Below are 72,089 nucleotides of genomic sequence, written 5' to 3'. Positions count from 1 at the left end.
ACCACGGACTGCTCATGCTAATGACTGCTACACAAAACGTATGTAGTTAAGGTTGTTAGTCATCTTGTTATTGTTTTGATCTATTTTTATTCTAGTCTGTATAATCAACGGTTGATTTGCAGTATCTATTCTAAATATGGTTTTTATTATATGTATGGAATTACTGGAGCATGGCTACACAGCTGAAACGTCGTAGTATGCAAAACAATAGTAAAATGGAAACAAATAATATCCGTTGCAGAAAACTTATTGTTTCGAGAAAAAAATCTCACGAGAGATTTCCTAAGGCTACTGTCTCTTCCGATAAATGCAAACACAATTGAGAGAACTGAGTTGGAGGGCTTTTTTCTAGGCACATATAAAACGGAGGATAAGCAGAAGAAGACAGAAGGCACGGTGTGCCTCTTCGAGCGCGACGGCCTGGTGGGGCGAGCGAAGACCCGGACCAGTGGCTCGGGTCTGCCGCCGGGACTCCACCACAAGGACCAGCCGCTGGCCAAGCCCTCCGTCACCAAGCGCGGACCATACGACGTCTTCACAGGTCAGGCACCAAAGTCTCAAGGATTCGGTGGCGTGACTAGGCTAACTGGCGCCCAGGGCAATCTCAGACTTCGAGCCGCCTCCTCCTGCCGGCCTCACATCACTTTTTGTGTAACCCTCACCACTTCTTAGTCCGCTTGAAATCACATGGAAGGACTGTATGTTGAACAGAGCTCTAGTAGCTGCTGCGGCAAGAGTGAAGTTTTTTATTTACTTTCTTTTTTTTTACTAGATTAGCGACTTGCCTTGGCTTTGCACGGGTAGCACAGTAGCGAGCACCACTCTCCCAGTGGTGCCAGCTTAGTGCCTCAGTCAGGTCGCCTTACATGATCGCAAGGAATTCTGCCATTCAGCGCTAGACAGCAATGGCATCGTTCACAGGGGAGGGGGGAAGCGAGGGAGGAGAAGGGGGGAGCGAGAAAGGTCACTTTAATTCATCGTAGCTCGCAACTGTCACCTGACAGGCGAAGCTCACACCGACATGTCCCTGGGGCCAGGCAGCTTTCCACCTGTATGGATGATTCGAAGGAGTTCTGCCATAACTGCTACGAGGGTCGTTCAATAAGTAATGCCCTACATTTTTTTCTCAGAACATATTTATCGCTAAGAGTCGGAATTTGGTGACAATATACATCAACACGCCTTTTCCATGTCCTATTTGTGGGGCGGCGGTTAACTCGTGAAAATTAAAATAATTGCTGTATAAATGTTTGAATGTTGAATCAGTTTCAGGCTTTTAGAATGTTGTTAATGCTGTCTTTCGCCGTTCTCAACACTGGCTCTCTATTTACTTTTTTAGCTCCCAGAAAGTGATTTAACCAAACATGAAGCCGGTAATCAGAGATCCTAGTGCCCACTTCATCTGAGAATACCATTATAGCTGCAGCTTATAGCTCTGAGGAATTGGGAGATTGTCCGGGATTTCTAATCAAAAACGATTTTCCAAAATAGTTGAGTATATTCTGAAATTCACTGATAAAAACACAAGTATCCCTACAACCTAACTAACAGAGCAGTTCAGAGTCTAATGCGCTGATGCAACTATAAATGTCCGAATTAAATGTTAAAAAGAATGCTCGCCAAGATTTGATGAGAATATTTCATCAAACGCCACGCTAAATAATTGGTAGAATGTCTGTCCCGCGACGGCACGTGAAAATACGACAATACGCAAACTGAAGCTAGATAATGAAAATCATCCCAGAATTAAACCTTCACTTGAAATGATTTCATGGTTCCGCGTATCTCTAGTAACTTAATACGGCACCCGAGGCTGTTTGTAGCAGTGATACCGATGCGACGCGACTCCCAACACAGCTGACGTGCTATTCAGCGTCTGGAGAGAACTGGGGCCTTCCTTCCTCGCGCAGCGCTCTTATATGTATAGCCGCGGTGCGGACGGCTAAGAGAACGCCTGATCAAATCGGCTCTCCCGACTAGCCGCTGGGCTAGTAACGCACCACTTCAAGTTACATAATAATTTATAGCTTCTTTTGCTGATGGCCGATGAAGCTCTTAATTTAAACGTGCATTCAGCACGCAGGTAAGTATTTATAATAAAATTTTGACGTGGCTAAGTTAAATATTTTGTGCGAGAGAATTAATTAAGTTACACTGCACGTAGCAGATGAGCTTTGAACTGGCCCTTTTGAGATCCGCTATCGCTATAATTTTATAGGTATTCAAAAGAAACTTTTCACATCTTCCCAGTCATAGCGGACCTCCAACCTATTTAAATCTAAACATCCTAGCCTTATTTATTAGCCTACTTAATCTATCTTGCTTCCTTCAGTTTTGGGACGAAAACCAGAAAATCATGAATTTCCACTAAAGTCTTAATCTGTGAAATCCAAAGTACTGTTTTTATTAAATCATTATGAAAGATGAATCTAAATATAAATTTTGAAGTCTCTAGCTCTTTTCTGTTGCGCCTATGATTTTTTCAGAAAAACGTCCAAATTTTGAAAATGGCTGAAGTTATCGAACTGATATTTAACACACATTAATTTAGTATTATTCCTGACATGCTAGAAAAGTTTTAGGTCATTTGCTTGATTTTTAAGGTATTGCGCAACATTTATGACGTCAGAGCTAGTTACAGCAGACTGGCTGGCACACAATGGAAACTGATGCGAATTTACTACAGCGTGAGTAGGCTGATTCCCTACATATTGTTCTACGTAGTCTCTATAATTTCTACGGCCATACGCCAACGTTGTGAAAGTGCATGTATCCGTGCTGGTAAAAGCTCTTGCTCTGCAGGCGTGGCTAAGTTTTCAAGGCTTGACTGACACTCTCGTCATCTTCCATGTGTAGAGAATCCTAAGCGACCCAAAGAGAGGGTGCCAGGTCTGGACTGCAGGGTGGGTTTGACAATGATGTACAATCCAATTTGGCGATGTGTTATCGGGTTCTCATATTTGTGTGTGGGCGTGCGTTACCGTGTTGAAGCAAGATTCTGCTGGATTCTTGTCCGATACTACACGTCGGAAACGGTTCTTGAATATATTCAGAGTCTTCACGTATACCTCTCAGCTGATCGTTGACCCTCTTCGCATCACATCCACGAGAATGACGCCATCACTATCCCAGAAGATTGTCACCATGGCTTCCCCGGCAGATGGGGTTGTCTCGAATTTCTTCTTTTGTGGTGAATGAGAATGATGCCACTCCATGCACTGCCTTTCTGTTTCCGGCGCAAAGTGCCTAACGTTTTTGACGGCGAGTTAAAGCATGAAGTAGACGTACAAACTTCCCACTTCTTGTATACGACATGATTTACTTGAGATTCGCAGCCGATCTTCTTTGCTGGCTAGTTGGCTGCTGGAAAACTCTCTTGACATCGTCTCCGTAGAGTGATGCTAGGTACGGGAATGTTTAAGCCTCTCTCTCTACTTGTGAAATAAGTAGATACGTGATTTTTACTTTTCGTTAACCAACGGTATATTTGATCTCCATACAGAATAAAATGTGAAAATTACCGAACAATCAGTTTAATAAGCCACAGCTGCAAAATACTAACACGAATTCTTTACAGACGAATGGAAAAACTAGTAGAAGCCGACCTCAGGGAAGATCAGTTTGGATTCCGTAGAAATACTGGAACACGTGAGGCAATACTGACCTTACGACTTATCTTAGATGAAAGATTAAGGAAAGGCAAACCTACGGTTCTAGCATTTGTAGACTTAGAGAAAGCTTTTGACAATGTTGACTGGAATACTCTCTTTCAAATTCTAAAGGTGGCAGGGGTAAAATACAGGGAGCGAAAGGCTATTTACAATTTGTACAGAAACCAGATGGCAGCTATAAGAGTCGAGGGACATGAAAGGGAAGCAGTGGTTGGGAAGGGAGTAAGACAGGGTTGTAGCCTTTCCCCGATGTTATTCAATCTGTATATTGAGCAAGCAGTAAAGGAAACAAAAGAAAAATTCGGTGTAGGTATTAAAATCCATGGAGAAGAAATAAAAACTTTGAGGTTCGCCGATGACATTGTAATTCTGTCAGAGACAGCAAAGGACTTGAAAGAGCAGTTGAACGGAATGGATGGTGTCTTGAAGGGAGGATATAAGATGAACATCAACAAAAGCAAAACGAGAATAATGGAATGTAGTCGAATAAAGTCGGGTAATGTTCAGGGTACTAGATTAGGAAATGAGACACTTAAAGTAGTAAAGGAGTTTTGCTATTTGGGGAGCAAAATAACTGATGATGGTCGAAGTAGAGAGGATATAAAATGTAGACTGGCAATGGCAAGGAAAGCGTTTCTGAAGAAGAGAAATTTGTTAACATCGAGTATAGATTTAAGTGTCAGGAAGTCATTTCTGAAAGTATTTGTATGGAGTGTAGCCATGTATGGAAGTGAATGTAGATGATAAATAGTTTGGACAAGAAGAGAATAGAAGCTTTCGAAATGTGGTCCTACAGAAGAATGCTGAAGATTAGATGGGTAGATCACATAACTAATGAGGAGGTATTGAATAGGATTGGGGAGAAGAGAAGTTTGTGGCACAACTTGACCAGAAGAAGGGATCGGTTGGTAGGACATGTTCTGAGGCATCAAGGGATCACCAATTTAGTATTGGAGGGCAGGGTGGAGGGTAAAAATCGTAGGGGGAGACCAAGAAATGAATACACTAAGCAGATTCAGAAGGATGTAGGTTGCAGTAGGTACTGGGAGGTGAAGAAGCTTGCACAGGATAGAGTAGCATGGAGAGCTGCATCAAACCAGTCTCGGGACTGAAGACCACAACAACAACAGAATAAAATTCTCATTTTCCACCCACATAAGACTTCCAGTAAGTCACTCGCTCCGTCCATCGTCAGAAACAAATTTAATCACATTTAAGGAAGGGCTGCCTTCATAACCATGACTCTACTTCACATGAATCATAAAATAGGTCCTGCCTCTATCCAGGTTGGATTAGGAGTCTTTAAGATTACTTTTTCAGCTATTCTTCTTTCACATAACAATAGTTAATGACACAATAGACTCAGAGCTGCATAAAAACTCTATGCTACTTCCTCTAAAACGTCTATGGATTGCCCGACAAGTACCTGTCGGCGCCGTTCAACTGCCGCGTCTACTTTTCTTCCCGCGACTGATTTTAAACCTGCACACACAAACATGTGACGTGCAGTAGGTAGGATTTTACCATCCCACACTCGTATCTAGAATATCGTGTATTTGAGGCAATAGAAGGTTGAGTGGTTCTAGGATTTACACAGAAATTCTCGATCACTACATATCCGCCCCCCCCCCCCCCCCCTCAGATCGAACACGCAATATTTTATACATAATCATTATGCAACTAATATCACACATAATAAAATTTTATATTTCAACAGTATACATTTCTTTTATTTCAATAACCGTGAGCAGTCTTTCGCTTTCTGTTTCGCTATTCATTCTTGTCTCACTTTGACATTAAGATTTGAGCATTTACTCGTGGTTTTAGTCAGCTTTTCTAATATTTAGAAATCGTGAGAACTTCTTCTCTCCTTTATTTTATTTTTCAATCGAAAACTTCAGGTGTTTGTGACACATGTGAAATATATTTTCTATTCCTATCTTTTTGTGCTACCTTTTTCCTAGTACGTACTATTTTCCTTTTTTTTTTTTTTTTAGTTTGGAGGAACTCTGGGCGAACTGAAAGTGCTCTTCTAGACACTTATTTATTTCTACAAAACATAATAATGCTAGTCGTTCACAGAATTTATACTTTCCAGAGTAATTCCCATAAAATTTGTAATTTTCGTCACGATACTGTCCCCTTCTCTTAGGATCAGCACCTATTCATTGCTTGTGGGTTGACCTTATGAGCCATTCTGGCATTCTGGTAGGTATGCCCCATATAAAACATTCTTATTTTTTAGGCCACAGGTTGTCCTCTCTCCACGTAGGCACGCTTGCTCTATATACTTAGTGAATGCTGGGTACGGCCCCCTTATCCTTTCTGAGTAGGCCTCACGGTTCATTACCCTAGTATAAATTTCTGTGTATAACATAATTAATTATTTTCTGGTAAAGATAGATTTATATCTTAAGCTTCACATTTATTCTTTAAGACATCATTTACTCCCCAGAGTCCTCCTCTACTTATCAACTACTATACATTCAATTGGTACTATGTCAACATATACTATTCTTGTCCCACTATCCTTCAATTCATGAAAGTATTTATTATACTGACATTTTTTGTTGATCATCATGATTAACGTTCTATAGCTTCCTATATATGTGTGCATATTTCTAGGTGTACCCACATTTTCCCCTACAACACTTGGCGGTTCTCACATAGTGACAGGCTTTCTCGTCTGTAATTGTATGTTTGTGTCTAAGTGTATACTTGTATATATGCGGATCTGTGTTCGTGTAGTCTGATTCTTCGTCCTTCTTATCTAAAGATAAGATGTAGGTTATTAGAAACCACGGAAATAAGGAAGGGCTTCAGCGATAGAAGTTTATGAATTTGGAAAGAGGGAAAAAATACACAGGTCTTCAAATGAGAAGTAAGAAAGGAAAAAATAGATATGGTTGCTAGGTTCGAAGAAGAGAAAGAAGATAGCCCGAAAGACAGGAAACTCTTCCCACCCCCCTACCCCTGAATCTCTGCCCCTCAGGTACTTGAGTGAGACGCCGGAGGAGATTTGGTGTTAAATCGTCTCTTGCAGAACGGACTTGTCCCACCTTCACCATCGAAGTCTCCGAAAGAAATCCTAGAAATCCTATGGAAACGACAGATGATGAACAATCAGGCAGACTTGTTTGTAAGGGTTGTTAGAAAAGGTGTGTTGTGTGTTTTGTGTTAGTCATGATTTTATCTGTTTGTGTAAATCATGCTCTTATCTATAATACCCACCCCTTCCAAAATGTCATACAAACCATCCCACCTACCGGGTGATCAAAAAGTCAGTATAAATTTGAAAACTTTATAAACCACGGAATAATGTAGATAGAGAGGTAAAAATTGACACACATGCTTGGAATGACATGGGGTTTTATTAGAACCAAAAAAAACAAAGTTTACAAAATGTCCGACACATGGCGCTGGACAGCAAAACGTCAGTGACTGCGCATGACAAACGTGTATAAAAGGAGCTGTAATGAGAGAGAGAATCAGATGCGCCAGCAGTCGCAGCATGTTGACGTTACCTGAAATGGCGCTTTTAGTGAAGCTTTATGATCAGAATGGGGAATGTGCTGGTTCAGCGTTACGATCCTATCGCCATAGGAAGGGGATTCGAACGGGTAAAGGTCCGTTGACAAATGCAGCTGTGGCGAGAATGATTTCGAAGTTCGAAGCCACGGGTTGTTTAGACGATAGACCCCGTAGTGGCCGACCGAGCCCAAGGCGTAATGCTGCTGAGACAGTTCAGGAAGAAATGGAGACTGTAGCGGGTTCGTCTATGCGCGGGGAAGTCAGCGCTCGTGCAGTCGCACGTCGCACCAGCATTCCATACACTACTGTTTCGTTGGCACTTAGGCGTACCCTCCGATGCTATCCGTACAAAATCCATCAGCATCATGAACTGTTACCTGGCGATTTAGTGAAGCGGAGGGCATTTGCGGTGTGGGCGTTTCAAAAGATGGCGGAAGATCACGATTGGTTGAGTAACGTGTTGAGGACCGACGAAGCTCATTTCACGCTCCGAGAGTCTGTCAACGCCCACAACTGCAGAATTTGGGCTACCGAAAATCCTAGAACTGTCGTGGAAACTCTATTGCACGACGAGAAAGTCACGGTATGGGTTGGATTTACCACATCTACCGTTATCGGGCCTTTTTTCTTCGAGGAAATGCGTGATTCTCGTTTTGTAACTGCTATCGTGACGGGTGAGAGGTACGCCGATATGTTACTGAATCGCATCATCCCCAGCCTGTCTGATAAACACCTGCTGGAACGTACGATGTTTATGCAGGATGGTGCTCCATCCCATATTGCTAGACGCTTAAAAGATCTCTTGCGCGCTTCGTTTGGTGATGATCGTGTGCTCAGACGCCACTTTCGTCATGCTTTGCCTCCCAGGTCCCCAGACCTTAGTCCATGCGATTATTGGCTTTGGGGTTACCTGAAGTCGCAAGTGTATCGTGATCGACCGACATCTCTAGGGATGCTGAAAGACAACATCCGACGCCAACGCCTCACCATAACTCCGGACATGCTTTACAGTGCGGTTCACAACATTATTCCTCGACTACAGCTATTGTTGAGGAATGATGGTGGACATATTGAGCATTTCCTGTAAAGAACTTCATCTTTGCTTTGTCTTACTTTGTTATGCTAATTATTGCTATTCTGATCAGATGAAGCGCCATCTGTCGGACATTTTTGAACTTTTGTATTTTTTTTGGTTCTAATAAAACCCCATGTCATTCCAAGCATGTGTGTTAATTTGTACCTCTCTATCTACATTATTCCGTGATTTATTCAGTTTTCAAATTTATACTGACTTTTTGATCACCCAGTATATCACATCTCATAAAAGGTATAAAATTCTTATACAAAATAGAAAATCTATACCCTACGGTATAACAATTGTTCGGCTAGTCACATCTTACTATACACTCCTGGAAATGGAAAAAAGAACACATTGACACCGGTGTGTCAGACCCACCATACTTGCTCCGGACACTGCGGGAGGGCTGTACAAGCAATGATCACACGCACGGCACAGCGGACACACCAGGAACCGCGGTGTTGGCCGTCGAATGGCGCTAGCTGCGCAGCATTTGTGCACCGCCGCCGTCAGTGTCAGCCAGTTTGCCGTGGCATACGGAGCTCCATCGCAGTCTTTAACACTGGTAGCATGCCGCGACAGCGTGGACGTGAACCGTATGTGCAGTTGACGGACTTTGAGCAAGGGCGTATAGTGGGCATGCGGGAGGCCGGGTGGACGTACCGCCGAATTGCTCAACACGTGGGGCGTGAGGTCTCCACAGTACATCGATGTTGTCGCCAGTGGTCGGCGGAAGGTGCACGTGCCCGTCGACCTGGGACCGGACCGCAGCGACGCACGGATGCACGCCAAGACCGTAGGATCCTACGCAGTGCCGTAGGGGACCGCACCGCCACTTCCTAGCAAATTAGGGACACTGTTGCTCCTGGGGTATCGGCGAGCACCATTTGCAACCGTCTCCATGAAGCTGGGCTACGGTCCCGCACACCGTTAGGCCGTCTTCCGCTCACGCCCCAACATCGTGCAGCCCGCCTCCAGTGGTGTCGCGACAGGCGTGAATGGAGGGACGAATGGAGACGTGTCGTCTTCAGCGATGAGAGTCGCTTCTGCCTTGGTGCCAATGATGGTCGTATGCGTGTTTGGCGCCGTGCAGGTGAGCGCCACAATCAGGACTGCATACGACCGAGGCACACAGGGCCAACACCCGGCATCATGGTGTGGGGAGCGATCTCCTACACTGGCCGTACACCACTGGTGATCGTCGAGGGGACACTGAATAGTGCACGGTACATCCAAACCGTCATCGAACCCATCGTTCTACCATTCCTAGACCGGCAAGGGAACTTGCTGTTCCAACAGGACAATGCACGTCCGCATGTATCCCGTGCCACCCAACGTGCTCTAGAAGGTGTAAGTCAACTACCCTGGCCAGCAAGATCTCCGGATCTGTCCCCCATTGAGCATGTTTGGGACTGGATGAAGCGTCGTCTCACGCGGTCTGCACGTCCAGCACGAACGCTGGTCCACCTGAGGCGCCAGGTGGAAATGGCATGGCAAGCCGTTCCACAGGACTACATCCAGCATCTCTACGATCGTCTCCATGGGAGAATAGCAGCCTGCATTGCTGCGAAAGGTGGATATACACTGTACTAGTGCCGACATTGTGCATGCTCTGTTGCCTGTGTCTATGTGCCTGTGGTTCTGTCAGTGTGATCATGTGATGTATCTGACCCCAGGAATGTGTCAATAAAGTTTCCCCTTCCTGGGACAATGAATTCACGGTGTTCTTATTTCAATTTCCAGGAGTGTATTTTCCACAAATATAATACTCTAGTCATTTTATTTCGCCTAGATATCATTTCTTTTCGGTGATTTTCGTAAATTGTTCTCTATTTTATATTCATATTCGGCTTTCTAAGCAGTAAGTCTCCAGGACAGTTCTAGGTTTTAAAGGATAAATGACAGAATAGTTTAAGATTTTAAAGGAATTCGGTGCAGGAAGACTAATTTGGAAGAAACACCGAAAACAACTCAGAATCCGACGGTCGTCACTCTGCCCCTTAATTCAGAATGTTAACGTCCCTGGGTGATAGATGACTCCGCCTGGCTCCCATGGATCTGATATTAACTTTTCGTGTGCACTGGCAGACCGGTAACTTTCTTTAAATTTCTTATGAAAGTCTTCCCTAGGGAAAAAAATTCTCAATATTTACTGCACCCCATTCTGAGGCTTCCCCTAGAAGGTACCCCACAGCAAATTCGATCTTCTTAGTCTTCCCAATTTTTTGGTAATGCTTGGTTAAACCTTTTAAGTAATGGGTCGGATGTACATCCCCGTCCGGCTTAAATTTAGGTAATTGCGTAGATAACCCTGAATTAGCTCCCCATTGTAGATCAGTCACAGCTTCACTAGTTAATACCACATTAGGTGAAGTTGCTTTGAGAGTCGACTTCCGCATTTAGCAAACCTAGATTTGTCGCTTGACTATTTAGAGTTTCACTCTGGGCATTTAATTGCGGATTTAATGAGTTTAACTTAAGACTCTGAGCATTTAAAGCTTCACTCTGGATACTTAATTGAGAATTTACCAAGCCTAATTCTTTCCTTAGAGTCTTATTTTGAGTATTTGATTGCAGGCTCTGAGCTTGAATTCTCTCCAAAAGTCGTCTGTAGCCTTCCTGGTATCACTAAGTTCGGAAGACAGAATAGGCGATAAGTTTCCGTAGGTTATTCTCTCGGTAACTTTTCGATTTATAATTTCTTCAAATTGTTCCTCCAAGCTACTTACATTTATGATATCAGAGTTCGTTATTTGCTCTTTGAAATTTCTTTCCACAGTATCTACTCGTGTGCCGACACCTGTAATTTGCTACTGAATAATCGTTATTACTTCATTAGTCTTATCTACACTCTCTTTCAAAGTATTCAATCCGTGATTTACAGCATTAAACTTAACATTGCACACATTTTCAAATGATCCTAACTTTTCATTAATTTCGGATTCACAATATTACATCTGTCTCCAATGCTAAATTCTAACCTTTTTGGTAAATCTTGGAAATTGTCATTCTGTTTATGACTAAGGTCAGTAAACATTTGATTTACGTGAATGGTCAAGGAATTAGTCAATTCAGTCTTTAAATCTGTTTTCAAATTCTCTACTCTATTATTCAAGGCGTCAAATACAGTCTTAAGAGCACCCATGCCTTCGCATAGATTACTAAGTTCTTTGCTTTGGGAGTCGACTTTCGCATTTAGCAAACCTAGATTTGTCGCTTGACTATTTAGAGTTTCACTCTGGGCATTTAATTGCGTATTTAATGAGTTTAACTTAAGACTCTGAGCATTTAAAGCTTCACTCTGGGTACTTAATTGAGAATTTACCAAGCCTAATTCTTTCCTTAGAGTCTTATTTTGAGTATTTGATTGCAGACTCTGAGCTTTAAATAAATTTATCAACTGAGCCCAGTCTGGCATTTCTTTACTCACTTTCATAGCCATAGCTGGTTCTTGAGTGTCCTCAATTTGTTGTATATTGTCCATGCTTTTATATGCTTTAGCCCTAGTAAGCATTTAAAACTAACTTTAAATACTGTAATTACACAATAAAAGTTCACTCAACAGTATGTACCAATACACACAAATGTAATGAAGTTCTGTGTCACGCTCACCCAGCGTAGAAGTCTCGTTGGGTAGGTGAGCGGATGTAGAGGCAGGTCAGCAGCGGTGAACAGCAGTTGGTGCCGGCGTCGTCGGATGTAGGTTGGTTTCCGCGTCTGCGTCCCCGCTATGTGTGTGAGAGCAGTATACTCTCCACACTGGATCTTCTTGGTTGAAGTATTCTACGCGTATTTCTTCTTAGACAAATGCGTCGAAATCTTCTTTGCTGTTTTATAGTTGTGGATTTTCCATGTCTTTCACCATTTTGCATTCAACGTTTGCTTCATTGCATACTTGAACATATTCCAATGTCTCAGAGTGATTCCCTTGTTGGGTTATGTTTGGTTGCTACGGCAACACGTAACAACTTCTTCTCTAGTTTTTGACTTAAAATTCCCGTTTTCTCGGGTCCTTTCACACAGATCGCCACGTTCTAACGTTTTTGACGGTGATTTAAAGCGTGACGTAGACGTACAAACTTCCCACTTCTTGTATACGAAATGACTTCCTTGAGATTCGCAGCCGATCTACTAGCTGGCTGCTGGAAAACTCTCTTGACTTCGTCTCCGTAGAGTGATGCTAGGTACGGGAATGTTGAAGCCTCTCTCTCTACTTGTGAAGTAAGTAGATACGCGAACTTTAATTTTCTTTAACCAACGGTATATTTGAACTCCATACAGAATAAAATTCTCACTTTCCACATACATATATAACTTCCAGTAAGTCACTCGCTCCGTCCAAAGTCAGAAACAAATTTAATTACATTTATAAAAGAGCTGGCTTAATAACCATGACTCTACACATGAATCATAAAACAGGTCTTGCCTCTACCGAGGCTGGATTAGGAATCTTTAACATTACTTTTTCAACTGCTCTTCTTTCACGTAACAATAGTCAGTGACACAATAGGCACAGAGCTGCATAAAAACTCCATGGTCCTTCCTCTAAAACATCTATGGATTGCCCGAGAAGTACTTGTCGGTGCCGTTCGACCGCGACTGATTTTAAACCTGCACACACAAACATGTGACGTGCAGTAGGTAGGATTTTACCATCCCACACTCGTACGTAGAATATCGTGTGTTCGAGACGGTAGAAGGCTAAGTGGTTCTCGGATTTACACGGAAATATTTGAATCACTACATTTGATTACACCCAGCTTTCGTCACCCGTAACGATCCGTGACAGAAAGGCCTCTCCGTCGGTCTCAAAACACTCCAACAATTCAGATGAAATGACCTCTCTTTAAATCTTGTGATCCGCTGTGAGCGTTCGTGACATCTATCGTGAGCACCTCTTTGAGTATCCGAGAGTCTCGATCACTGCAGGCGCGCTTCCAATGCTGACCGACAACTCGAGTTGTGATTAGTCGGTCGGCACCAGTAATGGCATCCGTACGATGGCTGTGACAGGACGTCCCGAGCGTGGAGCTCTGTTTCTGCATTTCCTGAGGCTGTAACTTTCTTTACTCGCCGTCCAACTGTACTTCTATCAACTGCAGCATCGCCATACACTGCACACAACCGTTTATGGATGTTTACCATGTTTCTTTCTTTGCACACAAGAATTCAATAACAGCGCGCTGCTTGTAATGTGAGTCGTATGTAGACGTCATTTTGATGCTGTACTACGGCTCTGCCATCTGCCGGAACGGTTGGAAACTTCACTGGTGCACAGAACAAACATCAAATGTAAAGCACCAATAAGGACAGTTGTCTATATATATTTATGGCTTTTTTAGGAAAAGTGGGCCATTACTTACTGAACGACTCTCGTAAATGATTATGGCATTTTTTTCTCAGTAACAGTGGATTTTAATACATCATAGTCCACAAAATTGCTCTCCTTTCTGGGAGAGCATAAGGGAACAATTGACAGGAATGGGGGAAAAAAATACAGTAGAAGAAGAATGGGTAGCTTTGAGGGATGAAGTAGTGAAGGCAGCAGAGGATCAAGTAGGTAAAAAGACGAGGGCTAGTAGAAATCCTTGGGTAACAGAAGAAATATTGAATTTAATTGATGAAAGGAGAAAATATAAAAATGCAGTAAGTGAAGCAGGCAAAAAGGAATACAAACGTCTAAAAAATGAGATCGACAGAAAGTGCAAAATGGCTAAGCAGGGATGGCTAGAGGACAAATGTAAGGATGTAGAGGCTTATCTCACTAGGGGTAAGATAGATACTGCCTACAGGAAAATTAAAGAGACCTTTGGAGAGAAGAGAACCACTTGTATGAATATCAAGAGCTCAGATGGAAACCCAGTTCTAAGCAAAGAAGGGAAAGCAGAAAGGTGTATATAGAGGGTCTATACAAGGGCGATGAACTTGAGGACAATATTATGGAAATGGAAGAGGATGTAGTTGAAGATGAAATGGGAGATACGATACTGCGTGAAGAGTTTGACAGAGCACTGAAAGACCTGAGTCGAAACAAGGCCCCCGGAGTAGACAACATTCCATTGGAACTACTGACGGCCTTGGGAGAGCCAGTCCTGACAAAACTCTACCATCTGGTGAGCAAGATGTATGAAACAGGCGAAATACCCTCAGACTTTAAGAAGAATATAATAATTCCAATCCCAAAGAAAGCAGGTGTTGACAGATGTGAAAATTACCGAACAATCAGTTTAATAAGCCACAGCTGCAAAATACTAACACGAATTCTTTACAGACGAATGGAAAAACTGGTAGAAGCCGACCTCGGGGAAGATCAGTTTGGATTCCGTAGAAATACTGGAACACGTGAGGCAATACTGACCTTACGACTTATCTTAGAAGAAAGATTAAGGAAAGGCAAACCTACGTTTCTAGCATTTGTAGACTTAGAGAAAGCTTTTGACAATGTTGACTGGAATACTCTCTTTCAAATCCTGAAGGTGACAGGGTTAAAATACAGGGAGCGAAAGGCTATTTACAATTTGTACAGAAACCATATGGCAGTTATAAGAATCGAGGGACATGAAAGGGAAGCAGTGGTTAAGAAGGGAGTAAGACAGGGTTGTAGCCTCTCCCCAATGTTATTCAATCTGTATATTGAGCAAGCAGTAAAGAAAACAAAAGAAAAATTCGGAGTAGGTATTAAAATCCATGGAGAAGAAATAAAAACGTTGAGGTTCGCCGATGACATTGTAATTCTGTCAGAGACAGAAAGGCCTTGGAAGAGCAGTTGAACGGAATGGATGGTGTCTTGAAGGGAGGATATAAGATGAACATCAACAAAAGCAAAACGAGGATAATGGAATGTAGTCGAATTAAGTCGGGTGATGCTGAGGGAATTAGATTAGGAAATGAGACACTTAAAGTAGTAAAGGAGTTTTGCTATTTGGGGAGCAAAATAACTGATGATGGTCGAAGTAGAGAGGATATAAAATGTAGACTGGCAATGGCAAGGAAAGCGTTTCTGATGAAGAGAAATTTGTTAACATCGAGTATAGATTTAAGTGTCAGGAAGTCATTTCTGAAAGTATTTGTATGGAGTGTAGCCATGTATGGAAGTGAAACATGGACGGTAAATAGTTTGGACAAGAAGAGAATAGAAGCTTTCGAAATGTGGTGCTACAGAAGAAATCTGAAGATTAGATGGGTAGATCACATAACTAATGAGGAAGTATTGAATAGGATTGGGGAGAAGAGAAGTTTGTGGCACAACTTGACCAGAAGAAGGGATCGGTTGGTAGGACATGTTCTGAGGCATCAAGGGATCACCAATTTAGTATTGAAGGGCAGCGTGGAGGGTAAAAATCGTAGGGGGAGACCAAGAAATGAATACACTAAGCAGATTCAGAACGATGTAGGTTGCAGTAGGTACTGGGAGATGAAGAAGCTTGCACAGGATAGAGTAGCATGGAGAGCTGCATCAAACCAGTCTCAGGACTGAAGACCATAACAACAACAAACAACCTTAAAATGCACAAGCATCATTGTTTCGGTTGTTTTTTCTCCTTCTCGAACGGTCTTCTCATAAACGTGTCACAAACCTTATGCTCTAATGTTTTGTACACATTCATAAGTTCACCATTAAGTAGACTACATCTGTCAGTATAGACTAACAGTTTGGCGTCCATACTTCAACACCCGACCTCCAGGCCCGCCACAAATTCCTCTCCTGTGCCAGTCTCTTCATCTCAGAGTAGCACTTGCAACATACGTCCTCAACAATTTTCTGGATGTATTCCAATCTCTGCCTTCCTCAACAGCTTTTACCCTCTATTCTTCCCTCCAGTACCAAGGAAGTTAGTCCGTGATGTCTTAACATGTTCTATCATCCTATCCCTTCTTCTTGTCAGGGTTTTAGATACACTCCTTTCGTCTCAGATTCTGTGCAGAACCTCCTCATTCTTTACCCTATCAGTCCACCTAATTTACGACATTCGCCTGTAGCACCACATCTCAAATTCTTCAATTCTCTTTTTTCCTCGTTTTCCCACAGTCCATGTTTCATGCTGTGCTCCAAACATACATTCTCAGAAATTTTGTCCTCAAATTAAGATCTATATTTGATACTAGTAGAATTGTCTAGGCCAGGAGTGCCCTTTTTGTCAGTGATATTCTGCTTTCCATGTTCCCCTTGCTCCGTCCATCATGCGTTATTTTGCTGCCTAGATAGCAGGATTCCTTAACTTCATCTAATTCGTGACCATCAATTTCCATCAATGCTGATGTTAAGTTTCACGCTGTTCTCATTTCTGCTACTTCTCATTACTTCGTCTTTATTCGATTTACTCTCATTCCATTATCTCTACTCTTTAGATTGCCCATTCCATTCAGCAAAGCAGTGTCCCGCACATTGAGCGAACACCATACATGTGTTCTTCGTTAAAACAAGTCTGAAGTGGTTTCTCATCCTCTTTTACTCACCTCCCTGGCTCCTACCGATCTTTGGCTTCTTCCAAATTGAAAGATACGCTCCGTAGTCGCACATTATTAGGTAGTGCCGCTATTTCATCATAGAATTTTCAGTGGTTACGAAGATGGAATCGTGGCGACAATGTCGTGAAAAACACATTCAACCGCAGGGGGATTACAACGGAAAATGACAGAAGTTTCAAATCTCTTGTGTGACTATTCTGTGACAAAGGAAATCGGAGACCTTAGAATTTGGAAGTACCTCGTTAAAGGTAAGCATTTCAACAACGCTTTTTTCCAAGATGCAATTCAAACCATTAAACAACACACAATGCAAAGTCAAATTAACAATAACGGGATTTCAGTTTCATTATTTCATTGCCAACCAATTGCAAAGGCACAAAAATAAAACAACAATCGACAAATATAGTCTTTACACTTTCCTTAGCACAACAATAGCAGATTCACTTAATAGCCAAAAACAAAAAACAAGCACCTCTATACCAGGAAGAGATAGGCCTTTTGCAGCTGTCCCCCAAAACAGTCCTACGAGAGTATTCTTATGATTTAATGTTATAAACACGTCAAAAAAAGTTTTGCATCACCTTGGGTCCGAGAGTTCCGGAACCTGTACAGAAAATTGAAATAGAGATCAACATGAACATCATTTTCGTCCTTTTTATTGCTCATGAAAACCACATATTGCATGTTGTACCACCACACAGCGAGACCATCAAATGTGGTGGTCCAGATTGCTGTACACACCGGTACCTCTAATACCCAATAGCACGTCCTTTTGCATTCATGCATGCCTTTATTCCTTGTGACATAGTACCCATGAGATCATCAGGGCGCTGTTGGTCCAGATTGACCCACTCCTCAACGGCGATTCGGTGTAGATCCCTCAGAGTGGTTGGTGGGTCACGTCCATAAACAGCCCTTTTCAATCTATGCCAAGCAAGTTCGATAGGGTTCATAATTGAAGAACATGCTGACCACTGTAGTCGAGCGATGTCGTTATCCTGAAGGAAGTCAACCACAGGATGTGCACGATGTGGGCGCGAATTGTCGTCCATGAAGACGAATGCCACGCCAATATGCTGCCGATATGGTTGCTTACAGGTCGGATCATGGCATTCACGTATCGTACAGCCGTTACGGCGAATTCCATGACCACCAGCGGCGTGAGTCGGCCCCACATAATGCCACCCCAAAACAGCAGGGAACCTCCACCTTGCTACACTCGTTATACAGTGCGTCTACGGCGTTCAGCCTTACCAGGTTGCCTCCAAACACGTCTCCGACGATTGTCTGGTTGAAGGCATATGCGACACTCATCGGAGAAGAGAACGTGATGCCAGTCCTAAGCGGTCCATTCGGCATGTTGTTGGGCCCACAGTTTGAGTCATAACACGACATCGTGTGGCTGCACGAAAAGCATTATTCAACATGGTGGGTTGCTGTCAGGGTTCCTCCGAGCCATAATCCGTAGGTAGCGGTCATCAACTGCAATAGTAGCCCTTGGGAGGCCTGAGAGAGGCATGTCACCGACAAAAAACATGGAAATGATCGTATGGCATCAGTGGCCAGGAGTTCCCAGTCGGGAAGTTCGGCCGCCAAGTGCAAGTTTTACTAAGTGCGACGCCACATTGGGCGACTTGCACGTCGACAGTTGGGATGAAATGATGATGAGGACAGCACAATACCCAGTCCCTGAGGAGATGAAATCTCCCTCCCCAGCCGGGAATCGAACCCAGGCCCCCGTGTGTGGCATTCAAACGTAATGAACGTTCAGCTATTGGGGCGGACATGTCATCGGCAGTTCCTGTTTCTCTGTATCTCCTCCATGTCCGGAACAACATTGCTTTGGTTCACTCCGAAACGCCTGGACACTTTCCTTGTTGAGAGGCCTATCTGGCACAAAGTAACAATGCGGACACGATCGAACCGCGGTATTGACCGTCTAGGCATAGTTGAACTACAGACAACACGAGCCGTGTACGTCCTTCCTGGTGGAATGACTGGAACTGATCGGCTGTCGGGCCCCTCCGTCTAACAGGCGCTGCTCATGCGTGGTTATTTGCATCTTTGGGTGGGTTTAGTGACATCTCTGAACACTCAAAGAGACTGTGTCTGTGATACAGTATCCACAGTCAACGTCTATCTTGAGGAGTTCTGGGAACTAGGGTAATGCAAAACTTTTTCTGATGTGTGTATATCTCTGTGCAGTTTCCATTTTAGTCCCCCCAAACCTTTTCTTTCTCCCTCAATTCCTATATCTCCTCCAACCACAATTCGTGATTACCTGTTGTTCACGAATTTCTCTGTCAGCACTGTCATCACTGACGCCCGATTTCTTGGTACAGCTGTTCGGTCTCATCTGCGCTTTGACTGGTTCTCTCTGGCAGAATAGAGCGTCAGTTTGTAGCAACGAAACGTTCCAAGCGATTGCGAAAATGTGCGCGTCGTTCTCGCTTTCGAGAAGGGTTGTCAGGCGATTGTGTGCAACAATATGCCTATGCTGCTGATACCTACGTGCTGAATAATTTTGTAACACGCTTTGTAACTGCGTATTATGACATTCTTGGTGTTGTAGGAGCAGCACGGATTCCGCAAAAGGAAAACAACTTCCTGTGTTCGTCGATAAGATTCTGCAGCTGTAGCTTTCGGAGCTTAGAATTATGTTGAGCTCCCGGGAGGCATTTAATACAGTTCGCATTGTTGCCTAAACAACGAAATAGTGACGTGCGGAATATTTAGACTAGCGTTGCTATTGTATTACACACTTTCCAACCAACAGGCACTATCATGCCCTTATTTTTATTTTAGACACTACCACAGTGTATGATCTAAATCGTAACAGGTTTCGGTCATTTATTGGCCATCTTCAGATTCCGCAATACGGAGAGCAGGAAGAAATCTAGATTCAAATCCTAAAAATCTATAAAATTTGTGACAATTATGTTTGTAAGCACGTAATGTAAAACACAAAATAATGCAGATCATTCTCATAGATCATGACGTACAAAGTGTTGACGTTATGCGCTGTAAAACCAAATCTGAGACCAAAATCCAAGGCAAAAGTGGGCATAATTTTTTATTGGGTTATCTAAAAAGTTCGTTCGCTTGGTAACACACTTCCCAGCAGCACAGCTGCGACAAAGTAATTGCCGACCTGTCTGGTTACACACTTCAAACTCAAGGTCGTGCGCAATGTAACTAAGCAAGGCGGTCTAAGCAAGGCGGTTCGTTTTTTTTAAACAAACTATTTATTTCCTGCAGTATAAGCCATTATTGTCGATAATATATTGCCATTTTTGGAAGCTGATAAATGCCATTCTTACAAAATGTGGGGGTTTTCAAGTTGATGAACTCTTCGACGGTCAGTCTGCAATCCTCCAAGGAGGTGACGCGTTTGCCATTGAGGAAATTCTGGAGGGAACAGAATAGATGAAAGTCGGAAGGAGCAATATCCGACGAATACGGCAGTTGAGGTGACACATCCAACTCAAAAGAACGCAGCTTTCGACGGGGCACCATAAAGGTATGTCGTCTGGAGTTGTAGCGGCGAAAGATATCGTGTCCCAAATGCGGTTGTTTCTCACCAATGGCTGCCTTGAGACGATCCAACTGCGAACAGCATTTCTTGGAAGTGACAGTCTCATTCGGACGAAGGTCGTAATACAGGACGCCTTTGCAATCCCACCAGATGCATAGCAGAAGCTTTTTCGGATGCTGCCCTGGTTCAGTAATCCATAGTGGTGGCTACCATGTCTTGCGCCACTATTTACTCTTCCGGGCGTTGTTGTACACGATCCACATCTGGAACCCATACATCGGGAATCTTTACGAAAGCCAGCTTCTTCAAGTTCCCGGCTACAGAATCAAGATCGATATTAAGCTCCAATGCCAACACCTACATTGTCATTCCTGGATTGTTGACTATCAAATCATTAAGCCTTTCCACATTCGTAGCCGTTAATCGTCCTGATCGAGGTTTCCGCGCTCACAATCGACTACATCACTTTTGACATTGTCAAGCGTTACGGCATCTTCCTCGTATACAGCACAAATCTTCTGCCGTATTGTGAGTCTGCTTTCCCATTACGACAATAGAAAAACATAAATTGCTAGAAACGTTTCTTCTTGCTTTTCATAGCTTGTAAGCTCAAATTCACGCTGTTCCATCCAACACCAGCCACGAACATCCACTAACACATCCAATGACGCATCAGGTTGCCGTTAGGCAACCATGTCACTCCTTCGGAAACGGCGGGTGTACGGTTTGTAGGCGCTATAGATTGAATGTGCAAGCAAAACGGACGAACTTATGAGACAACCCAGTATATTTTGTCAAGTTTACCTCCTCTTTTATTGTAGAATCTGTAGATGGCCAATGTATGAAGGAACCAATTATGATGGTGATCATATACTGTGATTGTGTCTTTCAAAAAGTACATATTACTTCAGTCCCTCCCATGAACCATTGACATTGCCGAGATGGGGTGTCTTTAGTGTCTCAACGATATACCTAGTTGTATAATAGGTGCAACTACAACAGAGAGGTGTCTGTGGTGAGGCTAGACAAATCTGTGGTTCCTGAAGAGCTCTGATCTACGTAGTGCAGTTGTCTCTCTCAAATGTTAACCAAATGTTTATAATGGGTTTTTTACACTAAACATTCCTTGTTTCCATATTATTTAAATCATAATAAAATAATCTAAAAAATCACTAATAAATCAGTTTAAAAAATTATATCTTAGTCATACAGACTTGAAATAGCTTCAGGAGGCAGTAACAAGTGGCACTGGTTCATACTTTTATAAAACATTGCCACATATACTGAAATTCTTCCAAGTAAACTATTAAATGAATTGAGAGCTAAGAGAAAGAAAAATTGAATTGTGTGTTAATGCACTGAATTTATTGTGCCAACACAAGTATCCAAAAGGACAGTCACACTTACGATAAACTTATGAATACCATGCAATATTATTGTACGCACAGGGCCGGCAGGAGTGGCCGAGCGGTTCTAGGCGCTACAGTCTGGAACCGAGCGATCGCTACGGCCGCAGGTTCGAATCCTGCCTCGGACATGGATGTGTGTGATGTCCTTAGGTTAGTTAGGTTTAAGTAGTTCTAAGTCTAGGGGACTGATGACCTCAGCAGTTAAGTCCCGTAGTGCTCAGAGTCATTTGAACCATTTGAACCAGAATATCTTCTTCATACCTTGCTGGATAAGTATCCCTGCAAGGCATAGCTTTAATCTGCCAGGAACTTTCAAAATAACACATACCCTACTGTAGAGTGAAAGGCTAACCCTGGCAACATTGCCGTATGCATGTGATACAGATAACTTTTTTACACGTATACCGGTACATATCGCAGTGTCGTCAACAACGTTATTGTAGCGATAGAACAACATCTACCCAATTAAAGTAAGACATATTTACACAGGGTAAGAACATAAGACTGTGGGAAGAGAGAGTCCATGCGCAGAAAATATATTAGGTGCAGTTCGTGAATCCAGTTTACACCGATGGCTACTGAGATGCATAAGTAATCATCCAAAGACATTCGTGTTTATTACGCTCATGAGAACAGATTTGGTATTTTCAGGTGAGACAAAGTGATGACCATTGCTATCAATGCACTGCTGCGATCTTCTTATCATGGATTGAGTGGTATTCTTTATCACTTCAGCCTTATCGAAACACATGCTCTGACAATTCTCTCTCGTATATCGTGCAAATAGTAAATATCCGCCGAATAAGGCCTACCCATCTAACGTGCTATTTACATGTATACAGCGTTCGACGGTTTCGCAATACAACACTAATAGCAACGGTAAGACTAGTATCGCCGAATCAAGGGAATGTGAGTGATATATTCCTTCGAAGAACAAGTCGATATGCTTCTCATTTACGCAGAATGCCAAAGAAATTCACTGAGAGCTAGAGATTTATACACTGAAAGATATCCTCAACGTACTCACCCTACACGTCGTATATTTAAATATGTGTGTGATAAATTGAGAACAACTGGATCTTTAACGCATCGGAAACATATCCGGCAAAGGAAAGTTACTAACGAGGAAACGGAAATTGGTACTCTTGCCACTGTGCTTCGAGATCCTTGTGTCAGTTCGCGTCAAATCGCAAGGAAATCTGGCATGAGCCAGAGTACTGTTGTTCGCGTTCTGCATCGCCATAAATATCATCCTTACCATGTCAGTCTCCACCAAGAATTAACTGGTACGGATTGTATGCGCCACATTGAATTCTGATGATGGGCTCAACTTCAGATTGAGAGAGATGACACATTTATTAACATGATATATTTACTGACTAGGCTACGTTCACGAACCATGTAAATGTTAATTTGCATAAATGCATTATTGGGCAACCGAAAATCCACGTTGGCTGCGGCAAGTTGCACACCGAAATCCTTGGTAGGTGAATGTATGATGTGGGATTCTGGAGGACAGAATTATAGGCCCCTATTTCATCGAAGGAAATCTTAATGGTAAGAAGTACACCACATTCCTGCAAGAAATATTATGTCTGTCACTGGAAGAAATACCTTTAGGAACAAGGAACAGAATATGGAATCATCACGAAGGGGGTCCGGCACATTTTTCGCTGATGGCTAGAAATGAGTTGCAGAGACAGTTCCCAAGACGCTGGATTGGACGCGGAGGAGGTGTGTTGTGGCCGGCTCGTTCGCGAGACTTGACGCCTCTGGAGTTTTCATTGTGGGGATTCGTAAAAGACATTGTTTCTAAAGATGTTCCAACTACACCTGAAGATATGCGAGAGAGAATTGTCAGAGCACGTGCTTCGGTAAATGCCGATTTAATAAGGAATACCACTCAATCCATGATAAGAAGATTGCAGCACTGATTTGATGCCAATGGTCGTCACTTCGAACGCCTCTGTAAATGGACATTCATGCCACCTTCTTGACCTCCGTTGACCTTCAAAGACCATACTGTTACATTTTCTTGGATTCGTTTCGATAGCCGCTATCAAAAAATGAGTACCAAACTATAGCATCCCACTTAAAAAAACAAAGTTGACCTTCATATCTCTGACACGACCCCACCTAGCAACAAAACACCAACGTCATATTATGACCCCCATTGTGCCATGCAACTTCTGTCCCACAAACTTTACAGCCACTATCATACCTTCGGAGTTATTCTAGGTGACAATAGTTAGTGACTCACCCTATATGTTATACACTCCTGGAAATGGAAAAAAGAACACATTGACACCGGTGTGTCAGACCCACCATACTTGCTCCGGACACTGCGAGAGGGCTGTACAAGCAATGATCACACGCACGGCACAGCGGACACACCAGGAACCGCGGTGTTGGCCGTCGAATGGCGCTAGCTGTGCAGCATTTGTACACCGCCGCCGTCAGTGTCAGCCAGTTTGCCATGGCATACGGAGCTCCATCGCAGTATTTAACACTGGTAGCATGCCGCGACAGCGTGGACGTGAACCGTATGTGCAGTTGACGGACTTTGAGCGAGGGCGTATAGTGGGCATGCGGGAGGCCTGGTGGACGTACCACCGAATTGCTCAACACGTGGGGCGTGAGGTCTCCACAGTACATCGATGTTGTCGCCAGTGGTCGGCGGAAGGTGCACGTGCCCGTCGACCTGCGACCGGACCGCAGCGACGCACGGATGCACGCCAAGACCGTAGGATCCTACGCAGTGCCGTAGGGGACCGCACCGCCACTTCCCAGCAAATTAGGGACACTGTTGCTCCTGGGGTATCGGCGAGGACCATTCGCAAACGTCTCCATGAAGCTGGGCTACGGTCCCGCACACCGTTAGGCCGTCTTCCGCTCACGCCCCAACATCGTGCAGCCCGCCTCCAGTGGTGTCGCGACAGGCGTGAATGGAGGGACGAATGGAGACGTGTCGTCTTCAGCGATGAGAGTCGCTTCTGCCTTGGTGCCAATGATGGTCGTATGCGTGTTTGGCGCCGTGCAGGTGAGCGCCACAATCAGGACTGCATACGACCGAGGCACACAGGGCCAACACCCGGCATCATGGTGTGGGGAGCGATCTCCTACACTGGCCGTACACCACTGGTGATCGTCGAGGGGACACTGAATAGTGCACGGTACATCCAAACCGTCATCGAACCCATCGTTCTACCATTCCTAGACCGGCAAGGGAACTTGCTGTTCCAACAGGACAATGCACGTCCGCATGTATCCCGTGCCACCCAACGTGCTCTAGAAGGTGTAAGTCAACTACCCTGGCCAGCAAGATCTCCGGATCTGTCCCCCATTGAGCATGTTTGGGACTGGATGAAGCGTCGTCTCACGCGGTCTGCACGTCCAGCACGAACGCTGGTCCAACTGAGGCGCCAGGTGGAAATGGCATGGCAAGCCGTTCCACAGGACTACATCCAGCATCTCTACGATCGTCTCCATGGGAGAACAGCAGCCTGCATTGCTGCGAAAGGTGGATATACACTGTACTAGTGCCGACATTGTGCATGCTCTGTTGCCTGTGTCTATGTGCCTGTGGTTCTGTCAGTGTGATCATGTGATGTATCTGACCCCAGGAATGTGTCAATAAAGTTTCCCCTTCCTGGGACAATGAATTCACGGTGTTCTTATTTCAATTTCCAGGAGTGTATACGGATTAGTAGCCCTGCACGGTATAGTTTTAATCTAAGAGGAACTTTCAAAATAATGCATAACCCACTGTAGCAGACACACACGTACATAACACCGCGAGAATTGCATGCTTGAACACACAAGCAGATGCTAGCGACACCTGCAGATTGCGCTGTTGTATATGACCACGAACGGTACCTGTACGACGACTTCAACACATTGCAAGTGCCAATCGTGGTAAGAACAGTGTTCTGTATAAGTGTGACGGCGTTACATTAGGGCTAAGACCGGCCGGCGTGGCCGAACGGTTCTAGGCGCTACAGTCTGGAACCGCGCGACCACTACGGTCGCAGGTTCGAATCCTGCCTCGGGCATGGATGTGTGTGATATCCTTAGGTTAGTTAGGTTTAAGTAGATCTAAGTTCTAGGGGACTGATGACCTCACATGTTAAGTCCCATAGTGCTCAGAAACATTTGAACCATTTTTAGGGCTAAGTGAATTCGAACGTGGGCCGATTGTTGGTGCTATTATGTTGTGTACTTCCGTAACGAAGGTAGCCGATGTGTTTGGTGTTTCAAGACGCAGCGTAAGGGAGATTCATACCACATACACGGAAAGTCGAGAAACGTCATCCGCTAAGTCACAACATGGGCACCATTATGCGTTCTGTGGTCGTGAAGGATGGCTGTTGGCGAGGACCGTGACGAAAAATAACAGTATGAAAACTGCAAAAGCCGCTGCAAAACTGAATGTCGCACTCTCGAGGTCTGTCAGCAACAAAACAACACGAAGGAACATCCCTAAACAGTGAATTGCAGGGAAAGCTGGAATTCCAGAACCACTCACCAGTGATACAATTGTGCACATAACAGGAAGGCGTGGTGCCGAAGCAATAAAATCTGGACAATTGAGCAATGGAAGAAAGACGTCAGGTAGAATAGGTCTCGTTTCACACTGTTTCCAACTTCTGGCCGTGTTTACATTCCAAGAGTGAAACATGGCGGGATTACAGTGATGATTGGGGCAGCTATACTGTGGTATTCTATGGACCCCAAGGTTACTCTGTAATGTAGCATCAGGATTATGTGGTCATTTTGGCTGATCAGGCCCATCCCATAGCACAACATTAGTTGCTCAATGCTGATGCTCTGTTCGAAGACGACAGGGCCCCTTCTCACACAGCTTTTATTGTTCAGGACTGGTTTTGTGAGCATGAGGATGAACTATCGCATCTCCCCTGGCCATCACAATCACCAGATTTCAATATTATTTAGCCTTCGTGATCTAATTTCTGTCGTATACGACTTCGTACACAAGGGTAAGGAGAGGTTCGCTACAGATTCGCGTGGCAACTATGGAAGTAGGAAAGCCGGAGAGGAGCAGAAATGATTAGCAAACATGTTAACCCAGTAAACAGAAGTTTTACTTAACTAGTATTTCTCCATACATCCGCAGACTCATTACAAGTAGTGCAGAAAGAATAAAGGCCAATTCTCAATGTCAACAAGCAGTTGGCTTGTTGTGCTAACCACGAATGATATTGTCGTAGCACAGATACACCAAGTGCAAGCGGGATATCTGACTGCCGCCAGCCATCTTACGAGGGCAGTTCAATAAGTAATGCAACACATTATTTTTCTTGGCCAATTTTGGTTGAAAAAACCGGAAATTTCTTGTAGAATATTTTCAAACATTCCCGCTTCGTCTCGTATAGTTTCATTGACAGGTGGCAGCGCTGTACGGAGCTGTTAAAATGGCATCTGTAACGGATGTGCGTTGCAAACAACGGGCAGTGATCGAGTTTCTTATGGCGGAAAACCAGGGCATCTCAGATATTCATAGGCGCTTGCAGAATGTCTACGGTGATCTGGCAGTGGACAAAAGCACGGTGAGTCGTTGCGCAAAGCGTGTGTCATCATCGCCGCAAGGTCAAGCAAGACTGTCTGATCTCCCGCGTGCGGGCCGGCCGTGCACAGCTGTGACTCTTGCAATGGCGGAGCGTGCGAACACACTCGTTCGAGATGATCGACGGATCACCATCAAACAACTCAGTGCTCAACTTGACATCTCTGTTGGTAGTGCTGTCACAATTGTTCACCAGTTGGGATATTCAAAGGTTTGTTCCCGCTGGGTCCCTCGTTGTCTAACCGAACACCATAAAGAGCAAAGGAGAACCATCTGTGCGGAATTGCTTGCTCGTCATGTGGCTGAGGGTGACAATTTCTTGTCATAGATTGTTACAGGCGATGAAACATGGGTTCATCACTTCGAACCCGAAACAAAACGGCAATCAATGGAGTGGCGCCACACCCACTCCCCTACCAAGAAAAAGTTTAAAGCCATACCCTCAGCCGGTAAAGTCACAGTTACAGTCTTCTGGGACGCTGAAGGGGTTATTCTGTTCGATGTCCTTCCCCATGGTCAAACGATCAACTCTGAAGTGTATTGTGCTACTCTTCAGAAATTGAAGAAACGACTTCAGCGTGTTCGTAGGCACAAAAATCTGAACGAACTTCTCCTTCTTCATGACAACGCAAGACCTCACACAAGTCTTCGCACCCGAGAGGAGCTCACAAAACTTCAGTGGACTGTTCTTCCTCATGCACCCTACAGCCCCGATCTCGCACCGTCGGATTTCCATATGTGCGGCCCAATGAAGGACGCAATCCGTGGGAGGCACTACGCGGATGATGAAGAAGTTATTGATGCAGTACGACGTTGGCTCCGACATCGACCAGTGGAATGGTACCGTGCAGGCATACAGGCCCTCATTTCAAGGTGGCGTAAGGCCGTAGCATTGAATGGAGATTACGTTGAAAAATAGTGTTGTGTAGCTAAAAGATTGGGGAATAACCTGGTGTATTTCAATGCTGAATAAAACAACCCCTGTTTCAGAAAAAAAATGTGTTGCATTACTTATTGAACTGCCCTCGTATATTGCGGCGGCAGAGGACGCTTGTGGTACCAGGCCACTGGAGGTATGGCTCAGCAGGCATGCTCCATTGGGTCCGCCAACTGCTGTCAGCTTCTGACGGAGAGGTGCAGTTCCATTGCCAATTGTGCGACGCTTTCGGGATGGTACCTATACGTGGTACCACAATGTGGACAGAACCGTGTGTCTTCACTATCCACCTCCATCATCATTACCTGAACTTGCCACTGTGTCGCAGGAAGAATGGTACTGCAAACAGTTACTTTGCAAATCAATGATTACGCCCTACCCCTCTACATGTTAATCCATACCAGCAACTCCTGGTTCCTGAGTTTGGCTTTTCAGTATTAGAGACAAATGCTCAGTCTGCAATTCGATCCGACGATACGGAATGGGTGACAAGAGTGAGGCAGTACTTGTTCCTTCCTATGGTCTGACATCGAAAATGTCAAACATTACTCGTTGTGCCTATAGGCACTCATTGACAAAAGGAAACAAATGCGAGACAGCGCTTGTTCCTCTTTATATTCTGACACACAAAAAACATCTACTATTCCTCGTTACGACACTAGAGACAATTCCACAGAGCCTGTTCTTTACTAACATGCGCAACTCAAGATAACAACTGTCGCTGGATATTTATCGGAAACTCAGTTGTCCTTCCTCGAGTTTGCACAAACTTCTAGTAGTTTTTATTGCATCAGTACCAAAGTGCCACTACGCAGGCTGATTCAGCTATTCCAGCCTACGTGTTTTATGCAGCCCATGACGCCTTCAAATACCATATGCAAGAGTTTCATATTTTCTCACTCGCTGCACACAAACTATCACTTTTACAAAAAAAAAATGAACGGAATGTTTTTGTTAGAAATGTAGTTAAATTTTGTACAGGGGTACATTTTCACTTGGGCCCGTGGTTTCCAAATTATTCAAGATAAGCACACAAAAGCCACATTTAAATGCGGCTTCCTTGAATAACTCGAAAACCGTAGCCTCCAGTGAAAACGTACTCCAGAAATAGTTCAGATGACTCTAAGCACTATGGGACTTAACATCTGAGATCATCAGCCCCCTAGACTTAGAACTACTTAAACCTAACTAACCTAAGGACATCACACACATTCATGCCCGAGGCAGGATTCGGACCTGCGACCGTAGCAGCACATCGGTTCGAGACTGAAAAACGTACTCAAGTACAAAATTTAACTACGTTAAATTTCCTATCCAAATGTTCAGTTCCTTTTTTTTTCTGTACAAGTAGTATTTTGCACACAATTTTTGAAGGTGTTGCGGATTGCATAAAACCCATGTGTAGGGCAGCACACTCACCCTTTATAGTGCCTACTCCTGATGAGTCGGCTGTCGTAGTGTTCCTACCCGCTTCGTATAATGACTCTCAACTGATCGTAATGACTGTAACTGCCTTGTTCCTGTGCATTAGTTGCTCACAAACTGTTTTTTCAGGATTTCTGGATGAGTTCCTCCAGCAGCGTTGCTTTCCCCTGACGCTACCAAAGATCTTCCTAACGACCGAAGTCTTTGCAGAACCTTACAAAAGTTTCTAGAACATTCTGGCTGTAGGCCCACGTTTGCTATTCATCTTGATTCGGAGGGTGTTGTCTTTTCTAGACCTTACCGCAGTGTTGTGGCCACAGCAATCTTCTAAGCAAGTATCACTTCATACAGAGTGCTGGCTCCCTTCCAGATGCCCACCTGGTATCACGCCTTGTGCTTCGTCTGAATATTAAACCTTCTCTCCTTTCCTCGTAACCATACCGTATTTACGTTAGTAAAATTTTGAAACCAGAATAGGATTTGGCCACTGACAAGTGTACTTATTCGTGCAACGCCACGGAAGCTCCGAGGGTAAAATTAAGGAAATTTTTATACTGACCACTGATGGTGCTAGTATGAATGGTTTCAAAATTGAATAAACATTTAGTCCCAAAATACGGATTACGCCTTAGCTGCACTATGAACATAACTGAAGTAGCAGCTGAGGAAGAATGTTATCCACAGACACTTTGGCACCACCGTTCTTAACTTTCGGCATTGCAGTATTTCCGGATTGCCATTCTGGCAGAATACACTAAGCATTGTCGGTGTCGCAACTGCCTGGAACATTAAAATTGTATGCCAGACCGAGACTCGAACTCAGGATCTTTGCCTTTCGTAGCCAAGTGCTCTACCAACTTTTTTTATTTTATTTTTGGCTAGGACGCTAAGGGATCAGATCGTGGGCTGACAGAGCCATGGTGTGCAGTGATCATAACCCGAGGCCTGGCCACAATGTTTCCTCCCTCACATCCCTGAGGACATGGACAAAGTGATGAAATGGTTCTATAATTGTATTTACTTTTTATTTTTGTTTTCGCGAAATAAAGGTGAAAAACGGTGCATAAAGGAAGTAATGGAGCCATTCAAAACATCCAAAAGCAAAACTGCTTCCCGATGTTGCGAACTCACTATCAAAACGAAACAGGACCCTGCAACATCCCAGTTACCGCGTATCCAGGTTGGCTTCTCGCTAACTTAAAAGTGATAAATAGTTCCCTGAGTACATCAGGCATGAACGTAAGGTCCTGAACCATAATCTGTCTTCTCACTTCTCGCACCCGAAAGCTAACCGGGGGGTCCATGAATAACGAACCCTAGGAATTGGCAAAAAACTTCTATGTTCTACGTGCCGCCGCAAAATCATACGTTGCTCTCGCAGTACGTATCAGAAGCACAAGACATCCCTGTCATCGGCACGATACAAATAATACATCACCATCCCCTTTATCCAGTTCACGGCACTTGTCCGAACGGTGAGAAAGTATATTTCCTCGGGGAAGAGTAGGTCGTCAGTTTTGATTGCCGTGTGCGCCGTACGCAATAAAAGGGCCAACATTTTCTTCGTGAGCAACTCTTCAGAGTCGACGACCACGCAGTGGAGGCGTATCAGTACGTCGACTAGATGAATAGAGTGTAGTAGACCCGCACTCTAAATCTCTCCCAACTCAGCAATTTCCGCTGACGCAAGTGAGCTATCCAAGCACGACTCTCGACCCGTGCTCACAGCTTCACTTCCGCCACTACCTCGTCTCTGGGTAGCTCAGTTAGTAGAGCATCGTCCGTGAGAGGTCTAGAGTTCGAGTACCGGTGCGACACACAGTTTTACTCAGCTAGGAAGTTTTATATCAGCGCACACTCCTCTGTAGAGTGAAAACCGCACTTACGGTGTTTCCATTTTTATACACTGCCCACCATAAGTTTGGAAACACCATGCTGCGTATCAACGGAAGAAGAGGGAAGTGATCTACGTGAGTTATTGGTTAGAATACGGAATAGCAAGCTCTAATAACGGTTAGTAATGACACGTACAGTATTGTACACTTAATTATTGTACATATACATACGTATTGGAACATACTAGTATTGCTCAGTTTTATGTAAACCGACGTTACCTGTCCAAGCAGTTCTACTAAACACGCCAGGTAGCGCGAGTAGACCGCATGGCTATGTAGAGGAACGTTGTTTACATTTCTGTTCACTTGTAGTTGCGTTTGCATAAAGGTATAACACGCCGCGAAAGTAATTTTAAATGGCACCAAAGTGCCAGATTCCTTATGAGTCACAGGTGATGATAACCATTTTGCACCAAAAAGGCAACAGTGTCGACAAATAGTAAACAAAGTGATGATTTCCATCAGCGGAGTTGTCAAAACCATACAACGGCATCGAGAAACAGGATCCTATGGAGATCGTCCTAACGTAACAGATTAAAAACTGTCCGTGAATTGGCTGCTGAACTAAACGCAACGAGGGATACACCGGTGAGTGAGTCAACAGTGAGACGACATCTGGCAGACAACCTCCGAGGTTATGTAGCAACAAGGAAACCTCTGTTGCGCCCTGTTACCAAGAAGAAAAGGCTTCAGTGCGCCAAGACACGCCAACATTGGACAGCGGGGGATTGGGAAAGAGTCTTATTCACTGATGAATTCAAGTTCGAAATATTTGGAAGTAAACGCCGTCAATTTGTACGCCGTTTACTCCATGAATGCTTGAATCCTCAGTGCGTAATTCCAACTGTAAAGCATGGAGGGGGTTCTGTGATGGTATGGGGATCCTTTGGAGGGAATAAAGTCGGCGATGTGGTGAAAATAGATGGAAAAATGAACCAAAAGGATTATCATGCCATTTTCCAGCGACGTGCTAAGACATCTGGTTTGCGTCTGATTGGGAAAGGGTTTGTTCTGCAGCAAGACAACGACCTGAAACATACGTCTCGCTTGTGTCAGAACAATGTGAAGTCTCTACGGTTCGTAAAACATTGAAAAAGATGGAATGGCCGCCCTAGTCCCCTGATTGTAGCCCAATCGAGCTGCTATGGGATGAGTTGGACAGGAGGACCTAGTGGATAGTGTCGGAAGTTCCATGCGGCTTTTCGCGGATGATGCTGTAGTATACAGAGAAGTTGTAGCATTAAAAAATTGCAGCGAAATACAGGAAGATCTGCAGCGGATAGGCACTTGGTGAAGGGAGTGGTAACTGACCCTTAACATAGACAAATGCAATGTATTGCGAATACATAGAAAGAAGGATCCTTTATTGTATGATTATATGATAGCGGAACAAACACTGGTAGCAGTTACTTCTGTAAAATATCTGGGAGTATGCGTGCGGAACGATTCGAAGTGGAATGATCACATACAATTAATTGTTGGTAAGGCGGGTACCAGGTTGAGATTCATTGGGAGAGTCCTTAGAAAATGTAGTCCATCAGCAAAGGAGGTGGCTTACAAAACACTCGTTCGACCTATACTTGAGTATTGCACATCAGTGTGGGATCCGTACCATGTCGGGTTGACGGAGGAGATAGAGAAGATCCAAAGAAGAGCGGCGCGTTTCGTCACAGGGTTATTTGGTAAGCGAGATAGCGTTAAGGAGATGTTTAGCAAACTCAACTGGCAGACTCTGCAAGATGGGCGCTCTGCATCGCGGTGTAGCTTGCTGTCCAGGTTTCGAGAGGGTGCGTTTCTGGATGAGGTATCGAATATATTGCTTCCCCCTACTTATACCTTCCGAGGAGATCACGAATGTAAAATTAGAGAGATTAGAGCGCGCAAGGAGGCTTTCAAGACAGTCGTTCTTCCCGCGAACCATACGCGACTGGAACAGGAAAGGAAGGTAATGACAGTGGCACGTAAAGTGCCCTCCGCCACACACCGTTGGGTGGCTTGCGGAGTATAAATGTAGATGTAGATGTAGAGGATCCGAAAACGGGAAATCAAGAGCGGGTCACAATCGTGGGAGGTCCTACAGAAAGAATGGAGATTAATTCCAACTGAAACCTTTGAAAAACTGACGCAGCGCATGCCGAGGGTGTGCAAGGCAGTGGTGAAACCATAGGGTTGCTATTTTGAGGAATCGAAAATTTAGTTCTTGCATCTTCCTGTGTATTATTTGAGCTTAATAAACGTTTGGAAAACAACAAAATGCATTTTTACACTGTATTTCTTTCCATTGTCCATAATTACTAGGTGTTTCCAAACTTATTGAGGGTAGAGTATATACCCCGTATACCTGTCACTGTGCGTCTGTACAGTGGCTGAGCCTCAGTTGAAAATCCCCTTAGAAAAATTAATGAATTACTGTATTGGTTAACCCTTTACGTTATTTGATTTTCAAACAGCTGAGAGAAACTGAACGTACTCTCTACTTATTCTGATCAACACTAAACTGACACACAATATTTTTAGCGTAACGCAATCTGACTTTCGATAATCCCTACAAAAGAATGCCCCTGACTAACAATAACCTATACCTTTCATGAATCACTTGCCTCACAAAAATCTTCGTTACTCGAACTACTGCAATACAGCGAGCGCCCAATATTGCCAGCTAAATATAAGATTTTAACTACTGAAGGCACTAACTACTGATAGGCATTGTTAGCAAATGAAAGATTTTGATAGAGAACAAACAATGTATTTACCTTAATAGTGTTCAAAAGTCATAATATGTATATCAGTTCATGACATCCAGTCTTACAAATTTACTCTTTCTGATGGACACACTTCCAGATCATCCGCTCTCAAAACTCCGCCATCTCTCTCCCCGCATCCACCACTGCTGGCGGCTCACCTCCAACTGCGCAACGCTAAGCGCTGTTCACATCGAGCTGCCCAACACTACAATAGCGAATATTCCAACAGTGCCAACCAGCCACAGACTGCACACAGCACAGTCAGTGATTTTCATACAGAGCGCTACGTGGCGTTACCAACATAAAAACCTAAACAGCCTACTTAAACAGTTGGTGATAAGAGTACACGTGTTATACGATCCTCAAGCTGTATATTTGTGGGTAGTGAAAGGCGCGCCTGGTGCCCGCAGGCCCGCGAGACGAGTCGACGATAAAGAACCACTTCGCGCCGCGTGCGTTCCGCGTGCAGCCTAAGGACATGTACGTGCCGCCGAGCGACGCCGAGAAGCTGCTGGCGCGCAAGCGCTACGGCGTGTGGACGGCGACGGCGCGCTTCACGGCGGTGCCCACGATGCGGCTGCTGCTGCAGCAGTACCGCGACCCCAGGGTGCCCGCGCCCGGCGCCTACGAGCCCGACCTGCCGCCGCTCAAGCCCAAGCGCAGGTACGTCACACCACGTGCCTGGGACTTGGCATCACAATTCGACTGTGCAGTTCTGTGTTCTCCCAGGGAAGTAAAAGTATAATCCTGTCACAGATCTTGCTTGTAATCCCTTACCATCTGCGCCCGTCCTTTCCGCCTCTCCCCCACCCTCACCTACCTTGGCCACACCGTTGACCGTCACCTCACCTGGATCCCTCATCTCCGCTCTATCCAATCTGAGGCCCACAACCGCCTCCGACTCCTCAAACTCCTCTCTGGCCGGACAGGGGGGTTGAACCCCTCTACCATCCTCCACACCTACAAATCCTTAATCCGTCCCATCCTCTGTTATGCCAGTCGCGCCCGGATATCCGGCCCCCCAAATCCTACAAGTCCCTCCAGATCCTCGAACGCCATGCACTCCGCCTCACCTTCCGTATACGCCTCCCGTCCCCTACGCGGATCCTCTACGTACTGATTCCTTTCCCCCATCTGATCCTATTTCTCGAACATATCCACATACTCTACACCTCCCGCCACCTTGATCCCGCACATCCCCTGGTTGCTAATCTCCTCTCCAACCCCTGCCCTCTGCCGCACCTTCACTGTTGATGATGATGATGTTTGGTTCGTGGGGCGCTCAACTGCGTGGTTATCAGCGCCCGTACAATTATCCAATCTTTGCTCAGTCCAATTTCGCCACTTTCCTGGATGATGATGAAATGATGAGGACAACACAAACACCCAGTCATCTCGAGGCAGGTGAAAATCCCTGACCCCGCCGGGAATCGAACCCGGGACCCCGTGCTCGGGAAGCGAGAACGCTACCGCGAGACCACGAGCGGCGGACCTTCACTGTTGTGTCCCCCCTACCCTCCATCTCTGCACCCTTCATCTCCTTTCCCTAGGCGGTTTCCGTCAACTCCCCCTCCTGGATATGCCCTCTCTCCCTCCATTTATCCCTCCTATCAACTGTGATCCTCACCTCCCCCTCCTTTCCACTGTCCTTTCCCTGGGCTCCCTCTTCCCTCCTTCCATCCTGTTTTTTTTCCGCCTACCCTCTCTCTACCTCCCTTCTCTCCCCTGAGTCCTTTCTGCTCTCTTCTCCATTGCCTTTCCCACTCCTTCTTAAGTCCGCCTGCCCCCCCTTTTCTATGGCCGGCCGTGGTGGCCTAGTGGTTCTAAGAAATGGCTCTGAGCACTATGGGACTTAACATTTGTGGTCATCGGTCCCCTAGAACTTACAACTACTTAAGCCTAACTAACCTAAGGACATCACACACATCCATGCCCGAGGCAGGATTCGAACCTACGACCGTAGCGGTCACGCGGTCCCAGACTGAAGCGCCTAGAACCGCACGCCACACCGGCCAGCCAGCGATTCTAGGCGCTACAGCCTGGAACCGCGCGACCGCTACGGTCGCAGGTTCGAATCCTGCCTCGGGCATGGATGTGTGTGATGTCGTTAGGTTAATTAGGTTTAAGTAGTTCGAAGTTGTAGGGGACTGATGACCTCAGAAGTTAAGTCCCATAGTGCTCAGAGCCATTTCAACCAACCTTTTCTACGCCCCCTCCCTCCATTGGCTCCCCCGTTTTTTCCTTTCCTCTCCTCCCCCCTTTTCCCCCTCATAGGTCTGGGCCCTCCCTTCCCCCTGCCACCATGTCACCTGTATAATGCTGTTATAAGTGAGTGTTGAGTGTTGTGCGTCTCCTGTCAGTGTTGCGAACAGCCGCCATACTGTCGCTAGTTGTGTTTTTTTATCTCGTGCGAACAGAAACCAGACTGTCGCCGTGTTTTTTGTGCCTGTCTACATCTTGTGTGTCTTCATCCATATCGTCACCGCAGTGTTTTTATATTTTAAATTCAATAACTTAACGCCATTTTACAGTTTTTGCAATGTCACCGTTTTATCGCCTGTTTTTCTTCTTTGTTTCTATTCTTATTGTGTTTTTTTTTTTTTTAACTTTTCTGTAGACTGTAGAGCAGCATATATACGAGGGGCGATCAATAAATAATGCAACACATTTTTTCTCGGCTTATTTCTGTTCAAAAAATGCGGTATTTGTCGTGGGACATAGTTGAGTATTTCCGCTTTAGCCTCTATAGCTTCATAAAGTTCAGACAGATGGTTTCTCTGACGGAGGTGCTTTCCAGGCGGAGAGCTCTCACTGAGATTCTTTTGACGGAAAACCAGAGCACCGCAGATATTCATAGCTGTTTGCAGAACGTCTACAGAGACCTGGAAGTGGGCAAAAGTCCGGTGAGTCACTGTACGACAAGTTCACGCCGATGTGTCCGATTTCCTGCCTGCTGTCAGACTGCACACTGCTGTGACTCCTGCAATGTTGGAGCATGCAGACACTCTCATTTGAAGTGATTGATGGATTACAATAAAACACTTCGCTGCTCAACTAGACATCTCTGTAGTGCTGACACACTCGTCCACCAGCTGGGGTAGTCAAAGCCGTGTGCCCGCTGGGTTCTTCAGCACCTAACGGAAGACTATAAGAAGCAACGAAGGAGCATCTGTGCGAAGATACTTGCATGCTGCAAGGCTTAGCGTGACAGTTTTTTGTCGACCTGTGCGAAGATACTTGCATGCTGCAAGGCTTAGCGTGACAGTTTTTTGTCGACATTGTCAGAGGCGATGAAACCGCTCCTCATAACTGGAGGGAGGAGGAGGAGATTAGTGTTTAACGTCCCGTCGACAACGAGGTCATTAGAGACGGAGCGCAAGCTCGGGTGAGGGAAGGATGGGGGAAGGAAATCGGCCGTGCCCTTTCAAAGGAACCATCCCGGCATTTGCCTGAAGCGATTTAGGGAAATCACGGAAAACCTAAATCAGGATGGCCGGAGACGGGATTGAACCGTCGTCCTCCCGAATGCGAGTCCAGTGTGCTAACCACTGCGCCACCTCGCTCGGTACCTCATAACTAAAAGGATGCGGAGAGTTACTGTAAGAATCATAAGGAATGTATACCGGGAAACAGTGTCTTCAGAAAGGGGAATAGTTACTAAAGATATACTGCAGGTAGCGATATTGGGCACAGTTTTGTTCTTCTTGTACATAAATGATCTTGCTATTTTGATGGAAACCGTCATTGTGAGACCTGCATGTAAGAAAACACAGGTTCGTTCTTACAATAAAGTAAGAACAGTAACCAGACACTGTTAATAATGCTATTTATTAATAAAATAGCGGTCTAATTAGTTTTGAACGGACAGGCTCATCATAAAACAACAGTCCACATGTAAAATTACTCATAGCTTATGCTGTGTAAATGATCTGTCACCACGTGTTCAAGAAGCAGTAGTAGTTCTCTTTGCTGACACTTCAAGTATTAAAATAAAAAAAAATGGAAATGATCGGATGGAATCGTTTGCCGGGAGGCCCCTATACGGGGAAGATCGGCCGTCAAGTGCAAGTCGTATTTCTTTTGACGCCACGTTGGGAGACTTGCTGCCCAGTGATGAGGATGAAATTATGATGAAGACAACACAACACCCAGTCCCCAAGCGGAGAAAATCTCCAACCCGGCCGGAAATCGAACCGGGGCCCGCTTTCATGAGAGGCGAGCACGTTACCACCCAGCTAAGCAGGCGGACAGTAACTAAAGTAAAGCTCAATGGACTAACTTCAACACCAGAAAAATGGCTCTGAGCACTATGGGACTTAACATCTGAGGTCATCAGTCCCCTAGAACTTAGAACTACTTAAACCTAACTAACCTAAGGACATCACACACATCCATGTCCGAGGCAGGATTCGAATCTGCGACCGTAGCGGTCACGCGGCTCCAAACTGTAGCGCCTAGAACCGCTCGGCCACTTCGGCCGGCCTCAACACCAGAAAATGTAACTGTAATTTCCTTTTTCTGCGAGAACGACCTTTGATAGCAGAAGCCCAAATGCAGGTACCGCTCCACCAACCCACACACACACACACACACACACACACACACACACACACACACACACACACACACACCGCAAGTAGCTTTGTGTATAGTCTGACTAAACTAACAGATCGTACTAATTTTCATTTATGTTTCGTATTATACAAAACCGTCTTAGAGATGCTCTAATATTATGGTACCAGAGATCTTGTTTGTGACTGGTTTTCATCTCATCCAAAAGGATGCAGAGATTAGCAGTAAAAAACACAAGACTGTACACAGCGAAACAGCAACTTCAGAATGGGGAATAACCAGTACACGGAAATCCATATTTGATCCACTTATGTTCATGTTATAAATACATCAGGCTTCATCATTTACATAATGTGTCCCAGTTCTGTTAGGGCTGTGGCCATGAAAAATAAGTCGTGGAATATGTTCACAAAATCACTGTATTTATTCAAAATAGTGTGAATCAACACTCAGCTGAGAATGTTTTAAGTGTGTTTTGAAATTGTCACTGTAGTCCTTTTTTGAAATTACATTCAGTACTACAAAATAATATTTCTGGCTTGTCCGTAACTGCGTCGTAGCGGTGTGCTTTCACTGACATCTTCAATGTGAGGAACAACGAGAGGTCGGCTGGGGCCAAATGCGGCGAATTCGGTGGATGATCGAGAACTGTGGTCTGTTCGCTGGCGGAAAACACACAAGATCTTCGTTTAGTGGGCTGGGCCGTTGTCATGGGTGACCGCCCAAGAACCTCTCGGTACTCGGGACACAACCACAGACACAAAAATTAACACATAACTTGATGTTGCATCGCTGCTCCTCGCCATTATCCCACTAGTGTCAGGCACGTGATGTTACATTCACGATCGGAACGCCAGCTGTAGCGATGCTAGCGCATTGACCTACACAGCTCTTGCTCAAACTTCAAGGAGTGTAACACAGCAACTCGCATCAAGATAGCATCGCAGTTTGGAATTTCACACAAGCACTCCTAACAGTACTGGGAGGCACCGTGTATAGCATAGTAGTTCGTCTTCATCATATTCAATCTTTTTTTTATTCGTTCACAGATTTTTAATCACACCAAGTATTACAATCTAACTTGTAGAGTAAAATACGTTAAACAGCCGGATTTCGACCAAAGTAACTATTTCAAGTTTTATACAACTACATAAAAACTAAGCTTATTGGCATTAATGTCAAAGCTTTGCAAGGAATCTAGGTTATATAATCGAATTGGTAGACTGCTTACACAAATTAACAAAGCTACTACTTCGTCACATATTCTAAATTGAGATCATGTGATTGGTTGGAAATCTTCTTTTTTCCTCCTTACGACAAATGACGAAAGCATTTCACAATGAAGCAGCAGCCAGTAATCGTCTTCAGAATGATAAGTAATGGCTGCATGCGGTGACATTATGTTCCCACAGCGCTGTCAACACAGATATCAGTGTAGTAGGCTGACAATGCAATGGTAACATTATCACTTGCCGGATGATCAGTGGCTGGTCGAAGCTGGTTTTTCGTTTCGTGTTTTGTTGTAAGGAACAAAAATTTACAAAGAGTTTACATAGCAAGCTCAAATATAAAATTATAGTAGTCATAACATAAAAATACAGAGTGACTTTACTAAACTGTGTCAAACTGCAGAAAACGATCCCTGATAGGACAGGGAGCATTAAAAGTGATATGGAAGTATGACTGGGAAGGTAGAGTTCAAAGATCGTTCCCAGTTTAGGTTTTAATGATTGAAAGCAGCATGAGAAAACACCAAGTGAGAACCTTCTGTCTCCACTAGTGTTTTATCTCCACACTCAAGAGGGAAATGATCTGGAGGACGATCATAAAACATCCACCTAATCCTTCATACAACCAAAGGCACCTCTTCCAGCAGGAAAGACAGGGTCACCCGCAGAAAGTATGCAGATATGCCTCGTCTGTGAGGGGTTGTGGAATAATGACTGGTCCCAGTAGGCTGTCACCAATAGTTCCCGTCCACACACTGCGGACGAACTGCTGTTGGCAGTTTACTGTCACCATACTGTGGGGATCCTCCGTAGGACACAGGCGGGTGTTCTCAAGGTTGACGTTACTGCCACTCGTAAGGATAGCCTCATTTGTGCATAGAATGTATGGTGGTGGTGGCCTGCACAATGAAAGGGCGACAATACTGTTGCCCCGAAAGCAAGTCCATAGGTAATACGGCCTGCACGAGTTACACTCCTGGAAATGGAAAAAAGAACACATTGACACCGGTGTGTCAGACCCACCATACTTGCTCCGGACACTGCGAGAAGGCTGTACAAGCAATGATCACACGCACGGCACTGCGGACACACCAGGAACCGCGGTGTTGGCCGTCGAATGGCGCTAGCTGCGCAGCATTTGTGCACCGCCGCCGTCAGTGTCAGCCAGTTTGCCGTGGCATACGGAGCTCCATCGCAGTCTTTAACACTGGTAGCATGCCGCAACAGCGTGGACGTGAACCGTATGTGCAGCTGACGGACTTTGAGCGAGGGCGTATAGTGGGCATGCGGGAGGCCGGGTGGACGTACCGCCGAATTGCTCAACACGTGGGGCGTGAGGTCTCCACAGTACATCGAAGTTGTCGCCAGTGGTCGGCGGAAGGTGCACGTGCCCGTCGACCTGGGACCGGACCGCAGCGACGCACGGATGCACGCCAAGACCGTAGGATCCTACGCAGTGCCGTAGGGGACCGCACCGCCACTTCCCAGCAAATTAGGGACACTGTTGCTCCTGGGGTATCGGCGAGGACCATTCGCAACCGTCTCCATGAAGCTGGGCTACGGTCCCGCACACCGTTAGGCCGTCTTCCGCTCACGCCCCAACATCGTGCAGCCCGCCTCCAGTGGTGTCGCGACAGGCGTGAATGGAGGGACGAATGGAGACGTGTCGTCTTCAGCGATGAGAGTCGCTTCTGCCTTGGTGCCAATGATGGTCGTATGCGTGTTTGGCGCCGTGCAGGTGAGCGCCACAATCAGGACTGCATACGACCGAGGCACACAGGGCCAACACCCGGCATCATGGTGTGGGGAGCGATCTCCTACACTGGCCGTACACCACTGGTGATCGTCGAGGGGACACTGAATAGTGCACGGTACATCCAAACCGTCATCGAACCCATCGTTCTACCATTCCTAGACCGGCAAGGGAACTTGCTGTTCCAACAGGACAATGCACGTCCGCATGTATCCTGTGCCACCCAACGTGCTCTAGAAGGTGTAAGTCAACTACCCTGGCCAGCAAGATCTCCGGATCTGTCCCCCATTGAGCATGTTTGCGACTGGATGAAGCGTCGTCTCACGCGGTCTGCACGTCCAGCACGAACGCTGGTCCAACTGAGGCGCCAGGTGGAAATGGCATGGCAAGCCGTTCCACAGGACTACATCCAGCATCTCTACGATCGTCTCCATGGGGGAGATTAGCAGCCTGAATTGCTGCGAAAGGTGGATATACACTGTACTAGTGCCGACATTGTGCATGCTCTGTTGCCTGTGTCTATGTGCCTGTGGTTCTGTCAGTGTGATCATGTGATGTATCTGACCCCAGGAATGTGTCAATAAAGTTTCCCCTTCCTGGGACAATGAATTCACGGTGTTCTTATTTGAATTTCCAGGAGTGTATAAGTGATATGCATAGTGACAGTTATGGTGAAGATTGTTCCACACGATTGTCTCGTTCACCCCACGCTGGTGCTGATAAAGGGGTCACTGTGAAAGATCTTTTGATTCCTCTTTCAAATGGGTACAACTCCCTTGGAAGCCATTTCTGGCGATATATTCTTGCGACCTATATTGCACCTTAACCCCTCAGCGATCTTTTCCTGCAGTTTGTCCCACTTACCGAAGTCACGGTCTATATGGTTCATTTATCATAAGACAATGAGTAGTAATCTTGTGTCCTCGGAATCTTTTGCGGTGGCATGCTTTAATAAAATGTTCTCGGTTTACAAGCTGCGTCATTTCGAATAAAACACTCGGGCTTTCGACAGCTATCTCCGCCTACGTCATCAGGAATTGGAGTCACTGACTGCCAGGTTTCGCAAGGGTTCTGCTTGCATAGATGTAATGGCGGCTCTGGAACCTTCCAGGGAGGGCCAGAGTGGAAGGTTCCAGAAGCTATCATTACATATACAGGGTGTTACAAAAAGGTACGGCCAAACTTTCAGGAAACATTCCTCACACACAAAGAAAGAAAATATGTTATGTGGACATGTGTCCGGAAACGCTTAATTTCCATGTTAGAGCTCATTTTAGTTTCGTCATTCCAATGTGATCAAATTGTAAATTTTCGCCATCAACATGTGTGGGCTGACGAGAATCCGCACGCAATTGTGCAATCACGTCATCAACACTGATTTTCTGTGAACGTTTGGGCAGGCATTGTTGGTGATGTCTTGATTGGACCCCACGTTCTTCCATCTACGCTCAATGGAGCACGTTATCATGATTTCATACGGGATACTCTACCTGTGCTGCTAGAACATGTGCCTTTGCAAGTACGACACAACATGTGGTTCATGCATGATGGAGCTCCTGTACATTTCAGTTGAAGTTTTCGTACGCTTCTCGACAACTGATTCGGTAACCGATGGATTGGTAGAGGCGGACCAGTTCCATGGCCTCCACGCTCTGCTGATCTCAACCGTTTTGACTTTCATTTATGGGGGCATTTGAAATCTCTTGTCTACGCAACCCCGGTACCAAATGTAGAGACTCTTCGTGCTCGTATTGTGGACGGCTGTGATACAATACGCCATTCTCCAAGGCTGCATCAGCGCATCAGGGATTCTATGCGACAGAGGGTGGATGCATGTATCCTCGCTAACGGAGCACATTTTGAACATTTCCTGTAACAAAGTGTTTGAAGTCACGCTGGTACGTTCTGTTGCTGTGTGTTTCCATTCGATGATTAATGTGATTTGAAGAGAAGTAATATAATGAGCTCTAACATGGAAAGTAAGCGTTTCCGGACACATGTCCACATAAGATCTTTTCTTTCTTTGTGTGTGATTAATGTTTCCTGAAAGTTTGGCCGTACCTTTTTGTAACACCCTGTATATATAAGCAGAACACCTATCCAACCCTGGCAGTCAGTGATTTCAACTCTTTGATGACGATGGCGGAGGCAGCTGTCTAAAGCTCGAGTGTTTTATTCGGAATGACCCACCTTGTAAACCGAGATGATTTTATTGGAATGGTACTCTTATCAGACTAATCAGCAATAAATTTCTAGCGCTCTCTCTTCTTGTTTACGCTTCAGTATGCAAAGATATGCCTTACTACCCGTACGTATTAGCAGGGTACTGTCTTGTTGTAGTTGACTTTCAGTACTTGTTTATTCCAGTGCTATGTCCACCCGCAGCCGCGTAAATATATCACGGACGTGCTCTATCGCATGCCGCCTTGTGAGTGGCTTATGTGACATTTCTTTTGAGGTTCGTGTTTCGGTACTGAGGTGAGGTACAAAAAACACTCGTTTTGTGCTAATCCTGTTAACTGCATAGCAATTCAGGGTTTCTCCTCTTTGCATCATGTATTTCCACCTACTAGAATGAGTCAAGTAATTCATCTTCTCCCTTGGGTGCAGGATTTTTAAACCATTCTTTATCGTTCCACTGTCTTGGCCTATGTTTTCTACATGGGCGACATACGTAGGTTTTCCGACTTTTGTCTTTGTGCCGTATTCAAAAGTTTCTTTTGAGTTCAGCACATCTCACATGTTACTAAACTCTTTGTAATATCCCTGTGACGAAGTCGTGGCTTCACTGGTTTCATTCGGAGACAGGGCAATGTGCCAATTTTTTTAACAGTTACTTCTCAGAACAACCTTACGAGCTTTCGGCTAGATCAGTTATACAGGGTAGATAGAAATAATCTGAGAAGCTTGTAGGGGTGTTGCAGCGTAGGTTGTGCTGAGAAGTAACAGTTAAAAAAAATTGATACATTGCCCCGTCGCCGAGTTGATTAACATTGAAGTTAGCCAATCAGGCCGTTGCGCGTAAATTCGAGAGGCATGCCAGATACAATTAGTATCAGCTTTTGTCATAGCGTCGATGATAATGCACGATACTGCTCAGCCTTTGGCTCGACTTCGAGCCTTACCACCATCCCATGTCCAACTGTCGTATCGCTGTCTCGTTCGGCAGCGCCGGGTCTTGGTGAAGGGGGGAGCGGAGGGGATGCAGACCAGACCAGGGTATCTGCCCCGGGGGGAAATTTCACGGGGCGCTAAATATTCTTGACGAAGCGCCTTAGCATCCAGCTCATGCTGGTCTATTGATCATTCATATGATTTTGAAACGCATCACAGTCGTTTTTTGAACATTTTTGAACACATTCTGAGTTGAAACTTACTGGCAGATTAAAACTGTGTGGCGGACCGAGACTCTAACTCGGGACCTTTGCCATTCGCGGGCAAGTGCTCTACCGGTAGAGCACTTGCCCGCGAAAAGCAAAGGTCCCTAGTTCGAGTCTCGGTCCGGCACATAGTTTTAATTTGACAGTAAGTTTCATATCACCTCACAATCCGCTGCAGAGTGAAAATCTCATTCTCGAAACATTCCGAGTTGATTCCTGAACTAATCATAAGTTGTTTTTGAATGCGTGCATAGTGTACGTGATGCCTCTGCAAGGGATATCCCCGTCGGGTCTAGAAATAAAAAACTTTCCCCCAGAAAAAAGGGGGTGGAGCTATATGGTCTGAGCCGGATAAACCCGAACAGGTGAATGTCAATCGCTGTTTGTTTATTTGGTTGATTGGATGCGCGAATGATCAGCGTTGTTACGATTATTAGAGAAATCCATAGATTCAGTCTACCAGAGTGGAAATAAACGAATAACAGGAATAACAGGTGAGAAAGCTTACATATTAATCTCCTCAGTGTATCCAAGAAAATGAAATTGTGACAGAAAATGTTTGCCACATCGCTACACTACTAAGGGCCAGTTGTACAGTCCCCGGTTAGCAGCCGCTTAAGTTCTATTCTTGGAATAGCGCGAAAACGTGTTGTACGAACACATAATAACGCCTAACCAGAGAATAAATACGAGACAACTGAACTGATGATTCTGGCAGGGTTAGTGAAGTTAACCGAAGAATAAGTTTTGTCAAAGGCAGGAATAGTTACAGAATTAGTGATGGCAAGATTGTTTGTTAGAACGAGGAAGAAGAAGAAACGGGGACATCACACAAATGATACGAAAGAATAGGACGATTCCAAATTTATACAAAAATTTCGTTCTACTACTTTTCGATCTCATGCTTGAGGGAGTGGAGCGTGTGAATGAAATGTGGGACTATTTCCTAATATAAGACTGTTTGCTTGTAGTAGGACTAATAGGCATCGGATATTGGTACATCGTGAATTATATTCTACCGTTTTATTTATGTAAATGAAGTACATAAAAATGACCATTTGAGCCAAATGTGTACGGGGTGGTGGCAGGAAGGGCATCCGGCCACCCTTAAACATTAACCTGCCAAATCCGATTAACGATGGATGACCCTGCGGGACAAGGCTCAAGCGATAGATAGAACTGGTCTAGCTGTTTCCCCAACTTAAATCCCATCCATAACCTGTAGGATGCGTATTGCAGCAAGGCCATATGCATCAGCGACGATCCAGCAGTTGATAAACGCGCTGGTGTAGGAATGGAACACCTACCACAAAAACTCCTTAACAACTTTGTGGTCAGCATGGATGCATCTTGCAGAGCATGCCCTGCCGTCTGTGGTGGCCACGTACCCTATTAAAAACCATGTCTCGGCCTTTGCGTACTTTCCAGAAGACAATCATTAATCACAATGACTTCAGTGTAATTATTGTCTTTGAATAAAAGTATTATTTCTTTCGTATCATTGCGTATTCCTTTCAGTTACCTCCTGTGCTGTAGTGTACTGTAGCATTTCCTTCTATGTGTGGTCCACCTTTCATCGAGCTATGTCATTTGGCAGCGACACATCACGCAAAAGTTACTTTCACTCCTAACCCAGTGTATATTCGGACCATTTGCCGTTGCTACGTACCACCTGAGCATATTGACACGAGTCAACTTCAGATCTACAGAATTAAAGACAGAAACTTTAGACGTACGTATTAGAAAACATGTAATGCAAAGATAAAAGTTGCTATGTAGAACTCATTAATATACTGGGTGATCAAAAAGTCAGTATAAATTTGAAAACTTAATAAACCACGGAATAATGTAGATAGAGAGGTAAAAATTGGCACACATGCTTGGAATGACATGGGGTTTTATAAGAACCCAAAAAAAAACAAAGTTTACAAAATTTCCGACAGATGACGCTGGACAGCAAAACGTCAGTGACTGCGCATGACAATCGTGTATAAAAGGAGCTGTAATGAGAGAGAGAATCAGATGCGCCAGCAGTCGCAGCATGTTGACGTTACCTGAAAAGGTGCTTTTAGTGAAGCTGTATGATCAGAATGGGGAATGCGCTAGTTCAGCGTTACGATCCTATCGCCATAGGAAGGGGATTCGAACGGGTAAAGGTCCGTTGACAAATGCAGCTGTGGCGAGAATGATTTCGAAGTTCGAAGCCACGGGTTGTTTAGACGATAGAGCCCGTAGTGGCCGACCGAGCACAAGGCGTAATGCTGCTGAGACAGTTCAGGAAGAAATGGAGACTGTAGCGGGTTCGTCTATGCGCGGGGAAGTCAGCGCTCGAGCAGTCGCACGTCGCACCGGCATTCCATACACTACCGTTTGGTTGGCACTTAGGCGTACCCTCCGATGCTATCCGTACAAAATCCATCAGCATCATGAACTGTTACCTGGCGATTTAGTGAAGCGGAGGGCATTTGCGGTGTGGGGGTTTCAAAAGATGGCGGAAGATGACGATTGGTTGAGTAACGTGTTGTGGACCGACGAAGCTCATTTCACGCTCCGAGTGTCTGTCAACGTCCACAACTGCAGAATTTGGGCTGCCGAAAATCCTAGAACTGTCGTGGAAACTCCATTGCACGACGAGAAAGTCATGGTATGGGTTGGATTTACCACATCTACCGTTATCGGGCCTTTTTTCTTCGAGGAAATCCGTGATTCTGGTTTTGTAACTGTTAGTGTGACGGGTGAAAGGTACGCCGATATGTTACAGAATCGCATCATCCCCAGCATGGCTGATAAACACCTGCTGGAACGTACGATGTTTATGCAGGATGGCGCTCCACCCCATATTGCTAGACGCGTGAAAGATCTCTTGCGCGCGTCGTTTGGTGATGATCGTGTGCTCAGCCGCCACTTTCGTCATGCTTGGCCTCCCAGGTCCCCAGACCTCAGTCCGTGCGATTATTGGCTTTGGGGTTACCTGAAGTCGCAAGTGTATCGTGATCGACCGACATCTCTAGGGATGCTGAAAGACAACATCCGACGCCAATGCCTCACCATAACTCCGGACATGCTTTACAGTGCTGTTCACAACATTATTCCTCGACTACAGCTATTGTTGAGGAATGATGGTGGACATATTGAGCATTTCCTGTAACGAACATCATCTTTCCTTTTGTCTTACTTTGTTATGCTAATTATTGCTATTCAGATCAGATGAAGCACCATCTGTCGAACATTTTTTGATCTTTTGTATTTTTTTTTATTCTAATACAATCCCATGTCATCCCAAGTATGTGTGTCAATTTGTACCTCTCTATCCACATTACTCCGTGATTTATTCAGTTTTCAAATTTATACTGACTTTTTGATCACCCGGTACATACTAGAAAGATTACTGGCAAATGCGTTTCATTCCTAAGCTTTGTACTGACATACGTACCCCTTCAGCCCAAAAAATTTCGAGACTGGTTTAACAAAAAATATAGAGAACTTGAGATAGTGGTTTTAATGCTTAATATGACTGTGAGATAGCGACCATTCTGGCTGTAGATGTTCACGAACAACCTTACCCTCATGTTATCCATAAACCTCCCGTAACGTGAAAGTGAGTCGGCATTCATGAAATGATAGTTCGGGATTCTCCAATGGCATTTGCTATCTCATGCTATGACATCAGCTTCTATTGTGCCAAAATTATCCATGTCACAGATTTTGGTAACAACTTCGCTAAGTATTTCTACTGGTACCGAAGTGCGATTACTGAACGCCCACCTTTGTTAAACTTCAATCTTCAGGAATTACCATTTCACATCAACGTAATAGAAGGAAAGGACGATTGGGTTTAACGCCCTGTCGACATCGAGGTCATTAGAGACGGAGCACAAGTTCGGATCGTGTCAAGGATGGGGAAGGAAATCAGCCGTACCCTTTCAAAGAAACCATCCCGGTATTTGTCTGAAGAGATTTACGGAAATTACGGAAAACCTAAATCTGGGAGGCCGAACGCGAGTTTGAACCGTCGTCCTCCTGAATGCAACTCCAGTGCACTAACCACTGCGCCATCTCCCTCGGTTCTCACAATCGTGTCAAGCTGATGTACTGAGGTAATTGTTACGGCCAATTACGTCTTCCTGTAACGTTACTCGGAAGTTACGTTACAAGATGTCCCTGACCCAACATTCTCTCTGTGATCAGCTCACTGTTTAGGCTGCTGTCGTTTGAATTAACAGTGCAGTACTTGACGGGACTGCAACCGTATTAGTATTCAGAAGTTATTTCAGAATTGTTGTTTTCGTTTTCGAGTGGAGTATCGTTGTTTGAAACTCTGGTGTCTGATGGCAGTGACGCCGGCTCATAACGCAGCTGATACCCGGGTAGAGGAAGGGTATCGTGACGAGCTGTGGTGTAGTTCGCCAGAGAGTGGCTGTCGGAAGGACGTGGCAGTGTGATGGATGGCCATGTACCGCGTCGACTCGGCGCGCCAGCCAACGTACACTGACGTTACGGTGGGAATCCGCTTCTGTTGCCGGACGCAGTATAATGCTTAGTTCGTGTTACTGTTAATGTACTCATCTCAATAGCCATTACGGCTACGCATTTTTCTTGTTGGCCGGCCGGTGTGGTGGTGGTGGTTAGTGTTTAACGTCCCGTCGACAACGAGGTCATTAGAGACGGAGCGCAAGCTCGGGTTAGGGAAGGATTGGAAAGGAAATCGGCCGTGCCCTTTCAAAGGAACCATCCCGGCATTTGCCTGAAACTATTTAGGGAAATCACGGAAAACCTAAATCAGGATGGCTGGAGACGGGATTGAACCGTCGTCCTCCCGAATGCGAGTCCAGTGTGCTAACCACTGCGCCACCTCGCTCGGTGGCCGGCCGGTGTGGCCGTGCGGTTAAAGGCGCTTCAGTCTGGAACCGCGTGACCGCTAGGGTCGCAGGTTCGAATCCTGCCTCGGGCATGGATGTGTGTGATGTCCTTAGGTTAGTTAGGTTTAATTAGTTCTAAGTTCTAGGCGACTGATGACCTCAGAAGTTGAGTCGCATAGTGCTCAGAGCCATTTGAACCATTTTTCTTGTTGTGGGTTGACTTTAAGTGATGGATACATTGCGAGATGCCAAGTCTTTACTCGTTCCCACGTAATAACAGTTACCTTCTTTTCCCTATTTCCCGGTCGCCGTCTTGTTTTCTCTTGGCGTTGTGGTCCTGTTATGCAGTGCCACGTATTTAACCGCGGACTTTGTTTCCGACTGCAGTGGAGCGAGGGCTATAAGAGAGCTTCTACATTTAAGTAACTCACTACGATATCACAAAAAATTGTGATGTTGATTAGGGTTCCTGGTCACGTCGGTCTGACGGGAAATGAAGCTGCAGACGCTGCTGCCAAAGCTGCAATCCTCCTACATCAGTCTGCTAGCTCTTCCACCCTTCCACTGATGAACTACAGCAGTATTATGGGATGGCCATTAGAAATAATACTGAGAATTTCTTGAAAATGAAGCAGGCGGTATGGCTACCTTCTTCCACAGACTGTCATCTGATGAAAAACCAATACACCACCTTTGCCCTCCTGGACCTGATTCATGGTGCAATTACCGCAATGCCGAGTACTCAAACAGTCCATACAGCCATAAACATTCTATCCCAGCAGCAGTCGTGGATAACATAAAACCTATTTACAGAGACCTGGCAAACCCTGAATTACTGAAGAAGTGTCTGCATGGTGAAACTCAAAATCCCAATGAGTCGTTCAGTAATCTTATATGGACTCGCTTACCAAAAAATATTTTTTGTTGGAAAGAAGACACTAAAGTGGGATGGCGGGGGAGGGGGGGGGGCAGTGATGCTGTTATTGCTTTTAATGATGGGAGTCCAGAAGGAAGAAAAACTTGGAGAAAGATCAAGAGGATGATATACTGCATGGTGTAGGGTGCTTATGAGTGACGAAAATAAAAAATTAAGCATATATTAAATGAGTTACAGTCTTTTGAAACTTTAGAAGCCGTTTCTGAAAATTTACATTTTCCGTTCCATTTTTCCCTAAATCTCAGAAATCACATCGAGTATAGCATTCAAATTTTCAGGGAGTAAAAACGTACATATCCTGAGTCTACTGAACTAAAAGAAGAACATAATGTTACGTATAATCAAAATTATTTAGGATAATGTACAAAAAAGTACACAAAATTTTAACTGTGTAATTAAAAAATTGTATTTCCGAGAGCAGTGGCTAAAATGCAATTATTATAGTTTAGTAGACTCAGAACATTCAGTTTAATATCCTGTAAAAGTTTCATGTCAATAGCTACAGTGGTTCCTGATATACATGGAATCCAAGTCACTAAATTTAACATTGTCGGGATAGGGTGTTCCAACTCTCCTTAAACACATTTGCTACCTGTGGCTCATCACTTATGGCCCTTCCATTTAATTCAATAGAAATGTTATCCTGTTCTTTGGGCAATTGTGCTGTCCCTCGTTTCGCTACATTCTACACAGCCTTAAGCCTGTTCTCAGAACCGCTGATTTCTGACATAATGTGCATGTTCCATGATATTCTTATAATTTTTCTTAGTAATTTTGAGTAGTTTTTTTAGTGTATAACTAGTGCAGAATCCCTATTTGTTCATACCGAAAGATACGTTGTCGTTTTCCTTTCACAACGTACTTTAGTTCCTCTAGTGATCATGGATAGCTGTTAAATGTCCTTTCTGATTAGGTCATGCCGAAAGCTACACTCCTGGAAATGGAAAAAAGAACACATTGACACCGGTGTGTCAGACCCACCATACTTGCTCCGGACACTGCGAGAGGGCTGTTCAAGCAATGATCACACGCACGGCACAGCGGACACACCAGGAACCGCGGTGTTGGCCGTCGAATGGCGCTAGCTGCGCAGCATTTGTGCACCGCCGCCGTCAGTGTCAGCCAGTTTGCCGTGGCATACGGTGCTCCATCGCAGTCTTTAACACTGGTAGCATGCCGCGACAGCGTGGACGTGAACCGTATGTGCAGTTGACGGACTTTGAGCGAGGGCGTATAGTGGGCATGCGGGAGGCCGGGTGGACGTACCGCCGAATTGCTCAACACGTGGGGCGTGAGGTCTCCACAGTACATCGATGTTGTCGCCAGTGGTCGGCGGAAGGTGCACGTGCCCGTCGACCTGGGACCGGACCGCAGCAACGCACGGATGCACGCCAAGACCGTAGGATCCTACGCAGTGCCGTAGGGGACCGCACCGCCACTTCCCAGCAAATTAGGGACACTGTTGCTCCTGGGGTATCGGCAAGGACCATTCGCAACCGTCTCCATGAAGCTGGGCTACGGTCCCGCACACCGTTAGGCCGTCTTCCGCTCACGCCCCAACATCGTGCAGCCCGCCTCCAGTGGTGTCGCGACAGGCGTGAATGGAGGGACGAATGGAGACGTGTCGTCTTCAGCGATGAGAGTCGCTTCTGCCTTGGTGCCAATGATGGTCGTATGCGTGTTTGGCGCCGTGCAGGTGAGCGCCACAATCAGGACTGCATACGACCGAGGCACACAGGGCCAACACCCGGCATCATGGTGTGGGGAGCGATCTCCTACACTGGCCGTACACCACTGGTGATCGTCGAGGGGACACTGAATAGTGCACGGTACATCCAAACCGTCATCGAACCCATCGTTCTACCATTCCTAGACCGGCAAGGGAACTTGCTGTTCCAACAGGACAATGCACGTCCGCATGTATCCCGTGCCACCCAACGTGCTCTAGAAGGTGTAAGTCAACTACCCTGGCCAGCAAGATCTCCGGATCTGTCCCCCATTGAGCATGTTTGGGACTGGATGAAGCGTCGTCTCACGCGGTCTGCAGGTCCAGCACGAACGCTGGTCCAACTGAGGCGCCAGGTGGAAATGGCATGGCAAGCCGTTCCACAGGACTACATCCAGCATCTCTACGATCGTCTCCATGGGAGAATAGCAGCCTGCATTGCTGCGAAAGGTGGATATACACTGTACTAGTGCCGACATTGTGCATGCTCTGTTGCCTGTGTCTATGTGCCTGTGATTCTGTCAGTGTGATCATGTGATGTATCTGACCCCAGGAATGTGTCTATAAAGTTTCCCCTTCCTGGGACAATGAATTCACGGTGTTCTTATTTCAATTTCCAGGAGTGTATTTTCCAATAATGATACGAATTTATCGTGGAATAGATTAAATTTTAGGTTAGCATTTGCTTCTTTATAAATTTCATCGCAAATCATCTCTTATAAACAAATCTTGAAACATTTGTCCCGGAGTTACTAATTATTCTAATTGACTTCCACTGAGGAGTATCAATACTGTAAGGCACTATGTTATACTGTAGGTATCACGATCAGAGAGAGTATTTGTTACTGGGTGAACAGTTATTTTCCTACTCTGAGCTTCATTAAAGAAAACATTATCATTCAGGGTCCAGTTGTTTTTATTCGTCTGTGCTGGAGTGTCCAGTTGTTTTTCTTCATCTGTGCTGGAGAGTAGCTTACTGAGATAATGTGGCATGATCCAAATAAGGTTTCCAGATCATTTCTCCTACCAGAATCCTCCAGAAAATCTACATTAAAGTTGTTGTTGTCTGACAGAGAGCATAGCAAGGAATCCAAAGTAGTTCAAAATTTCCCAGTGGGGATCTGTGTACAGTTACAATTAAAAGTGAAGTGTTTTTGTAGTATTTATTCACAAACATACACTTCTATGTGCTGATCCGCTACAAAATCTACTTTTCTCAATGTTTATCAACTTTTGTTCTGTCTCAATGTATGTAACAAGTCCTCCTTTTTCCATATTAATTCTGCCTGAGTAATATGCTAGAGTGTAATCTTTTATATTAACTTACTTGACTCTGTGCTTATCTGGTGCTCAGACAGGCACAGGATGTCTGTCTTTTGAGACTTCACCAAATATTCCAAACAGACAAGAAGGTCTTCTACTTTAATACTCAGTCCTCCAATATTTTGGTGAAATAGCTAACCCACTTTTCTGTACATTCTTAAGCATTTTGTGGGGCTCGTCTGTTATTTTGAGTTCATTCAAAACAGTGTCCTGGATCCTGATTCTCTATCTATCTCTTCAAGAATCTAGTACACCACTATCTCCCAATTGTAGCTACAGACTCTGCACTAATGACGTTTCGTTTCAATCAACAGCAGCCTGCTCAGCTTAGTGTTCACATGTCTTACAGCAATGATAAGCCAGAGCTGGCCATGCAGCAGTAGAACCTACACAAAAGTAACGTTTTTGTGTGTAGTTGCCACTCCAATTTAATCCAGGTCACTCCTAATTAAGTAATTGCTGTCCTTATCCAAGCTCTTCCCCCGCTTGATTTTGAAAATGAAAATGCCTTGTTGCATCAATTTTGGGGTATCTCATCAGTGAGAAAGACATTGATGCGCAGAACGGGGTACTAAGGATAATGTGTGTTGTACCCTCTAGACCCTCTTGTAGCCAAGAGCCCCACAGGAAATTTACTTTTATGAACTTGGTTGTTAACAATCCAAGTTAGAAAAGAACGGTAACATTCACGAACAGAATACAAGAAGAGTAAATGAGTTATACTACCTGTCACTCAGCACACAGAAAGGAGTGAGGTATTCAGCTTTAAAAATCTTTGACCGCGTACTCGATGATGTACAGAATCTAATAGATAATAAAATTGACGTGAAACAAACTGAAATCATACATGCCCGACAAATTATTCTTCACAGAGTAATTTCTTAATGCACAACAATATGGCATTTGTGTCTGCTTGTATTTTTATAGAGAGAGAGAGAGTGTGCAAATTACTGAAAGTATTTCACTATAAATGAATGTGAGTTTAAAAAAAACCTGTGGCTTATGGTTTCAATGCTGCCATATTTCTCTACCTCTTCCACTACTCCTGCTGGTGCTCATAGTTTAGATCTAGTTGCCTTCAGTCTGTTTTCATTGTTGTACTTGTCAACACTACTTGTACCTATCTATACTATATATGTCACAATAATTTCTAGATGTTAAATTCCGTGTTAGTTAACATATAACATGCTTATCTAATTGATGTAACGCAAAATATGTATGTAGAATGTATGGTAAGATGTTCAGGGCCTGGTGGCCAAAACTTTGCCACCTTAATAAGAATACAAGTAAATGAAACAAATACTTTTCACTGAGGAAGTGTAAAACATAGACGCAGGAAAATCCTTCTAAAACATAAGAGGTGGACTGGATTTTTTAGTCAACTGGTATGAGATGGCAGATGAAGAAAACCTGAGATGCTATGTTACCAAGACGGTGGGCATATGAAAATAATGGAATCCTTCCAAGATGGAGAGTTTCCCAATTTTCCATCATGTTGATATATGCCCTTGTAAACGGTCAAACTTGTTTGTCAGATTTGCTGTTTGCATCCACAGGTTTGTCAAATAAGAACACAGAAGAACCAACAAAATATGTCACTTTTGAAGCAAGCACCGTATAGTCACGAAGTATTTTTGACATTAGTGGGAAAAGAACGAGATGCAATGTAGGATACAAACGTTGAATCTTTTAAATCTGGCGCCGGACAGAGTGGCCGAGCGGTTCTAGGCGCTACAGTCTGGAACCGCGTGACCGCTTTGGTCGCAGGTTCGAATCCTGCCTCGGGCATGGATGTATGTGATGTCCTTAGGTTAGTTAGGTTTAAGTAGTTCTAAGTTCTAGGGGACTGATGACCTCAGAAGTTAAGTCCATATGCTCAGAGCCATCTTTTTTTTTAAATTGGCAACTGACAATTCGTCAAACTTTATGTATTTGTCAAGTTATCTGTGCTGCTCTGCTGATGTGCTTCTCAAACATAGACTGTTTGAAGAGAGTGAGAAAAATTTTGTTTGACAACCCTTTTGACAAACAAGTTCTACCGTATACTCATATCTTTGCCAAACAATAGCCAGTTGCTTACTAGATTATTATCTAGGGATTAAAGATAACAGTCTAGCAAGCAACTGGCTTGACAGACGTATGAGTAAACGGCAGAACTTGTTTGTCAAACGGGCTGTAAAAGTTGTTCTCACGCTTTTCAAACATACTCCATGTTTGACAAACACACAAGCACAGATAATTTGGCAAACACGTGAAGTTTGACGAATTGTTTGATCGTCACTGGGTCCGTAACATAACCACACAGGTTGTTCTCTGCTGTCATCTCACACAGTACATGACTTGAAATTCCTGTTTGTCAAACTGTTCTCATTTTAGAAGGGGCCACCCTGTATAGCTCGTCACGCAACACGGCGAGAGACTGTCCCCCGCTCTCTCTTGTGCAGGCCGCGGTTTCGGTGCCGGCCGGAGCAGGTGTTCCGCGCCGAGGCGACGGGGGTCGCGTTCGGCGCGTCCCGCTCGCTGCAGCAGCGGCCGGCGGCCGGCGTCATCAAGCCCGGACCTGGACCCGGGCGCTACCCGCGCCTCCCGCCCACCATCCGCGACATATCCTACCACAGCGTCTTCCTCAGCCGCACCCAGCGCAACCCCTTCCCCATGCCGGAGCGCATGGACATCTACGTCTGACCCTCCCACCAAATCCCAGTGCCCAGAGTGGCAATTAGCGTCGTAGTTATTTTTCCTAGAGCTCTCCGTCCCGTCCCGTGTCAATAAAGTAACTACTCGAACGATTTGAGAATCTATCTCTTTTATACACTAAAGCAGAATTGTCAAAGGAAGACGCCTGTCGGTTTCAATGGGCTAGACGCGCTTGTATTGTATTGTATTGTATGTTAACCGGGGACCTAGAAACGACGGAGAGGCTCCGTCCCCACCGCAGCCGCAATGGTCCACAACGTCACGACGACTACCGCAGTCCACTTCACCCCTCCGCCGCCCCACACCAAACCCAGGGTTATTGTGCGGTTCGGTCCCCGGTCGACCCCCCCCCCCCCACCCCAGGGAACGTCTCACACCAGACGAGTGTAACCCCTATGTCTGCGTGGTAGAGTAATGGTGGTGAACGCGTACGTGGAGAACTTGTTTGCGCAGCAATCGCCGACATAGTGTAACTGACGCGGAATAAGGGGAACCAGCCCGCATTCGCCGAGGCAGATGGAAAACCGCCTAAAAACCATCCACGGACTGGCCGGGCGGATTCGTGCCGGGGATCAGGCGTTCCTTCCCACCCGGAAAGCCGTGCGTCAGACCACACGGCCAAGCGGGCTGGCCCCTAGACGCGCTTACTTCACACACTTACATCAATCAATCGACTAACACTATTCTGAGTGCAATTTTGTCATATGACGACATGGTTGGAGACCGTGGCTGTTATTTGACGACAAATGTTGATGACGTTGAGACAGCAACCAGCCACAAATTTATTTTAAGTTTCTTTATTCAAAAGGTACCGTTACCGGTTTCGAATCATTACAGTTCATTGTCAGACGGCCTTCATGCTTTCATTAAAAGATGTGGTGCTTTCTTTACTGGTTAGTTGTCCTAAAATATAAATAATACATAGTTATAAGCACGTGACACAGATGGTTGCGTAACAGATTTGCATTGGGTTGTGACTTACGTGAAATGTCGGTTTGGAGTATTTATTTTCAGATTTTTCGTACAACAGATGATGTTCGTAGTTTTTCGCCACATTCTTATCGTTGCACACATAAACTTGTATAATCGAGTGCTTCAGATTTGTCACTGAATGCATTTCCACCACATTCCTACCGTCGCACACTTAAATTTTTATCACTGAGCACTTCATATTAGTCACAGAACAGACTTCTAAGATGCACCGCAGGTTTTGATAGATGCAAAGTGTTTACAAACATATGAGTGCCAAAGATGGTATGATATATCGTAACATTATAAAGATGACCCATGTTTGGAAAACTATCATATATTCACTTATGTAACTCTACACCAGTAAAGAGAGACATTGATTTTGTGAATATTAGAGAGAATACTGATACACTAATTATAAAGATGTTCCATGTCAAAGATTTCTTTGCCGGTCGGTGTGGCCGTGCGGTTCTAGGCGCTTCAGTCTGGAACCGCGTGACCGCTACGTTCGCAGGTTCGAATCCTGCCTGGGGCATAGATATGTGTGATGTTCTTAGGTTAGTTAGGTTTAAGTAGTTCTAAGTTATAGGGGGCTGATGACCTCGGATGTTAAGTCCCGTAGTGCTCAGAGCCATTTGAACCATTTTGAAAGATTTCTTTAAATTTTACATATATATTTATGGGTAAGACAGTACACTATTTATTTACATTTAGCATCATGAGAATTGTAGTAACATATAAATTTGCTACATTTATATGTTATTACAATCCTCATGATGCTAAATGAATATAAATAATGTACTGTCTTACACACACACACACACACAAACATATATATTATATATCTTTATAATTAGTGTAGCAGTATGTTCTAATATTCACAAAATCAATGTCTCTCTGTACTGGCGTTCCAGTTAGATAAGTTATTATATAAATTTATGTGTGCAACGGGTAAGAATGTGGCGAAAACTACGATCATCATGTATTTGACGAAAAATATGAAATTAAATGCTCCAAACCGACATTTCACGTAAGTCATATCCCAATGCATATCTGTTACGCAGCCATCTGTGTGGCGTACTTATAATTATGTATTATTTATATTTTAGGACAACTAACCAATAAAAAAAGCACCACATGTACTAATGAAAGCATTAAAGCTGTCTGACGATGAACTGCAATGATTCGAAACCGGTAACGGTACCTTTTGAATAAAGGAACTTAAAATAAATTTGTGGCTGGTTTCTGTCTAAACACCATCAACTATTCTGAATAGTTGGCGAGGTGTAGCAATAGCTGCGAGCTGTGCGTGAGGGAGAGAGGAAGGACTGCAAAGCGAGAGGGAGGGTGCGCACTACGTACCTTAAAAATACTACACATCCAATGAATTAGCAGTTGCAAATAAGGACGACTGAACTGAGTGACGACAATGAAAATTTGTGGCGGAACAGGGCTCGAACCCAGAGTTCCCGCATATCACGAGCGATCGCCTTCCCTGTGGCTATCCGTGCACGACTGATAGTTAGACCCGAACTTCTATATGTCGTGAACCATGCGTCTACGAGCTGTACTCGTACATCCATTATGTATATTCCCGTACAGGTCAGACGCTGTACTTGAAAACCGCTTGTCCAGTATCGGCAGATAAATACGATATTGCAGTGCCTGTGTTATTATGATTACAATGCAAAGTTCCTTTCGACATGCATGTATGTCATAACACATGCAGTGCAATATCGTATTTATCTGTCGATACCGCGCAAGCGACTTTCAAGTAAAACGTCTGACCTGTACGGGAATAAACATAATGGATGTACGAATATAGGTCATAGACGTATGGTTGACGGCATATGGAAGTGCCGGTCGTTGTGCCCGAGCGGTTCTAGGCGCTTCAGTCTGGAACCGCGCGACCGCTACGGTCGCAGATTCGAATCCTGCCTCGGGAATGGATGTGTGTGATGTCCTTAAGTTAGTTACGTTTAAGTAGTTCTAAATTCTAGGGGACTGATGACCTCAGATATTAAGTTCCATAGTGCTCAGAAACATTTGAACCATATGAAAGTTCGCGTCTGCCGGTTAGTGGTGCAGGGAGAGCCAAATGGTGTGCCGGCACGGTAGCTTAGCGTGTTCGGTCGGAGGGTTAACTGCCCCCTGTAATAAAAAAAAAACTGAGAAAACGGATCAACGATTAACTTGAACAAGTGTTATGTGACGTCCACCCCGACCAATGGAACGAACGATAATGAACGAAATGATATCATGAAAAAAAAAATTGTAAAGCATCCCCTCGCTGTAAGCGACAAATCTGGGTTCCATTCCCGGTCTGGCACAAAGTTTCACTATCGTCATTCCATTCTACAGATGGTGGTGGTCCTTATTCGCAACTACTAATTCATTTGATGTGTTTCGTAACGTCTGTGGTCGCCGCAGTGCCTGTTCATTTGGACATGCATACGTATCCAAAGGAACTTCGTATCGTAATCAGAATAACACAGGCGCTGCAATACCGTATTAAAAATATTAGGACGTGAAACGTCACATATCTGTTTCAGTGTCCTGTGAGATGTCAGTGCCCTTACATCATACCTCATACCGATTCACTTAACAGAAGACTGCCAGTTAGGGGGAAATGCTGCGCAGTTCGAGGTGAGTGCAACATGTGATACCAGCCGAAGACCCAAATCTGTGAATGAAGCACAGTGACACGTGAAAAGGTGTCGTCGTACTGATGAGAGAGCAGTATGTCACAAGAAGGCCGGTCGTGCGGTAGCGCTCTCGCTTCCCGTGCCCGGGTTCCCGGGTTCGATTCCCGGCGGGGTCAGGGATTTTCTCTGCCTCGTGATGACTGGGTGTTGTGTGATGTCCTTAGGTTAGTTAGGTTTAAGTAGTTCTAAGTTCTAGGGGACTGATGACCATAGATGTTAAGTCCCATAGTGCTCAGAGCCATTTGAACAAGAAGGCCTGATACAATGCAACACTAACTATTCAGCCACTGACACAACAGAAGTAAGCGTCTGAAATACGAAGTTAAGAAAGTCTGAAGCCATTAGAACTGCTGACCGAACGGAAAGACTAATACACATGATGTCATTGCTACCCCCATTGCAGCAGAGCGCACTGGAAGCTCCAACATATATATTACACTTCCCTTAATCAGAGATCTCAGTTTCAGTTGTTACGTAGAGAGGGGAGGTTACGTCAGTCTACCCGCTGTGTGCGTAATCATCTACTATCATCTATAGAGCTGCAAGTCTCACTGGAAAGACTCTGTCAGTCCACGCACTAGCACTTACTTTTGGGTCATTACTATTTGGATGCAAAGACCGCCATGAACCTGCTGGCCTCAATGTAAGCTTGACCAGCGAGGCTAAGAAGCTGTTCGCCATTTTCCATTTTGAGGGGGAGCGACTGTTGCTGCTCGCCCCATGATGCTGCCGGCCTCTGTCTCCTGACTAGAAGCCACTGATCGAACTCTGCATGACAAGTAGTACCTCAGACTAGGTTGAAGGGCGAGTCTCCTGGGTACATGTCTTCGACAGCAATGAGAGCATTTTAGATATCAGCTCGCAGAGCTGAAACAATTGAATGAAATGATCATATGCCATTGATGACTGGGAGACCCCACATGGGGTACTTCGGCCACCGAGTTCCAAGTCTTCCCAGGTGACGCCATATTGGGAGAGTTGGGTGTCGATGATAATGAGGGCAACACAACACCCAGTCACTGAGTGGAGAAAATCTCTGAGCCAGTCTGGAATGGAACACGGACCCACTCTATGGCAGTCAGACATGTTGACCACACAACTAAGGAATTGGACTGCTCACAGAGCTGCTGTCTATCCTGATCCAGCACAGGCCACGCTGGTTACGACATTGGTGGGCACTGACCAGCCACGATGTTAAAGCTGTTACGCAAGCTGTTCACTATGTAGCAGTGCTACCAGACAGATGCATGCCTGCTGCTGCTGAAGGGATCTACACACCACCACCCCAACTGAGCTGCCAGCGCCCTGGAAAGGCAATTATTTATTTCTGTACAATAAATGTCACTGTGAATAATGTTTTCTTGGACACCTCGAGCGTGAACAGTTCCTCGTCACAGAACCCTGCTTGGCACAATCCTGACAAATGTTGGACTCTTGGACCAGACCCCTACGCTGCCAATTTACTCTCTCCGTAGCTGAGATTGTTAAAAGACGCCTGCACGGTGGCATCCGATTTAGAGTGATGCATGACGTTCTATTGCTGGAATGATGCGTCTCATTTTCATACTTTATTTGGATTCAATTCAACTAATTTCAGTTGATAAATGCTCGTGACTATATCAAGGAGCCTCAGTGATTATGACGATGAAAACATCAATTAATATGTTAGTTCTTTCTACATATGTCTTTCTGTAACTGTTTTTAGTAATTATTTCATAGCCCAGAACTGTGTTTGTGTACAGCGAGGTTGAGGTCCCCTGACGCCTGCAGAAATGAGGACCCCTTTCATCCAAGAGCCTGGAGTGTTAAGCTGGCTGCGTGGTGGCATTGCTCAGACCCTTGGGCCCATCCTCTTGCTGACCGAATAGTGGTTCACGGAGCACCCTCATGTTGTGTTTAGTCTGGCCACCTTCTTGCGGAAATCAGATAACACAGTAGTCAACACTTGAGTTTGGGCCAACTCATAGATTTTTCAAGGTGACGCAGTCGACTGTAGCTGTTGACAAAAGAACTTTGTTTTCACGATGGAAACGCCTTCCCAGAAGCGAGTGAAGTGGGATGGCAATCACCTTGTGGTACCGTGATTAGCTTGGAAGTCCTCCTCCTCAGCTGGAAAAGTCAGATCACATGTAGAAAAATTGGAACAGAGCGCATTATTGGTTCTCAGCAGTCATCTACCAGAGGGGATAACCAGAAAGCTAGTTGGCTGGGAAGAAAACTCGACTGCAGAATTGGGATGTAAGACAGAATTGCTAATATTATACCCTACTGGCCATTAAAATTGCTACACCAAGAAGAAATGCAGATGATAAAAGGGTATTCATTGGATATATATATTATACTAGAACTGACATGTGATTACATTTTCACGCAATTTGGGTGCACAGATCCCGAGAAATCAGTACCCAGAACAACAACCTCAGGCCGTGATAACGGCCTTGATACGCCTGGGCATTGAGTCAAACGCAGCTTGGATGGCGTGTACAGGTACAGCTGACCATGAGCTTCAACACAATACCACAGTTCATCAAGAGTAGTGACTGGCGTATTGTGACGAGCCAGTTGCTCGGTCACCATTGACCAGACGTTTTCAGTTGGTGAGAGATCTGGAGAATGTGCTGGTCAGGGCAGCAGTCGAACATTTTCTGTATCCAGATAGGCCTGTACAGGAACTGCAACATGCGGTCGTGCATTATCCTACTGAAATGTAGGGTTTCGCAGGGATCGAATGAAGGGTAGAGCCACGGGTCGTAGCACATCTGAAATGTAACGTCCACTGTTCGAAGTGGCGTCAATGCGAACAAGAGGTGACCGAGACGTGTAACCAATGGCACCCCATACCATCACGCCAGGTGATACACCAGTAGGGCAATGACGAATAAACGCTTCCAATGTGCGTTCACCGCGATGTCGCCAAACACGGATGCGACAATCACGTTGCTGTAAACAGAACCTCGATTCATCCGAAAAAATGACATTTTGCCATTCGTGCACCCAGGCTCGTCGTTGAGTACACCATCGCAAGCGCTCCTGTCTGTGATGTAGCGTCAAGCGTAACCGCAGCCATGGTCTCCGAGCTGATAGTTCATGCTGTTGCAAACGTCGTCGAACTGTTCGTGCAGATGGTTGTTGTCTTGCAAGCGTCACCATCTGTTGACTCAGGGATCGAGACGTGGCTGCACGATCCGTGACAGCCATGCGGAAAAGATGTCTGTCATCTCGACTGCTAATGATACGAGGCCGTTGGGATCCAGCACGGCGTTCCGTATTACCCTCCTGAACCCACCGACTCCATATTCTGCTAACAGTCACTGGATCTCGACGAACTCGAGCACCAATGTGGCGATTCGATAAACTGCAATCGCGATAGGCTACAATCTGACCTTTATCAAAGTCGGAAACGTGATGGTACGCATTTCTCCTCCTTACACGAGGCGTCACAACAACGTTTCACCAGGCAACGCCGGTCAACTTCTATTTGTGTACGAGAAATCGGTTGGAAACTCTCCTCATGTCAACACATTGTAGGTATCGCCACCGGTGCCAACCTTGTGTGAATGCTCTGAAAAGCTAATAATTTGCATATCACAGCATCTTGTTCCTGTCGGTTAAATTTCTCGTCTGTATCACGTCATCTTCGTGGTGTAGCAATTTTAATGGCCAGTAGTGTATATAATCCTTCTATAGGTTAATACTCCGAAACTCGGATATTCTTGTTTTATTTAGTACTGTACCATTGGTCAGAATATTGCAAAAGCCATCTCATTAGTGCACAGCGAGTCATGTAGGCTCAGAAGCGAGACATAGTCTGGAGAGTGGGCAGGAATTACTTCTTCTCCCGAGGGCACCGAGGAAAACCTCCTTCTCAGGCAGTCGGTGAGCAAGGACTTCTCCTCCACTGCAGCAATCAGCAGCAGATCATGGCACATGTAGACTTCTGCCTAACGACTTGGAGCCTTTGATCAGATAATGCAAGCTTAGGCAGATGAGTGACGAGTCTTAGGAATTATCTGTAGGTGCGATGATAGGAGCGAGTTACTTTTGTGAACATTGTAAATTCGTGGAGAGTTTGAGGGAATTATTTGCAGTTCATCCTTTAACACAATATGCATGTTCTAAATAACCATTCTTTCGGTGTAATCAAGAAATGACTGAGCAGTCACCCCGAGCTTGTACTTTCAAGTTTAAGTTATTAGTTGACGACATCACATGTCTCCATTATCTTCCGATATTTGCCAAGACATTTGTTTCTTTCAAGTTAATCCAATATTGATTGTGTTCTTGGCGTCTGTGAACTGCAGTTACATCTTGTAATCAAATTTACTCTTTTGTCAGTAAACAGTAGAAGTATCGTAGTAAATTTATTTGATTTGGTACAGTATTTTATTTCGTAGTCAGATACTCTCCTTTTGTTAATTATATTGCTATGTAGTTGATCCAGGTCTCATGTTTCATCAGTTCATCATTTTCTAATTATTTATACTACTTGTACACAGTTTTAATTAAAATATCTGAGCCTATGGAAGCTTACATAGTATATCCGGCTGCTAGCAGGAGGTTCCTGGTTCGAATCCTCGTGGTAGAGGAGAGGTGGTGGTGTAAGATTCCTGATCACCAGTCTTGGCGCCAGTGTCCTGGATTAAATTCCAAACGCCCTCATCTCGTGGTCGTGCGGTAGCGTTCTCGCTTCCCACGCCCGGGTTCCCGGGTTCGATTCCCGGTGGGGTCAGGGATTTTCTCTGCCTCGTGATGGCTGGGTGTTGTGTGCTGTCCTTAAGTTAGTTAGGTTTAAGTAGTTCTAAGTTCTAGGGGACTGATGACCATAGATGTTAAGTCCCATAGTGCTCAGAGCCATTTGAACCATTTTTTGAAATTCCAAACCTGTCTGCAGTGCTCATGACGTGGGGGCATGTAGCACTGTTGATGGTGATCCGTCTGTCGGATGGGGACATAAGCTCAGCGGTCCCTTTCGTGCCATTCGAGAGGAGTAGGCTATGTGCTGGCAGCAGATTTCTCGCTCTCTCTTCCGTCATGATGATGACGATCATCATCGTCGTCGTCGTCGTCGTCGTCACCACCATCAACACCACCACCATCATCATCGTCATCATTGTCATCATCATAAAATACAGACATATACGCATCTCTTACATTCACCTACACTCCACAGATACACATATAACACAAAAAAGATGATTCAAATGCCTCTAAGCACTATGGGACTTAACATCTGAGGTCATCAGTCCCCTGTAACTTAGAACTACTTAAACCTAACTAACCTGAGGACATCACACACATCCATGCCCGAGGCAGGATTCGAACCTGAGACCGGATCGAAGCGCCTAGAACCGCTCGGCCACAAAGGCCGGCTGCCGATGACATGCCTCGCTCAGGACCCCCAAGGGCTACTACTGAAGTGGATGACCGCTACCTACGGATTATGGCTCGGATGAACCCTGACAGCAACGCCACCATGTTGTATAATGAATTTCGTGCAGCCACAGGATGTCGTGTTACGACTCAAACTGTGCGCAAGAGGCTGTATGATGCGCAACTTCATTCCTGACGTCCATAGCGATGTCCATCTTTGCAATCACGACACCATGCAGCGCGGTACAGATGTACCCACCAACATGTCGAATGGACCGTTCAAGATTGGCACCAAGCTCTCTTCGCATATGCCTCCAACCAGACAATCGTCGGAGACGTGTTTGGAGGCAATCAGGTCAGGCTGAACGCCTTAGACACTCTGTCCAACGAGTGCAGCAAGGTGGAGGTTCCCTGCTGTTTTGGGGTGGCATTATGTGGGGTCGAAAAACGCCGTTGGTGGTTATGCAAGGCGCCGTAACGGCTGCACGATACGTGAATGCCATCCTCCGACCGACAGTGCAGCCATATTGGCAGCATATTGGCGAGGCATTCGTCTTCATGGACGACATTTCGCGCCCCCATCGCGCACATCTTGTGAATCACTTCTTTCAGGATAACGACATCGCTCGACTAGAGTGGCCAGCATGTTCTCCAAACATAAACCATATCGAACTGCCTGGGATAGATTGAAAAGGGGTTTATGTACGACGTGACCCACCAACCACTCTGAGGGATCTACGCCGAATCGCCGTTGAGGAATGGGACAATCTGGACCAACAGTGCCGTGATGAACTTGTGGGTAGTATGTCACGACGAATATAGGCATGCATCAATGCAAGAGAACGTGCTACTGGGGATCAGAGGTACCGGTGTGTACAGCAATCTGGACCACTGTATGGTGGTACAACATGCAATGTGTGGTTATCATGATCATTAAAAAGGGCGGAAACGATGTTTATGTTGATCTCTATTCCAATTTCCCGTACAGGTTCCGGAACTCTCGGAACCGAAGTGATGCAAAACTTTTTTTGATGTGTGTATTTCCAGTGTGGAGACGTTATTCCTGGTTAGGCCCATAATGAGCTTAAGTAAACGCTAAGTGCGGAAGAACGTGAACATTTTTGCAACATTGTCTGTTGTGTGTAGTAAAGGAAGACTATGGAGACGATGATTGTTTGTGTCAGTAAGGCAATGAACCCTGCCATAAGGCAACATCTGTGAGGCAATGGTTTTTGGACAGTAACATTCCTCAAATGAACAGGCATGTCCAGAGTCCCTACCTGAACCCAATGGAGTTCCTTTGGGATGAGTCAGAAAGTCGATTTCTCTCCAGACCCCAGTGTCCAACATCACTGCCTTCTCCGGTTTCAGGTTCTCGAGAAATGTATTAACAAATCGGTGGAAGTGAATGAATGAAATTGTGTATTGTCGGAGCTCTCCAGTCATGCACAGAAATCTGGAGGTCACAAAGCATGAGGTCAGCATAGCTATATCGCCAAATGGGACTCGCCTCGCAACACGATGTAGCTGAATAAATGGTTTATGACAGTTTTTGTCAATCAGCGAGCGATGGCGGTACACTGTGAAGTGTGAAAATGTTTTCCAGTACAAAACGACTCGTAGACTCCCTAACAACACTTGTATGTCTTCACACAGGGAAGAATCGTCGGGAAACTGGAAGAAGGATGAAGTGTTACTAGTGTAGCCCAGGAGTTTGGTATTGCTCACAGCGTTGTTTCACGTGCATGAGGAGCATTCCGAACTACAGGACAGTAAGCGGTCGGCCGTGATCAGATATAGCAGCACCGCTGCACTGTGCAACACGCAAGAAGGGACCCACGTGAAACAGTGGTTGCAATTGTGTTCTCCTCGTATGAGAGGAGATTCAGTCTGAGTAATGATTCTGGACGTTCCATCATGCGGGGAGAGGTGGTTACACTCAGTGCGTCTAGGAGCATTGTTGAACATGATAATTTTGGTAGTCCAGATGTTATGGTGTAGGGAGCCATACTGACCTCCAAACTGCAGTATCGGCCGCTATCTGATGGGCCGCACTTTCAAATAGCGCGCCGCCACCTACGCAGCCGCATTTCCTACAGCCGCCACAGCGGCACGAGAGCGCTGCCACGAACGATTACGCAGCTGCCAATCTGATGCAAGCATCCTCTCTCCGGGCCTCCAACGACGGGTCTACTTAAGTTAGAACATTCATGCACTGATCTTATTTGTCGGCCGGGGTGGCCGAGCGGTTCTAGGCTCTTCAGTCTGGAACCGCGCGACCGCTACGGTCGCAGGTTCGAATCCTTCCTCGGGCTTGGATGTGTATGATGTCCTTCGGTTAGTTAGGTTTACCTAGTTCTAGGAGACTGATGACCTCAGAAGTTAAATCCCATAGTGCTCAGAGCCATTTGATCCTTTTTTTTACCCCATTTGTGTGTCTGGCAGTTCAATAACATTTACAGAAACTTCCTGGCAGATTAAAACTGTGTGCCGGACCGAGACTCGAACTCGGGACCTTTGCCTTTCGCGGGCAATTGCTCTACCAACTGAGCTACCCAAGCACGACTCACGCCCCGTCCTCACAGCTTTACTTCTGCCAGTACCTCGTCTCCTACCTTCCAAAGTTAACAGAAGCTCTCCTGCGAACCAGAGCTTCTGTTAAGTTTGGAAGGTAGGAGACGAGGTACTGGCAGAGGTAAAGCTGTGAGGACGGGGTGTGAGTCGTACTCGGGTAGCTCAGTTGGTAGAGCACTTGTCTGCGAAAGGCAAAGGTCCCGAGTTCGAGTCTCGGTCCTGCACACGGTTTTAATCTGCCAGGAAGTTTCATATCAGCGCACACTCCCCTGCAGAGCGAAAATCTCATTCTGGAAACATTTACAGGCTTTGACTGGCCAGGGCACCTGATCTACTGAGCAGTTACTGTATTTGTAAATCTACGGTATTTGTATGTGTTTCAACATTCAAAGCTACTGTTAAGCCTAGTTTACACGACGAAATTGGGTTGCGCCACTCGCTGCGAGGAGTGAGTTGCACGCAAGTGGTTTCATATATGACTGTAGACATGGCGACACGATTATACACTTCAGTTTATCGTTTTGTGCATCCCTGAGTTGTGGTGGAGTCAAAGCTTGTTGCGTGGAATAGCTGCACAAGAAAAAATAAGAAACGTTTTTCGATTCATGACTGGATGAAAAAAAGGCGTCAGCTCGGTTGTTCAGCATCCTTGCTGAAACAATTCAAACCTCCTGTTAAGCCTAGTTTACCCGACGACATTGGGTTGCGCCACTCGTTGCGTGGAATGAGTTGCACGCAAGTGGTTTCATATATGACTGTAGACACGGCGACACCAGTATACACTTCAGTTTCGTCGTTTTGTGCGTCCCTGAGTCGTGTCTGAAATGAAACGTTTGGCAGCTGCACGTCGCACGAGTTGTGATCGAGTTAAAGCTTGCTGCGTGGAATGGCTGCATAAGAAAAATAAGAAACGTGTTTCGATTCGTGACTGGATGAAGAAAAGACGCCAGCTCGGTTGCTCAGCATTCTTGCTGAAATAATTTATAACGGAAGATCCAAGAAGTTCTTTTAATTGTCTTAGAATGTCACCAGAACTGTTCACGTTTTTTTTCTAAATGGAGTTAGTTATGCGATAATGAACAAAGGTACTGTAGTGCATGAAGCACTGTCGCCAGAACTGAAATTACATGTCATTTTGCATGCTATAAGATACGGTTTTAGTTGGTGATGACACTTTTTCGTTAACACCAATAATTATTAACATAATCAGTAGTAAATATTAACGTTAGCAACAATAATAATTCGAAACAGGCTGCATTGAGAAGAGAATGGTTTGCAAGCTACTCTCTTGAAGATACATCTGTACAGTGGCAATATTTCAAAATTCTAACATATGTGAATGGGGAGCATTGCAGTGACGTTTTAAATAGTGAATATTGAATAAAGAATGCAGCTTCTTGAATTTGTGTAGCCTTCCCTCCTGTCAACAATATTCCTTAACAAAGAGTTGGCCAACTCGAACGAAGGGATTTTAGTCTTGTAGACGAGAGCATTGCTACAGCTAGAATTACACTTTCTTGTATCTTTATTAATTCAGTTGTATATGTGCTCCTAACTCAATAAGTTTTGCCCTGCAGCTCAGATACTGTCAAATCATTTGTTATGATCGCACAGGACGGTCTCAGCGGCAGCGATGTGTTGCTTATTTTTGTAATCAGCGTCACTGAAATCCCACAAACACCTACGCAAAGCATAGATATCCAAAAAGCGAACTTTATTCTCCGTTCCCCACTTCATTTTTCAGTTTGTCTACACTCTACGAAAACACATAACCTCAAAACTCATGCAACTAGTGTCGCCAAAGTTGGAACACGCCGAAAGTGTTTAGTTTCACCAACGAGTTGCGCAAACACGCGGAGCGCACGCGCAGTGGCCGGTAACGCAGTAGCCTGCAACCTAGTGTCGTCGTGTAAACTAGGCTTTAGCAACTGACGCCGCAACTGCAGCAACAAAGTTATGTATTATTTTTGCTATTTGATATAAGATGTAGAATAAATTAATATCTGAATTCTCTGTTCATGAGCAGCATCTGTTCCTCGCTCCTCGATCCACTAAAGAACCACACAGCTTGCAAGGAAACAATTACACAAATCTGTGAAGATATACCACTCACTGATCAACGTCATTGTGACTCCTTATTCCATTCCCATGCGCGTCTTTTCAGGGGTGCATTCGGTCCCGACTTTATAGATGACAGTTTGCGGAATGGATTGGCCTTCCTGCTCATCCGACTTAAATCGCATCAAGCATATGTGGGACGCGTTGGAGAGACATACTGCAACACGTCCAGCGCACCAGCGACCTTCCAGCACTTGTCAGCCGCCCTCGTGGAAGAATGGAATGCTCTACCAGAAGAACTTCTTACCAACCTTGAGGCCAATAAGGGAGCGCGGTGCAGAGTATGCATTGCCGTCCACTGTGATCACACTATTAAGAACCATGTCCCACTTTTATAATGTCCAAGGGGTCAACATGAAACGCGGTGGCTTCAGTGTAATTATTGTCTTTGAATAAAAGTATCATTTCTTTTCGTTTCATGGCGTTTTTCTTTCAGTAAACTGTTTTGTACTGTACTGCAGCAGTGGTTTTTGTGTATGGTTCAAGTTTCATCGAGTTACTCTACTTGGCAGTGACACAGTCACTTTCCTCCTTAAGTTTTGCGCACCAGTGTTTTATAAAAATATATGTATGTGTGTTCCACCTGTTCTCCTAAACCACCGGATTGATTTTTCCGTGGGCAAGGCACAAGGTGGGGACGGATAGTCCACGTCCCTCACTTACACGGTGTGACTCTCTACCAACCAAAAAGCTATCGAAAGGTTACAATGTCACATCATCATTGAATTTTCTCATTTTCAGAGTACTGAAGGGTGATCTGTTTAAATTGTTAAAAACCATTAAAAAACCAATATCGCATAATTTTATATTTAAGACGACCATCTTCAGGTTTTTAACATATTTTTGTCGTGTCCAGCATGTTGTTGTTGTTTTGGTCTTCAGTCCAGAGACTGGTTTGATGCAGTTCTCCATGCTACTCTATCCTGCGCAAGCTTCTTCATCTCCCAGTATCTACTGCAACCTACATTCCTTCTGAATCTGCTTAGTGTATTCATCTCTTGGTCTCCCTCTACGAGTTTTACCCTCCACGCTGCCCTCCAATACTAAATTGGCGATCCCTTGATACCTCAGAATATGTCCTACCAACCGATCCCTTCTTCTAGTCAAGTTGTGCCACAAATTTCTCTTCTCCCCAATTCTGTTCAATACCTCCTCATTAGTTACGTGATCTACCCATCTAATTTTCATCATTCTTCTGTAGCACCACATTTCGAAACTTCTATTCTCTTCTTGTCCAAACTATTTATCGTCCATGTTTCACTTCCATACATGGCTACACCCCATACGAATACCGTCAGAAACGACTTCCTGACACTTAAATCTACACTTGATGTTAACAAATTTCTCTCCTTCAGAAGCGCTTTCCTTGCCATTGCCAGTCTATTTATATCCTTTGCCACCGTCATTAGTTATTTTGCTCCCCAAATATCAAAACTCATTTACTACTTTAACTGTCTCATTTCCTAAACTAATTCCCTCAGCATCGCCCGACTTAATTCGACTACATTCCATTGTCCTCGTTTTGCTTTTGTTGATGTTGATCTTATCTCCTCCTCTCAAGGCACTGTCCATTCCGTTCAACTGCTCTTCCAAGTCCTT

General features: G+C 45.0%; 1 protein-coding gene across 1 annotated transcript; it reads left to right on the top strand.

The window, feature by feature from the left end:
• Positions 1 to 34,838: 34,838 nt before the first annotated feature.
• LOC126092580 (uncharacterized) lies at positions 34,839 to 70,858 on the top strand. Its single transcript, XM_049908268.1, has 2 exons — positions 34,839 to 34,941; positions 70,537 to 70,858. The coding sequence occupies exons 1-2, from the start codon at positions 34,850 to 34,852 to the stop codon at positions 70,826 to 70,828; spliced, it is 384 nt and encodes a 127-aa protein (XP_049764225.1). The 5' UTR covers positions 34,839 to 34,849; the 3' UTR covers positions 70,829 to 70,858.
• The last annotated feature ends 1,231 nt before the right edge of the window (positions 70,859 to 72,089 follow it).

The sequence above is a fragment of the Schistocerca cancellata genome, chromosome 7 (genome assembly GCF_023864275.1).
Source record: "Schistocerca cancellata isolate TAMUIC-IGC-003103 chromosome 7, iqSchCanc2.1, whole genome shotgun sequence".
In the NCBI taxonomy this organism is placed as follows: domain Eukaryota; kingdom Metazoa; phylum Arthropoda; class Insecta; order Orthoptera; family Acrididae; genus Schistocerca; species Schistocerca cancellata.
Note: the sequence above shows the minus strand (reverse complement) of the source record. Positions and strands in the feature narration are given on the sequence as shown.

Bases quoted from the DNA above. Each gene is read 5' to 3' on its own strand.
- LOC126092580 (XM_049908268.1), top strand. From the start codon at position 34,850: ATGCGGCTGCTGCTGCAGCAGTACCGCGACCCCAGGGTGCCCGCGCCC. The intron at 34,942-70,536 runs GTACGTCACACC...GCGTCTTTTCAG, and splicing joins CCGCTCAAGCCCAAGCGCAG to GGGTGCATTCGGTCCCGACT.